Source organism: Anolis sagrei, chromosome 2 (assembly GCF_037176765.1).
Source record: "Anolis sagrei isolate rAnoSag1 chromosome 2, rAnoSag1.mat, whole genome shotgun sequence".
NCBI lineage: Eukaryota > Metazoa > Chordata > Lepidosauria > Squamata > Dactyloidae > Anolis > Anolis sagrei.
Window position 1 is genome coordinate 69,007,968 of NC_090022.1, and position 72,089 is coordinate 69,080,056.

The window sequence follows — 72,089 nt, forward strand, 5'->3', positions numbered from 1 at the left end:
CATCAACCTCTTTAACATGTTGTTTTGTTGTTTTGCTTTGACATTTCCTCCCCTTTTCTCTTTTTTTTTCCCCCTTTTTTTCACCTCAGTGCTCCCCTCCACCCGTCTCAAGCCACATTTCTTACATTTCATCTGTCCAAAATTTCATTTCTTCTTGTGACGGTAATTTTCCTTCCTTATTTTTTAATCCATTTACCACAAATTTTCCCCATATAGCATCAATGCCAGCTAGAAACAACAAAGCTGTTGGGAAGGCCAATACAGAAATACTAAACTCCAAGTCCATAGCAACTACACATCTTCAGGGGAAATTCAGATTCAAGCAGGGAGTTTTACTTGTTGCATCCTCACCCACAGGATGTCTAGCCATAAAGTTCTATACCATCTCCCAGTTCTATCTGAAAACTAACAAGAGAAGCTATGTACACATCTCTGAAAGAATAAAGATGAGAGGTGTTTACATAAAATATGGAAGTGGCATCACGGTATAGTTGGAAAAGAATCTGATGGCTATTTGCTCCAATTCTGCACCACTACTGGGACTTTCCAACCTACTAATCTACAACTGTGGATTTAACAAGGACATGTCCCAATTAGTATAGTTGCCTTCCCTGGAGGTTTTTAAGTAGAGGTGGGATGGCCATCTGCTAAGGGTATGCTGATTGTGTGTTCCTGCATGGGAGGTGTTGTACTGCAGGGCCTTTGTGGTCTCTTCCAACTCTATAATTCTATAATTCCATGATTTTTTTCAGCTTTTACAGTGTCCCATTTCTCTTTCTTAAACCTACCCACACAAGCACACTATTTATCCTCAGCACACATCAATTGCTACAACCCATAATGAGGAAGTCATGGCCAATTCTAGTAATAGGATATTAAATGCTTGACTAGTCTACTATGGGAGGTGTCAGAATCACTGTTTTTAAGGTCTGTAGTAAAGCTGATAGAGGGCCCAGCATAGTGCAACAGTTTAGCCATTGGGCCATCACTCTGAACCAGGATTCAAATCCATGCTCAACCATATCTGAGTGACCTCAAGCAAGTCATAATTTCTCAGCCTTAGAAGAAGGAAATGGCAAGCCTTTTCAGAACAAAAAGGCTGGACTTTAGCACAGCAGGTTAATCACCAGCTGCAATAAATCTTGCCAATTGAAAGATTGACAGTTCAAAGTCCGGGTCAGGGGTGGCACCTGACCTTCAACCCAGCTCACTGCCCACCTTTCAGATCAAAAACATCTGTGAGCAAATAAATGCTTAGCGAGGAGGTATTTTAATGGCACCATAAAGAAATACCAGAAACTGGGTGATTCAATCAAAAAGGAGGAAGACTGTGAACAGGGCTATTTGGCATGGATGATGGAGTGACACCCCCCCCCCCATGGCCGGAATTGAGTACAACCTCCAAGATGCCAAGGATGGGAAAAGCCTACATATCTCTATCTGTGTACTGTGCCTGTCTTGTCAGTCTATAGCGGCCTTGAATGTTTGCCGTATATGTGTTCTGTGATCTGCCCTGAATCCCCTTACATTCACCATTTCAAAACTAGAAGTAAGGAGAATGAGCATATTGGAATGGAGTTGCATATCTTTTGCTTCTATGTGCATTGGGACTGTGGATTAGAAGCTCAAACCAAAGTATCCATCCTCTAAAAACATATTGTTGAACAAAGCAGAGCGTGTACACCCCCCAAAAAAGTGATTGCATTTGTCCTTCTTGAATGCACCGAGGTGATATAATGATTAGGGGGTTGAATGAAACATGACACAATACTCCACTAGAATTGTGATGCAAGTTTTCAAAGGCAGATCAAATGGCACCTCAGTACCAGAACTGCCGAAGCAGAAAGGAGACATGCTTCTGGCAGGCAGCAGACTAAATTAGTCCACTCTGCTGATGCTAAGCACAAGGAAATGTATTTTTGCAAGCTCCAATTTAGCTGTCAGGTACTTTCCATGGTTCCTTTCCCATCTGTGTTAATTACCAAGGTATTTGCATTTAAAAGAAAGTTGCTTTCCTTTGCAAAAACGATGCCCTTCCCACTTCATTCATGCAGCAATGCCAGAAGTCGGGACATACACATCTTGCATGTATTTCCATTCGGTGTGAAGGTTTGCATTTATAAATCACGGTGCTCTCTAGACAAAGCTGGTGACTGAGTGCAATGTTAGATGCTGGCTTCCAAAAACATCCAAAGAATAGTCTGGCATGTAACCTTTGTCTGGGTTTGATGAGAACAAAAGATGGAATACAAAGTCATATTTTTAAAGGAAAGTTAAATGCTAAATAACTCCGAGCTTGAAAATGTTACCTTTTGCAGTATACAGTTGCCACTTTCAAGTTCCCCAGCCAATACGGCTACCAATCATGATAGTCAAGGGATTCTAGAATTAAGAGACCAAACAACACAATAATTTCAAAAGAAGATAAATTCCAGTTTAAGATTTAAACTCAGATATGATTTCTTAGTCCATTAGTAGACAAGTTTTCACAACAGTTGTTTTCCTAACTGATTTTAAAAAGAAAACTAAATATTTATTTTCTTTTATTTATATGCAATTTTCTCACAACTTGGGATTCAAGACCTAGACTTGGCTGCCTTGATACAATTGCCATTTCTGGAAGAAATTACCTGAGCTCAAATCTTCTAATGTATATTTATAATTATTTTAATTGTATATGGATGTATTTATCATGTGTTTCATGTTATGTTTGGCATTAAATTGTTGCCTGTTTGGAAGCCGTTCTGAGTCCCACCCCGAAGATCGAGAAAAACAGGGTATAAATGTTTTAAATAAATAAATATTCCACACATCTGAATAAATGAAGTTAGAATTATAGAGTTGGAAGAGACCTCGTGGGCCATCCAGTCCAACCTCCTGCCAAGAAGCAGAAAATTGCATTCAAATCACCCCCAACAGATGCCCATCCAGCCTCTACTTAAAAGCCTCCAAAGAAAGAGCCTCCGCCAAAGTTGACATTAATGAAAGCTCATGCTAACTCTTAAAACTTTTAAGAAAGTTAGAAAGGACATTGCCAGCTCCCCACCCCAGTCCTGCTTTTTTTGGTGTACTTATCTCTGTTTCCTTTTATCTTTGTTTCCGAACTGGATCTTTGTGGTAAGAATACAGATCCAGGAGGCAGAGCTACTGTGTAATTGCCACAAAGGATGTAACTTTCAAGCCATCTGGTCAGAGTGTGAACCAAATAAGTTTCTCCCTACATCATTTGAAAGTAAGGAAGAGACCTATGGGCTCTCAGAAGGACACAAAGGACTCTCTTCATCCTGTATCCAAAGGGATTTTGTAGCACCTTTGAGACTGAATAAATAGGGAGGGGCGGCATAAGTTTTCACAGACTTGGCCTACTTCCTCTTCTCCCAAGTCTGTTCATATGGCAGCAACATTGCTACAGCATCTTCTGTCTCTGTGTGTGGGAGGGACATGGTTGTGGGAGAATGCCATACAGTAGATGATGACTTTATAGTAAAAGTCATGCTTCCTGCCCTGTTGAAGGCAGACACAGATTTGATGTGATGTAAACTGCGGGCTGATTCAAACATGCACAGCCATCATGTTACGTCTCCTCACTTGATGATTCACAGCGGAGTGTGCAAACACTTCTGTTGAAAAATATTGTTGCATGGGTAATGGCAGAGGTGCTTAATCTGTCACACTCAGTGGGACAGTCATGGAGTCACGATAAACAGTCACCTAAATCCCATTGGCTCTTATTCATAGTCTTCCCTTGTATTTTGTAGTATTAAGGTTTATTACCATATATCTCTGCTCTTTCACATTACATAGGTCTTTACAAGGACTGACATGGTTTCTTACAGGGATATGTGATATATAAAAAGTTGTTGTGTGTCTACAAATCATTCCTGATTTATGGTGATCTCAAGGTGAACATACAACAAGATTCATTCTGAAGCCGCGAGAATGTAACTTACCATCGGTCACCAAGTTGTTTTTCATGGAAAAGCAGGGATTTCCTGGCCTCCTGAAGTCATAATCCAACACTCAAACCACTACACTACTACTAACATATAAGAAAGGCACATTTTTTCTTACCTGCTCACCAGCTTCTCCACATTTATAATTTTGAGTTGTAGTAGAGGGAGGCTGGGATTGGAGAGAGCCAAGATCAAATTCCCACTGATGCTGAATAATGTCATTTCTCCATATTCAGGGGATTTGCATCCATGAATTCCACAACAAGGGCTCAAAAATATTTGGAAAAAACATCCAAAAAACAAAATTTGATTTTGATACCAAGGTTCGCACAGTACTGAATGAAGTGGCAGCTGAGGAATGTGTATTCTAGCAATGTATTTTGTATATGGTGGCTAAAGACAGCAAAATTCAAAATTTGCAGGTGAACTCTAGATATGATGATGTGCAGAAAATCAAGAAATGTTACCATCACCTAGAGTAAGCCTGCATAACCTGTGGCCCTCCAGGTGTTTTGGACTTCAGCTCTGAGAATTCCTGACCATTGGACAAGGTGGCTTCTGGAGTTGGGATCCCAAACACCTGGAGGGCCACAGGTTGTGCAGGCCTGACCTAGAGCTTCCAATCCAGGCTGAAGAACCTATTGCTCTCCACATGATGTTAAAACTGTCATAGCCTATGGTAATAGCCATTCATCTTCCTTTATCATTAGCTATGGGGGCTAGGGATGATGGGAATTGCATTTCAACAATATCTGGAGAACGACATGTTTCCCACCCCTGATTTAGACCTATTCGTCCAGAGAGTTTCTGCTCTCAAGACCTTCGATTGTTTTAAAAATGCCCTGAACCTTTTTTTCTGGCTGAAGCAGAGTCTAATCATAGAGCTATACAGAGAGAGCAAGAATGTTGAAATGCCTTTAATGTTTTGCTGTACCATTCAGAAACCAGCTCGTGTACTCAGATTTATCCCCTAATGGTGGCACCTAAAGCAAGTTGCTTTACCTCTTGAATGTGATGTTTAGGTACTAACAGAATTCTTTGGTAGCAACCCACAACCTCATAGTGATATGTTCGATTCTGCCTTATGTTACTCACTATAAAAACAGAAATAGAAATCACTTTTCAAAGACATGAATGGAAGGGATCATTTATTCCACTGGAGACTTCACAGCAGAGCTGAAGGACATGGCAGAATAAGTCAATCAGACCATTCCAGAAGTCCTGCAACCAGGAGGTAATTAAGTGGTTTAACAATTAGAGCAAAGGTTAATTGAATTATAGAAGTTAAAAAAGAAAGTTAATGATGGCAGACAAGCAGCAGACCAATCAAAGCAGCATTTTCTGGGTTTAGTGGAGGGTAAGCGTTTTTTGTTCATTTTTTTTAATCCACTGCTTCAGTTGTTCCCAGTTTTTCTCCTGATGAAAACCATCCTGATAGCATCTTCCCTTTGGGATCACAGCCTGAGGGGAGGGCAGTTTCTCATACTTCATATTGGAGCACTTGGCTTGATTCCCCCCCCCCCCTTTCTCTCCTTTTGTGTTACTCACAGAGAAACATGCATAACACCTAAATGCTCAGCCTGAGTGTTCGCACCAATACATATCAGCCAATAATGGAAGGAACACATTACGTTAATAACAGTACTTCAATACAGTGTTTTGTGAGCAATAGGGGGAATAATGTTGTTTCCCCCCCCCCCCCAAAAAGTAACATAAAGGTTACTGATATTTTTTTTAGTATAACAAATAATGATTACTCATTGCTCTGTAAATGTTGCAAACACAAGGGATACTCTGGTGGGAATTTTGATCATTTTTGCATTTTAAGATTATTTTTACATATGTAGCAAGAAGTTGCTGTTGCTATTGTTGTTGTTGTTGTTGTTGTTGTTGTGTATCTTCATGTCATCTCTGAATTAGGGCAACCCTAAGGTCACTCTATCAATTGGTTTTCTGGAGTGTGTGACTCACACAAGGTCCCCCAGTGGGTTTCCATGGCTAAGTGAGAAACTGAACCCTGGCCTCCAGAGTTGTAGTCTACTGCACACTATACTATGCTAGGTAAAGGTAAAGGTTTTCCCCTGACATTAAGTCCAATCGTGTCCAGCTCTGGGGGTTGATGCTTATCTCCATTTCTAAGCTGAAGAGCCAGCATTATCCATAGATGCCTCCAAGGTCATGTGGCTGGCATTAGTGCATGAAGCGCCGTTACCTTCCCTCTGGAGTGGTACTTATTGAGCTACTCACATTTGCATATTTTCAGACTGCTAGATTGGCAGAAGCTGGGGCTAACAGTGGAAGCTCACGCTGCTCCCCAGCTTCAAACCTGCAACCTTTCGATCAGCAAATTCAGCAGTGCAGCACTTTAATCCACTGTGCCACCAGATTCTTGGTTATATAGCAAGTGTGTTGCATTAAATGTTCATATCATGTCTCCCTGAGTACATAAGAAGGAATAATTCCGATTTTATCTTGCACTGGAAACACCCCCTTTAGTTAATGTTTCTGTCCTAATTTCCAAACAGAAAAAATATGTTCTTTGTATACATATGTGTGAGTGTGTGAATTACAAGCTCTGAGCAAATGTGGTTGGTACTCATCATACAAGAGCCAGTGTGATATAGTGGGTTGAGTGCTAAACTAAGATATTCTTAGAGGAGGATTTGACTTAGCCATGGAAATCTACTGGGTGACCTTTGGCAAGTCACACTTCTTCAACCTCAAAGGAAGGCAATAGGAAACTCCATCTGAACAAATATTGCTGAAAAAAACCTTATGAGTGTTTCACTTTAGGACTGCCATGAATCAGAAATGACTTGAAGGCACATAACTACAATATATAACATTTAGCAAGATCATCAAGGGCCATCCCTAGTCACAGAGTTTGGTCCTGAAAACCTCAGAGCTTGTTCAGTCCTGAACTGGTAACACTACAAGTCCCTTGTCACATACTTGTTCAATCATAGCAAACTGTGGGCAGTGACAGGAGTCAGGAGAGAAAGCTCTTGGTTGCCATCTCCTTCTGCGTGTCTCTGACATTAAGCTCCACTGAATGAACAGGGCAGCAGCAATGCAGGAAGCCCATTCAGGCAGGAAGCCCACAGATTGCATCTTGCTTTGCACCTTTCAGACAAGTGACAAGCACCTATAATTGCAAATTCTTCCCAGAAGCAAAAGAAACATGGGGTAAAAGGTAAGTTATGCCTTAAGACAGTGGTTCTCAACCTGTGGGCCCACAGATGTTTTGGCTTTCAACAGCTTTCTAACAGCTGGTGAGCTGGCTGGGATTTCTGGGAGCTGTAGGCCAAAACACTTGGGGACCCACAGGTTGAGAACCAATAGGCCAGTGGTTCTCAACCTGTAGGTCCCCAGATGTTTTGGCCTTCAACTCCCAGAAATCCTAACAGCTGGTAAACTGCCTGGGATTTCTAGTAGTTGTTGCCAATACACCTGGGGACCCACAGGTTGAGAACCACTGCAATAGGCCCTTCTTCTCCTTGGTTATCTGTAATTTTGCTTCCATTTTAATAGAAAACTTGTCTTTAAGATAAGCAATTCTATTGGATTCACTTCGTTAACTTGAGACACTTATAAATCCATCTATTTATCTTGGTATTTCCCTCTTCCACAATTTGTTTCCATCTGTCTGGAAATGGGGTAGGCTCTTATAAGCTGCAAGAGAAAGGGGTGAGGGAGGGAAGGAAAACTGCAACACTGAAGAAGATTTCCAGCAACAGTTGATGTTTTGATTTGTAAGTATAGACACACATTTGCAAACACTTTAACCAGAAATACAATATCAATATCTTGCTGCAGTAGGGGAAAGACTGTAACCAGGAATGCTGTGTGTGTCTATATTCTGCCATCCGTGAGCAACTTCAAAGCCTTGGGAATCTTTATCTTTAAAATGTACTCTGACAGAGCAGCTCTTTCAATGAAGAATGCTTTCAGATAGAGGCCTGACCCCCTGAAGTAGGGCGCATGCACATCACCTTATTTGGAAATGTGTTTCAGGTCTATAATGACAGTAGTTGGCATTGAGTCATGCAGTCCTTACAACTGTTTAATATAATGAGTAGTTTCCATTACTAACTAAAGCCACTTTTTGTGGAATGCCATTGTGTTAATATATCTTTCATCATAAAGCATTGTGGTAGTGGGATGGGGGAGTCAGAGGGTTGCGTGCATACTGTTCAAGCAAATTGGTGTATAATTGCTTTCTCTTTTTGTTAAACAGATGTTTTTAGGGACTCTCCAGAAGTTGAAATTGAGAAGAACTGAAACTCCCAAGATTGGAAAGATTTATTGGAAATCTGTGCATCTGTCTCTTTCATTATGGGGTGGCTCAGAAACTGAGGTGGCCATAAGAGCCAACAAAAGACCCATTATGCTGTGTGTGTGTGTGTGTGTGGTGTATGTGTATGTGCGTGCGGCTAGATACACTTCCACCCTAAATAATATGCTGGGCTAAACGTCTTAGATCTCTAGGTGGAATATTCCACTTGTGTAGCTATTCTTCTGAAAAAAGGGTATCCTGAGGGATTGACATACATGGGGAAAAGTTAGTTCTGGACATGTGCTGTCCAGCACCCAATTCTGCTTTTGGTTAGAAGCCACAGCAGAACTCCATAGCTGTGAATGCCAAACATGCCTCCTGAAACTACAACCCCTATAGCCAGGTTTCTTTGTGCCCAAAGTAATTTTTACAATACCCTGGGTATATACCTTAGGTATATAAAATAGGTATAAAAACCAAACCGTTACTAATAACAAATCAGCATTTGCAAGGCTTGCTAAACAGGCTGATTTTCCTTTTGCTGAAGTACAGCTGAAGTATCTTCTGCAGACTCCACTGTAAATCTGCACAACAGCTTTGTGTTGTAACTGTCTAAAACAGCAACTAGAGACATTATCCCACACAGCCCCCTCTAGTTTCTAGTTTCCCATAATGCAGGGGGCTTCCTGTCTGCACCTGTCATATATCATTAGGAAAGTGTCAAAGAAGTCCTTGAAAATTGGGAGGGGGTGGGGGAGGAGAAAATGATCAGGATATTTTTTTTACAAAACCCCAGGTATATACCATAGGTATATAAATAGGTATAAAAACCCATCAGAGATCATCTTGTGAGCTCAGTAGTTGGATATAACTGGAGAAAACAGCAAAAAACACATGGGATGGGATCTATCAAATTTGCCCATGTTGAATGTATGATGGGCAGTCTCCTACCTACTTTTCTCTCCCTCCCAAAATCCTGCTTCATGAGCCTGCCATCATCTTATGAGCACATGAAATTAATTTAAAATTGATTTCATCATTAGTAATACCGAAATTTCAAAATATCTTTGTTTTTCCTGTTATTTCTCCTTCATGGTATTCTTAGCTTTTGAAGTTTCTGTAATGCTAGGTTTTTTAGTTTTGGACTTTTGCGATGGAGAGTATTGAGATTGGGATGAAAGCTCAGTACAGTATCCCCAAAGTGGTGTCTAGTTAAGATCAGTGACTCAGGTCTACTCCAGAGTAGCGGGATTGGAGGAAAAAGCCAAGTATCCCCAAAGTTTTTTTCCCGAGGTTTTCTTTCTTTTTCTAATGGAGTGGGTGGGAACTGCACTTGCTCTTGTGATAAATCTAATGCAACGGGACATAATGCCATGATAATATGATGTTCCCCTCTTCCCACATGGAATAACGTCCTAGGTGATATTCAGAAAACTGTTACTGTTGCCAATTTTTAAGACCCCAACATTGAACTAAGGTGATCCCATCTGGGTCAGGACACACAGTTTAAGAATCACTGCCTTATAGTATGAAAGTGTATATGTTGAATTTGAAACATAACACTATAACAGTAAGACCTCCATTTTTATGCGAGTTAGAGGTATAAGGCCCTTACAAAAATGGGAGTGGGGAATAAAGCGATTTTTTTTTTACTTGAGAGAGAGCCTCTCTAATAATCTCTAAGTCCCCTAGGGCAACTCTATGGTCAACAGAGTCACTCAATATTCTTAGAGAGAAAATATTCACAAAATCCACAAATCATCAAATCTAAACCCAAAAATGTGACGGGCCAGCTGTAACTGAATTGCATAAGAAGGTCCCTGAAGTGAAGAATTCACTTTCCATTGATTTCATTGAGAGGGAAAAATCATTTAAAAGTGCCACCACCCTTGCAGCATCAATTGTCCTGTCAATATTGCCTCAATAGAACATAGAATATATAATGTCATCACCAGTTGCCTAAATCCAACACACTGGGAAACCCAGTAGAAAAGGTCTGGTACTCCCTGGTCTTTGGTTTTGTCCAAGGCAGGACTGGCCCAGAAGATTTTGCTGCCTGGGGCAAAGGCAGTCCTCCATACCACACACCAGTGGTGGTCAGAGCAGTGGGGAGGTACCTCCTGAAGTCCATGGCCACTAGGACCACAATGAGAAGCAGCTTACATTAGTGACTAAAACCTTGTTTCATCACTGACAATGAAACAGAAAAGCAGGGTGTATGTTACACACACTTCCATAGAGTCAAAACGAAGGGTTGAACCACTGTCCTTACTGCCCGGCCCATCCTTGCTTGGATCTGTTGCCAAAGAAGATTGTCGGCCTAATGGCAGGACTAGCCCTTGACAGGCCTGACATGGGACAAATTAAGGTGGGGAATTAGGAAGCACAAAGGAGGCACTTTTCTGATGTTCCAAAAATGGTAAATGTAACTTTTCCAAAACGTAACTTTCCCAAGGCCATATTCAGGGTAGGGCAGGGGGACCTAGCAATTTAAAAGTAAGAGTCCCGTGCATTGAACCAATTTTCACAATGTGGGAACACATTTTTCTTCATTTTGTGACTGCCAAGTACGTCCAAGAGCCAAAACCACTGTTTGACAATGAGCTACAGTTTTCAGGGACTCCTTCTACGGTGTCATTTTTTCTTGTGCTACAAGTCTGACCTTGAAGTGACAAGCTGGACTGGTGGGTGTGGGTGGGCTGAACCTCTACTTCTAACATTTTTCTTCAACATGCTTTGAAGAACTTTGATTTTTTTGCCACTTTTTCATGACTGACAAGTTTCAGTGGAACCCCATCAACCTTTTCTCTGAAGCATTTCTATTTTCTCTCTCAGAAAACTCCAAAGGGTTGGATTCTCTTCTCTCTTCAAGAAGAGACACGTTGAAAGCAGAAGTGTCATGCCCTTTTGAATCCAGAAGTATTCTTCTAGCTAAAAAGAGGATTTCCCCATTTCAGGGATGAAAGGACATCTGGGAGCAGAAACCACGGTTGCTTCTCATTAGCCCTGTTCACTGGAATTGAAGTATTTTTCAAGGCCGTTCTCTAGAAAACGTCATGGTGTTAACAATTTATTGTTTCTCTATATGTTCTATTTTGTTCTTCCAAAACAGACCAGCTTTGTAGAGATTATTTTAATTAATATGTCATTATTTGTGCATTATTTGTAAAACATCCCTATTCCTCTCATTTGTTGTTGTTTATTTGTTCAGTCACTGCCGACTCTTCATGACCTCATTGACCAGCCCACGCCAGAGCTCCCTGTTGGCCGTCACCACCCCCAGCTCCTTCAGAGTCAAGCCAGTCACTTCAAGGATACCATCCATCTTGTCCTTGGTTGGCCCCTCTTCCTTTTTCCTTCCATTTCCCCAGCATCATTGTATTCTCTAAGCTTTCCTGTCTTCTCATGATGTGGCCAAAGTACTTCATCTTTGCCTCTAATATCCTTCCCTCCAATGAGCAGTCGGGCTTTATTTTCTGAAATATGGACTGGTTGGATCTTCTTGCGGCCCAAGCCATTCTCAGAATTTTCCTCCAACACCACAGTTCAAAAGCTTCTCAGATTGACAGAAATTATTTGCACACTCTCCATCATACAGCATGACCCCCACCCCTATCTGTGGAGAACATGTTTCCAGACTTCACATTGATATGCAAAACCATAGATCAGTAATTCTCAACCTATGGGTCCCCAGGTGTTTTGGCCTACAACTCCCAGAAATGCCAACCAGTTCACCAGCTGTTAGGATTTCTGTGAGTTGAAGGCCAAAACCTCAGGGGACCCACAGGTTAAGAACCACTGTCATAAATAATAGTGACCTCAACAGAAATGAAGGACTTCCAGCCCAAGAATATCATAAAATCACATTAGAGAACCAGGAAAATACCTAGAGAGGACATAGATAATCGGAGATGAATAAATGAAACAACAGATGCTGTTCCACAGATATGGGGATTAAATTGTGTTTGATAGTATTGTTATGTGCTTCCAAGTTGACTCCAGCATATAGCAACTCTGTCCTGGGGTTTTCTATGTATTTAGGGGAGGTTTAGCATTCCCTTTTTCTTAATACTGAGAGAATATGACTTACCCAGTATCACCTAATGGGTTACCATGTCTTAGCAGGGATTTGAACTGTAGTCTCCCATAATTCTAGTCCAATGCTCAAACCATTATAGCTTCTTCTCTATCTATATATGCTCACATATTCTTCTAAACTAGAATAATGAACAACATTTTGCAAAGATTAATGCTTGATATGCGAACAGTAAAACATTGTACTCCAGCTTGGCAAACATCTCCTTGTGAACACATCTCCCTGTGGGATGGACAAATCACCAAATATGAATTATGGAGATTTAATACATGTTGTATCTTGAATGCAGGAACATGATTGAACTCGCATTCTTATATGCAAGGGATCTTGTAGAACTTTTGAGACTAATATGACCATTCTATAATCCTTCACCATTGATTATGGTAGTCTGATGATCTTGCATTCTCCATGCCTGAATTAAATGTTCAAGCAGCATCCCATTATTGCATTTTGCTTCATTAGAACTGGGGAGAAGCATTTAAGTGACTTAAATATGCTATCGTCATCATTGCCATTGTTTGACAGAGTGGTAATACCTTTGTAGGTTGCAGAGTGCAGCAATTACCTGCAATTGCTTGATCTTCCGTAAGTGTTGGAATTAGGTTTCCTGGCCTTGCAATTACTGACAAAGCAGAAATTGAGTTTGGAATTAGGTGACATAATGCTGCAATTGTTGATGGTGCTGGAGTTTCCATAAGTTTCTTAGTTAAGTTACACTGTGCAGCAATTAGTAGCAGATTAGGACTTTTCCCAAGAGAATGAGGTTGTGCAGTATTTCTCTTTTAGTCAGGGCAGAGCTTGACCTGAATGGCTGTACTGGGGGAATGAGGGCACTGCCCACACGCTTTATTAGCTGTGACCATGGAAAGTGAAATGGAGTAAGGGAGTAAACCTTGAGGGTCTTTCATTCTGCACAAATAGATCACTATGACTCTATTTTAACTGGCATGGTTCCATATTATGGGGTTTTGAGACTTGCAGTTTGATGAAGAGTACTTACAATTCCCAGCCAGAGAGTTCTAGTGGGCAGGTTTATAGACACCTGGGGGGCGGGGGGGGGGGGTATAGTGCCCTCACATAGTTGCCATGAACGAAAGATTGAGAACCACTGCACTTAACTGTTATAGCACTTTTATTGCTATGGCAATATTTTATGGAATTATGGGATTTACAGTCTAGGGAGGGGTACTTAGAATACTCAGTCAGAAAGCTTGACCAAACTACACACCCCAGGATACCATAGGATGCAGCCATGGCAGTGGTATCATAGCGCTATAATGGTGTAGTGCAGTGGTCCTCAACATGTAGATCCCCAGGTGTTTTGGCCTACAACTCCCAGAAATTCCAACCAGTTTACCACCTGTTAGGATTTCTGGGAGTTGAAGGCCAAAACATCTGGGGACCCACAGGTTGAGAACCACTGGTCTAGTATGAACAAGTTCCAGTATTCCAGTGATCATAATGCCATGACAATTGAGTCCTGCTTATCTCATAATCATAGATTTCATAAGCTTGGGAGACTTTTGTTTTTATGGTTGATTGATTCTACTCAATTACACTGTGAAAGAAAACCTCACGTCAATAATCTCTCCCATGGGAAGCATTAAGTAGTGTGTTTTAAAAGCTAGGGATTAAATGGATTCTTAAGCAAAAGCATGCAACACGAAGGCTGTAACTGGGTGTTTAAATCAAGTGAATAAATCAATATCCCAACCATTTGGTTTCTCGGATCAGATTTGTCCCTAGCTTCTAATAATGGCACTTTCACTCACAAAAAGTAGCAACAGGTTTAATGGGCCATGAGGCCAGAGTTTCCAACTGAAGGCGAGAAAGGAGACAGAAGGAGGTTGTAAAGTTTCCCATAGTCCTTAGCAATCTAACATGAAGAGTTGCTAATTGCTTCAAGTCATTTTACAGGGATTTCAGGACCCCTATGGATACCGAACTAGGTGAATGCTGAAATCCCATTATATACAGTGGTGTGGTAAAATGGCATCCCTTATATAAAATGGTGAACAACTCAAACGAGTGCTGGAAAGAGTCTTGAGAATCTGTGAAATGGTGGGATGCTATACCAGGGTATGTCTACACCAATGTAGTGCTTGGCCGTTGGCAAAATCTGTCCCAATCTCCCACATCCACCTGTGTCTGCCAACTTGTGTACCTTCCTACAACTACTACAATTATTACTTTTCTTCCAGCTCCAGTGCTAGGAGTCAGTGTTCAGATCAACAAAAAATAGACGAGCCGTTGACCCAATTCTATATTAAGAAGCTTCCTGTGATCATGAAAACAGGGCTCAGTGCATGAATGCCTCTCATTCTGTGATGATGGGGTGAGAAAGTCAACCTTCCATAAACAGCATGTTCTTTGAAGTTGACACTTGTTGCTTTTCTTGTTATCACATATGCAGCAGAGCCAGAAAGACAATTAAACAGATCTGCCAGTGTCCATACTTAAAAATGGTATGTGCACACATGTCCTACCTTTCGGTCTTCAAAGAGTGAGCTCCTTGGAAGGCTATTTGCACTATCCACTATAACGTTTCTTTGGTTGTGTTGCAGTAGAAGAGTTCTCTGTCCAAAGAATCTAATGAACCATCTTGGAGATTAAGGTTGTCTGGGGAGACCCTGCTATCGGTCCCACCTTCTTCGCTTGTGACTGGTGGGGATGAGAGGCAAGGCTTTCTCAGTGGTGGCTTCTCAGTTGTGGAATGTGTGAGGGTTGGTAAATGTGAATAAGCAGAATAAGTAGTAGCTTTACCACAGTATTTAAACCATGGTATATCTTGCTGTATAATAAAATGTCACTCAGACTTGTAAAACAAGTAACAATATTTTTACTTTAGTTCAAAGGTTCAAACATGAATTCAGGCAGGAAACAGAGGAATAAGATAGTCTGTTTAAATAGTCTTTGAAATAAGCCTCGTGCCTTAAAATGATCAGTCCTTAAGATAGTTGGCAACCAGAACTTTCCCTTCACTGTCCAAAGTGAGAACAAATGGCAGAATGACAGAACCGTTGGTCTCAGCAGCCAGCCAGAGGTGGCAGCCAACTAGAACCCTGGCCCCTGGCACACTTAGCTAATCGGCTGCTGACACATCTCTCTCCAATTCACCCATCATATCTTTTTCAAATCTTCACAGGATTCCCTCCCTAGTAATATCAGGGCAGCCCCTTCCCTCCTAGTATTTAGAAAGAGAGTCAAAACCTGGCTCTGGGAGCAGATGTTTGAAAAATAGAGCAGTGCAAGAATGTTAGCATGGAATATGTGCAATTTGACTACGGATTGGCCTATAGACTATGCCTCTGCATGACGTGATTCATTGAAATGTATTTTTATTGTGCTCATTACATTTTAATTTTTAACTTCTATTTTAACTGATGTGTGTTTTAAGGCACCATGGAGGTGTGATTGTAAGCCACCTTGAGTCCCCCTAGGGGTACAGAAAGGCAGGCTATAAACAAGGTAAATAAACGATGGTTGTGGTGGTGATAGTGGTGTGCCTTCTTGTGGTCCCCAAGCTATGGTTTCTATTACCTTTTCTTAAACACCAAATCTAAAGCTTCCATAGGATGAAAATATGACAGTTAAAATGGAATCATTGCACTATAATGGTTTAGTGTGAAAGGGTCCTGGTAATCTGACCACCTAATTAGAAGATCCACACAGTCAAAGACTTTAGAATAGTCAATGAAGCAGAAATAGATGTTTTTCTGAAACTCCCTGCCTTTCTCCATTATCCAGCGGATATTGGCAATCTGGTCTCTCGTTCCTCTGCCTTTTCTAAACCCAGCTTGAACATCTGGCAACTCTCGCTCCACGTATTGCTGGAGTCTTCCTTGCAGGATCTTGAGCATTACCTTACTGGCATGAGAAATAAGGGCCACTGTACGGAAGTTGGAGCAGTCTTTCACATTTCCCTTTTTTGGTATGGGGATATAAGTTGATTATTTCCAGTTTGATAACCATTCTTGTGTTTTCCATATTTGCTGGCATATGGCATGCATCACCTTGACAGCATCATCTTTTAAGATTTTAAACAGTTCAGCTGGGATCCCGTCGTCTCCTGCTGCCTTGTTGTTAGCAATGCTTCTTAAGGCCCATTCAACTTCACTCCTCAGGATGTCTGGTTCTAATTCATTCACCACACTGTCAAAACTATCCTCGATATTATGTGTGGATATCCTGTGTGGATCATAATAAATTGTGGCAAGTTCTTGGTGGGATGGGCATACCAAGCCACCTTGTCTCTCTCCTGAGGAATCTGCAGAAGGACCAAGAAGCAACAGTCAGAACTGACCACGGAACAACAGACTGGTTCAAGATTGGGAAAGGCGTATGGCAAGGCTGCATACTCTCACCCAACCTTTTTAACTTGTATGCAGAACACATCATCTGATGTGCGGGGCTTGATGAATGCAAGGCTGGAGTGAAAATTGCTGGAAGAAACATTAACAACCTCAGATATGCAGATGACACCACTCTGATGGCCGAAAGCGAGGAGGAGCTGAGGAGCCTTCTAATCAAGGTGAAAGAAGAAAGCGCAAAAGCCAGGTTGCAGCTAAAACCCAAGATTATGGCAACAAGAATGATTGACAACTGGAAAATAGAGGGAGAAAATGTGGAGGCCGTGACAGACTTTGTATTTCTAGGCGCAAAGATTACTGCAGACTGTAGCCAGGAAATCAGAAGACGCTTACTTCTTGGGAGGAGAGCAATGTCCATTCTCGATAAAATAGTAAAGAGTAGAGACATCAGACTGGCAACAAAGATCTGCCTAGTCAAAGCCATGGTATTCCCTGTAGTCACCTACGGATGTGAGAGCTGGACCTTAGGGAAGGCTGAGCGAAGGAAGATCGATGCTTTTGAGCTGTGGTGTTGGAGGAAAGTTCTGAGAGTGCCTTGGACTGCGAGAAGATCCAACCAGTCCATCCTCCAGGAAATAAAGCCCGGCTGCTCACTGGAGGGAAGGATACTAGAGACAAAGTTGAAGTACTTTGGCCACATCATGAGGAGACAGCAAAGCCTAGAGAAGACAATTATGCTGGGGAAAGTGGAAGGCAAAAGGAAGAGGGGCCGACCAAGGGCAAGATGGATGGATGGCATCCTTGAAGTGACTGGACTGACCTTGAAGGAGCTGGGGGTGGTGATGGCCGACAGGGAGCTCTGGCGTGGGCTGGTCCATGAGGTCACGAAGAGTCGGAGACGACTGAACGAATGAACAACAACAACAATTAGAAGATTCCCAATAACTCAAATCCACATACAGGGCCGTCTCAAATCTCCAGAGATCAGCAGTGCAGCACAAGGGATACAACTAGTAGACATGAACTCTAAAACTAGACTTCCTCGATCTGGTATCCTCCAAATGTTTTGGACTACAACTCCCATTATCCCCAGGATAATTCTGTCAAAACAGAATGACAGTGTGCTGTTTTGGAATATCTGATGGCAACCAATTTCAACAGGGGATCAAACAAATCTGTGGAGGAGAAGGCTGTCATTGGCAAATCGTAATGGATATATGTTCCTTCATACTTGCACATGCACACACACAGAGCCAAAGTGGGTTTTCTGGAGATGGTGGAGGTGATGATGATTTATGTTCTATCCCCCCCCCCCCCAAATTGGACTTATGGTAGCTAATAGAATTCATCATCTTGAGAACAAGGATGTGGAGAAAGGTATTTATGGGATATTCTCTCTTGTGCGACAGATAATTTGGAGGAGGAGAAAGCTGTCATTTGCTGCTCTGCCTCAGGCAGCAAATTGCCTCACAACCTCTGAGTATGCCTGCCATAGATGCAGGTGAAATGTCAGGAGAGAATGCTTCTAGAACACGGCCATATAGTCCGAAAAACCTACAACAACTCACTGTCTTGGGAATGCCTAAGAGGAAGAATGGATTTTAGTCACTAGAGAAACAGGAAGAGGATTGCATTCTTATCCTACTCAGGGGCTTTTTGTCACCATTGCGGAGACAGAATCCTGATTCTGTGAGTATGATTCAGTAGATCTCATCTTCTTAAGCCACAAAACAAAAATTAGAGAGAAAAACAATAAATAGATACACTCTTTTGTGAGACTGTTGCAAATTTTATCCTTGAGATCCTTGAGATAATTTCAATATGTTTTCTTTTTATCTGTGACTTCCTTTTGTTGTATACACCTATGTTGTATGCCAATTCCATAGTTGTATGCCAGTAAAGTGTGTGTGTAAATAGATATTGTACAGCTAGAGTGCTGTGGACTGTGCCAAAGCTGTTGCATAACAGCAACCCATTTTAATTAAATATGTCCATGAAGACATGTGGGCAGAAAAAAATGCTGTTAACTCTGCAATCATCCTGTCCATGGTCTATCCCCAGTGCATATATTTTCCTATTGTTTCATTTGAACCAAATGTGAATGTTTTCCACAGAGGGTGCAGGGAGAATAAGCAATTGGGAATGTTATTTTGGGGTTTGTGTAGTATCTGCATCTGACTGTGTTTGCACAAGGCCAGATCTATCTCAGAAGGTCTCTCCACATGCAACTGTAGCACAAAGAGAATTTCCCACTGTCCAAAATGTTATTACTTCTATCCTAATCCTCAGGATTATCTCAAACTATTAGCTGTCCCCAAATAGGTCCATATTAAAACAATCCTATATAAATAGTCAAACGGGGTAATCACGTTAGATGTTGCCCAAGCCATTCAAGATCAATCACTTTGCAGTGTAACAATCTAATCCTAAAGATCCTACACTCCCTTTCATAGAAAAACCTGAGAACTGAAAGATTTCCCTCAAGTCAATTGGAATGTATTCAGCCTGGTCTATTTTTCTGGCTGTTGCCATATCAGCAGGCCATCCCCTTCACTCTCAAACCAAAATACTGAATTGTCATGCCAATGTCCCATATGTCCAGATGTTAATGTAATTGGTGCAGAAGATGTGCCTTTTGACCTAATCAACCACCTGTGGATTTTGCACAGAATGTGTTTCCAGTTAACAACATATTATTCTAGGAATTCAAGATCATCTGGGGAGGCCCTGCTCTCGATTCTGCCTCCCTCACAAGCCGGTCTGGTGGGGACGAGAGACAGGGCCTTCTCAGTGGTGGCCCCTTGGCTGTGGAACTCCCTCCCTAGGAATATTAGATTGGCTTCCTCCCTTTTGACCTTCTCAAAAAGAGAAAAAACTTGGCCTTTTGAACAAGCGTTTGGAAATGCAGCGGAATAAATAATTATGAAATAGGAAGAATGAACACGGAATGGCTAGACAATGCTGTTGGATAATGATTTTAACAGGACAACACTGGTAATTATATGTTTTTAATGGTTTTACATGGTGTTTATAATATTAGGTTGGATGTTTTTAACTTTATTTTTATGAGTGTATGGCATCAAATTCTGCCAATTCTATAAGCCGCCTTGTGTCTCCGTAAGGCTGAGAAAGCTGGGTTACAAAAGCCAAAAATAAATAAATAAATAAATAAATTCTGTGCAATAAACAGCTATGCAGTAAATAATATTTCTATGTAAAAATATTATTTTCATTATAGAAAATAACATAATTTTTTTTGCAAAATGCAGCTCTATTCAAAATTTATGTTGAATATACCTCAAACTGCAAAGATTCTTGTTGGTTCAGAATCTTATCCTCACACTTTCACAATATTCTGAGAAGCCTGTTCTTTGACTATTTTGCAATTACTTTTGAATTTACCTTACAGCAAGAGAGATTGTGTGCATTTTCCTTTATCCTATTATTATTTGAAATGCAACAAGATTAGTACACAGAAAACAAGATCACTCTGCTGGTTGTTGTATTGGATCACACATTGGACACTTCCCAAGTATTGGCGAATAATGTGTGCAGATCCCAGTAGGGTGGCCATGTTTTTTTCTTTGTCAATTTGGCTCTCATTTTTCATTATTATTATTATTATTATTATTATTATTATTATTATTATTATCTGCTTTTTTCTTTCCACAAAGAGATTCATGCCACAATTACCACTTATCTTGAAGGAGGATAATGATGGTGTTCTCTAGGATTTAAACTAGCAAAAAACAACCAAAATGGATTAAAGGAGAAAAGAAGAACACATTACTATAGTTCTTTGCATCTGTTATTAAATTTTAGTTAGTTTTTAAAAAAGGGTTGCTGTTGTTTACCTTCAAGTTGGAGTTTTCTGAGGCTAAGAGTGTATTGCCCAGTGGGTTTTCATGACTGAGTAGGAATTCAGACTGTTCTCGAGTCTTCGTCCAACATTCAAACCACTAGCCATGCTGGACCACTGCTTTAAAATGGTACTGCAGATCAAGGCATCTGATAAAGGTAATCCGTTTGCACTCTGCCTACCTGTGCTAAACAAATTTGTGGATTCTGCTGTACCAATGAATAGATGTCAGGAACAATCCAATACAGATGGGTCTAAAAATAAGCCCCAATCTATTATTCGCATACCAGTAGACAGGTGTGGAGTAAAATCCTAGTTTCCCAGAGCCCTAGTCCATCACTCAGTTACTACACCATGCTAAATCTCAAGTACTATATATGCACAATGATTTCTTTGTGTTCCCAAATAATCATTTATTTTAATACCAGATTGTAGGATGGCTATTTCCATACAACATACACACTAACAGCATTCCATTACTCCTACCACTAAAGTAAATAGAGTTGGTCTGGAGGTGGTCTACAGAGCAATACCTATTTTGCCTGATGTAAGACTCCTTCTGTGTCACGACTCTCCTGTCATTCAGCATTGTGGGAACTGCTCAGCCAGACTCCATGTAAACCAAGTCATGACAGGCTGTCAGGCCTCCTCAACTTTTCCTCCTATGAACCCAAATTAGAGCAAGCTGTCAGCTTGGTGTTGTGTTTGGCTCCGTGTGGAAGACTCTGGTTCATTTCTCTTCAGGGAAGTATTACTTCATCTAGCTGTGTACAGATAATGAACATTTAGGAACAACACAAGCATTTTGTGAGCAATTTGATCTTTTTAATGTTTCGAGCATGTTGTTCTTTCGAGGAACTATGCTTAGGGTCACAACTGAGCCACAGGCTGAGGTACAAATGTGTGTGAAATGATTCTTTTTGAAATGGATTCCATTGCTGGTTGCCAAAGAAAGGGTCTTGATTCTTGACTTGAGCATCCTAAGCTAATGTAGCAGCCAACCTTTTGGGCAAATGTGTCTTCTCAGCAACTATGAAACAGTGCCACTATAAAGCATGGCAATTTCTGCACCCCATTTCAGTGCCCTCCAATGCCAAGAAGGCAGCAGTCAAACAAATGAGAGACAACCAAGCCACCACCAAGAAGGCCCTGTCTCTCATCCTCGCAAGGCATATCTGCAATGAAGGTGGGATCGAGATCAAGGTCTCCCCAGAGCATCTTAAATTTCTAGTTAGTTCATAGGAAGAGATTAGTTTGGACAGGTAGGCTGGGCCGGAACTGTTTAGGGCAGTGGTTCTCAACCTGTGGGTCCCCAGGTGTTTTGGCCTATAACTTCCAGAAATCCCAGCCAGTTTGCCAGCTGTTAGGATTTCTGGGAGGTGAAGGCCAAAACATCTGGCGACCCACAGGTTGAGAACCACTGGTATAGGGCTTTATAGGCTAAAGCCAGCACATTGAATTGTGCTTGGTAGCAAACTGGCAGCCAGTGGAGCTGGCGCAATAGAGGAGTTGTGTGTTCCCTGAGCACTTTTCCTCTTAGCAACCTGGCTGCCACCCGCTGGACCATTTGAAGCTTCTGAACAGTCTTCAAAGGCAAACCCACGTAGAGTGCATTGCAGTAGTCTATATGGGATGTAACCAGAACGTGGACTACCGAGCCAAGTCAGACTTCCCAAGGTATGGGCACAGCCAGGCCCGTAGCCAGGATTTCGTTTAGGGGGGGCTGAATTTTTTTCAGGGGGGGTTCGGGGGGGCTAAGTTTCGGGGGGGGGGCTGAGTCTGAGTGAAAGAGGGTCTACCCTAGCCAACCTTTTGTATCATTACCCCAATACCCCCATGCATATGGGATATATTGAGTATGGTGATCAGATCATGATATGAATAAACATAACAGTTTAAATAATGCACCAGTAAGGCCTTTTCGCGAACCACCATGAGAATTTCGGGGGGGGGGGGGGTGAAGCCCCTCAAGCCCCCCCCCCCCCCCCCCGGCTACATGCCTGGGCACAGCTGGCGCACAAGCTTTAATTGTGCAAATGCTACCCTGGTCACCGCCAGTCCATATCAAACAAAACACAAGGATGCTCTGTGCCCCAGGGAAGCTCCAAGTTTCTTTTGATTCTGTTCATACCCATCAGCTAAAATGGTTGCTTCCCTGTTCCACACTTGTGTCATCCATTGTGCAGAACAGCCAGTAATGGCCAGAAGCTGCAATCTGTGTACTAGCTGCCTGTTAGTAGAAGTGCCAGGCGAACACATATTCACTTTTACTGTACAGGATCTGAACCTGACTGTAACCCCCTCCCATTTTGCAGAAACTGTTGATAAGATCCATGCTATATCTTTGCTGATCAGTTGCATTTAAAAATATCTATTATTCACACAAATTTTCTGAAAGACAAGACTAGCTACACTCTTTCACTATGCCCATTTGTGAGGGAATATTGGGCCAAAGTAATACAGATGTAGAAAAATCATTAAGGTTGTCATATGTGTTGTGCAGTGTTGGAATAATCAACTTTTTTGTTCAGATTTTTTAAAAGACGAGGAAACAGGCATTTTACATTAAATCTTAGCACAGTATACGGTGTTCCTTTTCTCTTCCAGTAAAGGGTGCGACAATGGAAACTTTACTGAGAGTAGCAGACTGCATGTTTTCATAGGCCCACACTAGGGGAAGTCTGAATGGAACAGATCCCAGACAGCTGTTAAGAAAATACTCACAGAGGGAGTGTAAAAGGGAAGTGAAGCAATGCTGAACTTCATCCAAACAACCCGCACTGCAAAATTATTACATTAACCCTTTTAGTAGTCCATCTGCTTATATGACCCATTTATGGAGGCAGCGTGGGTGATTAAGATGGCTCTTGGCCATGCCACAAGAAAGTACGGAAAAAGCACTTACAGACCCAGCAGGGCATAATGTGGGAAGCAGGATTTAAAGTGATACCTATTCATTCTCTCTTCCACCCCTCCCCCCCGCCTCATTTAAACTGCAGAGTGCATAATTATTAGCATTGGAAACAAGACTGTTGCAGAAGTCATAGCAAGTGGGCACCAGCATGCAAGCTAATACAGATTTTTCCCTGGTTAAAATTCCTGGGAGTGAGATCTTATGTAAATGCTAAGGAAGGAAACATCAACTCATAAGATTAGATGTTGTTGTTATTTGTTCAGTTGCTTCCAACTCTTTGTGACCAAGGATAAGCCCACGCCAGAGCTCCCTGTCGGCCATCACCACCCCAAGCTCCTTCAGAGTCAAGCCAGTCACTTCAAGGATACCATTCACTCAGCTTGCCCTTGGTTGGCCCCTCTTTCTTTTTCCTTCCATTTTCCCCAGCATCATTGTCTTCTCTAAACTTTCCTGTCTTCTCATGATGTGGCCAAAGTACTTCATCTTTGTATCTATTATCCTTCCCTCTAGTGAGCAGCCGGGCTTTATTTCCTGAATTATGGACTGGTTGGATGTGACACCAAATCAGTTGAGAGGAAATAAAGTAACAGACGATTGATAACCGGCCCAAACAGATGGTGGTCATTCAGAAATAGTAACATCACTTGGAATCCTTGGGCAGCTGCTACTAAAGGAACTCCAGATGCTGTTGGATCTCAACGTCCAACATAGCCAAGAGCAAGAGAGCTGAAGTCCAGCATCTGGAGCCTCCTTGGTTGAGAAGAACCACTCCTAAGAGAGCCAGAGAGTCCAATTCTAGGACTCCTTTCAAAGACAATTTTAACCCAATACACTGAGCAGTTGGGTCTAGCTACCATTTTAACCATCCCAATGTTACTTTAAATTAAAATGATTATTTGGGGCCCTGGAGTAACAATTCCACATAAACAGACTATACCCCATCAACTAAGAAATAACTCACCAGAGAGCACTTTGTCCAAGATGCTCCTGAAACCATAAACCATTGCTGGTAAACTGCTTGCCTAGATGATTATTCACACAATACCCTACCTGTTCATAAACACACAAAAAGTGAGTGAGTCTTTTCCCAGTTGCTCCATCACAGCTCTAGCTATATTTGTTTTGGCTTCTATGGGATTAAACTGAGCCTATCATACTTTGTCCAAATTGAGAGATGACATATCTCATTAGAAAGACTACAGTGCTTGGGAAAAGAGGAGGCAGTTGGAAAAGAGGAAGAATGTCTTGGGTTTGATTAAACTTAATCAAGGAAGCCATAACACTCAGCTTAGAAGACTTGAGTAGAGATGGTGACAGGGTTTCTTGGAAATTTCTCATACGGTCACAATTCATTGGAAGTGACTTAATGGCATTTGAAAACAACATAATAATCCCACCACTAGGAAAGCACCCACTTCAGAGTTAATAAAAAAGTTGCACTTTGTCCATTACCAGAGCCCTATCAGTTCACATTGACAGCCCCAGTGGTGAAGTGCCAATTATAATTAGCAAATATAGCAATAATTATTGCTATAGTTCCAGAAAGGGGCCAAGTATGAGAACTGAGAATAACAAACTGTGGGAGAGTTGTCTTGGCTTCCAACTTGCAGAACCCCTCAGTCAGTATGGCCGTAGGTCCTACAACAGACAAAGCATAAACAAAAAAATTATGTTTCAGAAATCAGAGGTTATCCTTATACTAAACTAAGATGCCCACCATCTGCTTTTAATTCTCACAATGTATATGCATTTAATTTATGGCAATCTCATGAATTTCATAGGTTTTTCTTCTCCAGGAATATTCAATGGTGACTTTGCCAGTTCCCTCTGAAATACAGCTACAGCACCCATCCAACTACTAACCAGAGCTGACCACGCTGATTCCAAAATGACATAGGCTCTGGTGTCTTTAGGAGATTAAGGCTATTCTTTAAGGTTTTACATGCCTCCAATTCTTTTTCATAGGAATGAGAAAGAAAGTGAGACACATGGAGATTAAAAATAGATTTCTTCAAATTGACTCTATGTACATATAGAACAAAGAAGGGAATCCGAGAATGTCAGTTTCTGCTATAATTGCCAGGCAGTGTACTGTTGCCAAGGTAAGAATCACATGATCCTGGTTTCAAATCTGTTTTGCCTATAGCCCATAAGCATTCTTGGATCCATCAGGTGGGAAGTTATTATTTTTATGAAAAACATTAGATCTCCTGAACGGATTGGAGAAGCTGCTCTTCTTTCAATCAGTTGTGAATTCAACTTAAAAATATATTGAAAAAACAGCACACATTTGTGCTACTTTAGAAGTCATGAATAGCAAAGAACACACAAGACTAGAATCTGGAAAGAAAAAAAAAACCCGTAGGCCTGGTGTTACAGATTCACAGCAGTACTTGTAAGAACAGGAACAGAGCTATTTGCATAGGGCGTCTGACCTTCTGCCCATCACCATCACCAATATAGTCCTGCATACTTTTTTCCAAAATACTTATGAATTGACCACAATATTACTTGAAATTAAACTCCCAGACAGGAAGGAAAGTGGGCACTGCATAAAGACTGCTTTTCCCCACACTATATGAGTATGTTTTAACATGTTCCATGCCCATAACAGCCAAAAAAAATCTCTCCGCTTCAGCTTTCTGGCATATGTTTCTCCCCAAGGGACCAATCTGAGTAAAAAGAGCTGTTACTAAAAACTTCAGTGAGGTCATATGTTTGGCAAACCTAATGGCAACAAATTAAACTGCTTTTTTTAGGAACTTGGCTTGGCCATTGCTTCAGCGTTCCAAACAGAATCCTTAACCCTTTCTCACATCCTCTGACACTACAGATGCAGAAAGCGAATTCCTCATATGAGCAATTCTCTTTGTTGGATCTCTTTCTCTGGATTCTGTAGCATACCCTTCCTTAGTTACCTATTGTGCCGCTTCCCAAACTAGGAATTTTGCGAGATGATGAATACAGATGCTTCATTCTCTGGAAAAAGCATTCAATGTAATGAGTAAAACTGTATTTATTGCCTCCTTCTCATAATACAACAGGAATATGATACTGAAATTTAGACACATCAATAAGGACATAAACACAATGGTTGGAATCCTGTTGGGGATTTACAAATATAATAAATGCTATAGTTACATTGCTACACAGTGAATATCATTCCAATATTTACAGAGCAACGGCTGCTGTGATTGATGAGGATCTGTTCCCCTATTGATAGGGAAGCAGCTGATATCCCTGCTCTCTCATGTGAGGGATCCCCATTGCGACAGATAGAAGCAGGGTTCCTGTTACAACCCCACTAGCAGCAGTGATCACGCATGTGAGAGTTGGCGAGAATGGCAGACAGCTGCTTTGGGAAATACAGGAGAACAGACCACCATCATTTGCAGCAGCTGCTTCTTGGTAAGGGAGTTGGGGGACTTGCGCAGTTCCTATGGAGTTCATAAACTAGGAACTACATAAGGACTGTGAATATGAAGCAGTTACAAGTGCTTAACTCCAGATTATGTATTTATTACTGCCTAACAAGATTCTGGCCAAAGTGTTTTTGTCCACAAGTTGGACTTGTGTCCTGAACTCCCCCAACCCTTAATTTATTTCAGAATTATATTAGTGATACCTGTTAATGGCTGCAGAGTATAGAGATATTGATCAGACCATCTCTTCAACAGGAAATTGGAGAGAACATATCGGAAACAGGGCCCTCTGAATAAAGAGAGATTAAGTTAAGACCCAAATCCACAATTATTTTTTCAAGGTGGAACATTTTGAAAAGGGAATCAAAGGTATCAGGCCATCAGCTTGATTGTTATATACCAAAAGGAATTTAACAGAACTTTGCTGCTACAGCTGCCACTTCATCAAACCTTTTGTGTCATTACATTGTCAATTTAAGGGGCCAGACTGCATTCCTCAGTAAGACTGAATTTGCCTCGGGGGACTCCGGTTGGCAACTTGCAGGCAAAAATCTTTTTTTCTTTAGAGATACTTTTACTTCTAAACCCACAGCTGCTCCTGTACTTACTTCCCACACAATTCTCCTTCAATTCATCATAAGTCTTTCGAACAAACATTTGGCTTCAATGGGAGTTCCAGTGAATCTCTCTATAATGAACTGAGCAAAACTCCTTTACATAAGAAGTGGTCATCTTTGGAATGCAGGAGTCAGCTCTATTTCTCTTGACCAAACTGTAAGGCTGCATCCTCCTTCCCCTCCCACAAAAATCTGGTGGCAAAATCAAACCATTTGTTGGCTAACCACTAAATTCCATTAAAACAATGAGTAAATGCTCATTTAAAGGAATTTCCCAGTGCAGCTGAATGTTAGGGACAAGCCTACACACACAACCACGTTAAAACAAGCGTACCCTTGTTTCAAAGGTGAATTTTGCTGTCAAATTTAAGCAGAATTGTTTAGATGGGGGTTTGCCATCAAGCATATCATGTAACATCAGCTCAAAGATAGGGTGTTTTGCATACTTGCTTGCAACTGAACTGAATTTGGTGGGACTGGCTTCTGACTGCGGAGTAGATTGGGGTGCAAGTCATGTAAATGTGCTTTACTTTCAATTGAAAATTCACTGCTTTAAACCAAGCTAATATTCTTCAGGTGGCATCATAAAACAGCAGCGTCCAATGCTGGAAGCCAATATAGTGTAGTGCCACCTTCATTAACCTAGTAACTATCCGATGTGCTCAGATGCAACTCCCATCGTTTCCAGATAGTATTACAGTCTAACACATCTGAAAAGGACTCCAGTCTAGCTGCGCTTACAAATTCTGTAACATTGAGGGTAGATGGCCACATACAGTGGTTATATAGTAAGCTCCTCAGGAAAGGCTGAGATGTCAAAAACAAAAAAAAAAAAACAAAAAAAAAAAAGAAAAGAAAGAAAAAAAGAAAGAAAAAGAAAAAAATTGATTTAATGCAGCACAGTGTATCACAACACCAATAATGCAATGAGACTTTGTTTCTCTCTCCTCCCACTGTCCCAATGCCAGAATCTGCTTTAGGGGGTAACCTAATATTTGAGATACATAGGAAGCTGTTGAGAGATTAATACACCCAATTCCTTTGACAGAAGCACTTCTGCCAGTGAAATGAAAATACTGGATCCAACACATGAAATACATGAAAACATATCATGTAAAGTGATGACAAAAGAAAAAGGGAAAGTCACTTAGACTGTTTGCCCATTCTGGTATTCGCTGCAGTTTGGTTCCAGGCCCCCTCCCCCATAGAAATCAAAATCCAAGGAAGCTCCATGGTATAGCAAAGTGATGTCCAGTATATAAAATAGTCAACAACTCAAACAAGTGCCAGAAAGAGTCTTACAATCTTTTTTTTCCCTGTGTCAGAAGCTACTTGAGAAACTGCAAGTCTCTTCTGGTGTGAGAGAATTGGCCATCTGCAAGGACGTTGCCCAGGGGATGCCCAAATGTTTTACCATCCTGTGGGAGGCTTCACTGCAAGAGAAGCTTGAGCTGACAGATCAGAGCTCACCCCATCGTGCAGATTCCAACCGCTGACCTTTAGGTCAGCAATTCAGCCGGCACAAGGGTTCAGCCGGCACCTGGTGAGATTAGACAAGCCCCCACTTTAGTAGCCTTCAAGAAAAAAAAAATGAAAACCTGACTCTTCTGATGTGCCTTTGTAGAGTGACCATTTATCCCATTTCTGTTTGTTCATCTATAGTGTTGCCCCTATGATGCACTTTCCCCTGTCCTAAACTGAAAGCCTAACCCCACTGATCATCCTTTTTGGGCTCCTCTCCATTATACTTTTTCTATTCCTACCTCATCCACGGTTTTATCATTTTACCTCATCCATTTGGCCTGCCCATTGTGCTTGATTTTATATGTATTTTATTCTGATGCAATTTTTGTTGTCTGCATTTTCTATTTTATTTTGCTGTATTGTATCTTTGGGCTTGGCCTCATGTTAGCCGTCCCAAGTCCCCTTCGGGGAGATGGTGGCAGGGTATAAATAAAGCTTATTATTATTATATTATTATTAACCGATTGCACCACTGCGACAAGAAATGGCAAGAAGGCTACAGCAGAGTATGCCTATACATTGCTCAGCATGACCAAACCAAAATTTACTTTTGGTATTGTTTAATAAATGTTTTTGAACCTTAGTTGGTTGAATCCATGGATGTAGAACACATGAATATGTAAGGCTGACCATAGAGAGAGAGAGCAGGCACCTTTGCCACAGTGTCCTTCTGCACCTTTGCCATGAGGAGATGCTGAGTTGTACCCCCACCTGGACCTCATGTATTTACCAGTTTCCTCTTTGATCATTTTCCATAACAAATAGAGCTCCCAGGCAAGATCTCTCCCCTGCCCAAAAAACCCCTGCCTACACAGACAAAGCATGGAAGAATTCTTCTCTCCCATGTTTCATGTCAAGCCAAGATGCAAAATAACCTGCGGCTCTTAACAGACACTCTGAGATGGACAAAATATACAGTCTGACAGAAAGCGATAATAATCTTTTCTAGAACTGGAAAATTAAGGGAAATACATATTTTTATACCCAGATGGAAATAATAAGCTGTAAGGTTTTTGTAAAATATAGGTTGGTTCAGACTTCCGTGGAAAAGTGGAGTGGGGAGTAAAGAAACCCAGTTCTATTCAAAGAGGTTTGAATTTCTTTATTCCAGGAAAGGGTTTGGGGGTTAGGATAAAAATTACTACAGCAGGGCAGGAAAGTCCTTGATGATGAAAGGGCAGGCAAATTTCAGCAGCTAAGCAAGGACAAATAGCACTCCACTTCCCTGATGCCTTTAAATACATGCTGTGAGAGTAGCATCACACAATTGGGAGTCTCAGGAGGCAACTCCACAATGACAGAGCTGTAGAATTTGAAGGAATGCCAACAATCTCAAGTCCAACCATGTAGAAGCACCTAGTATATCTGCTGAGTGAGAAAATCCACAGCTAAAAAGCTTTCCTGATGAACATCCAGCGTGTGCTGGAAAAATTTCAATGTGGTGCGTTTCTATGCCAGTTTTGCCTTAGCTTTCAGCAAGAGGGGCCCTGATATAGGAAGGAGACAAGTCAGTCACATTTTCCACGTGAACCAGAACCTTTGAGGCTTTTGGTTGCCTGAAAAGAAGTGCACTTCATTCACACCACAAAAGAAGTATCCCTCACTATAAGGTCCCAAAGCCAAGGAATAAAGGAGTGTAGCTAAACCAAGACAAATCTATCAACATGCATCCAAATCTAGCACAGACCATGCTTACACATGCATGCCAAAATAAGGCTGTTTAAAAGTAACTAAGGGGCCTTGGTTGCGCAGTGGGTGAAACTGCTAAGCTGCAGAACTTGCTGACTGGAAGGTTGACGGTTCAAATCCACAAATGGGGTGAGCTCCCATTGTTAGCCCCAGCTTCTGCCAACCTAGCAGTTTGAAACATGCAAATGTGAGTAGATCAGTAGGTACCGCTTCAGCAGAAAGATCACGGCACTCCATGCAGTCATTCTGGCCATGGACAAGACTGATTTAGAAAGGAGATTAGCACCACCCCCCAGAGTCGGACACAACTAGACTTAATGTCAAGGGGAAACCTTCATCTTTACCTTAAGATGAAGACAGATCTGACATGCCGTTGTGCTTCACCTTAAAAGCCAACTTTGCTCTTTTTAGCTCCCACATACTGAAAGGTCTTATATACCAGAGCTCTTTGTGCAAGTAGCAGCCAGATTTTAAGATGTTCTTCTGGCAGTTGATACTTCAAGAAGGATCTCCCAAAAAGTGTGAGTCACATTCCTTCCTGGAATGTTTGCAGCACATTTGGAAGGGAGATGTCCGCCCCATCTGAAAGGAAACTCCCACAGTGTCCTTCTGCATATGTACACAACATTTCAATGAATCTACTCCCCCAGGTTTTAGAAACTTGTTCTCCTCAAAGTGAAGGCATCTAATTCTCAGTGGAACGTATCTGAGAAGCAAAGTTTCAAATGCACATCCTGATGATCCAAAGTAGGATGATATAGCCAAGCAACACAAATGGCTATCTTTAGTATGAAAGCAGTTTATTATTAACCAAAACATCTATTTACAGATACCACAAGCTGTACAATTTATTTTAATAAAATTGGAAATGTTTTCCCTTTTAAAAAATGTATTCACACAAAATACTAGAAATGCATCCCAACAATGGTGGATTCACCAGTCCCTGGGAGTCAGCTGGATTTACTTTGTGCAATCTTTTGTTGATTCTCAAGGCACTCCTTCAGCTTGTCTTCTGTTAATGTTAACCTCTGTTCTAGAATGGAAACAGTCTGAAAAATGAGGAAAAACAACAGGAGAAAGGGTTTTTTTTTATAAAAATAGACATTTGAGAATGCAATGCTTTTGAGTCTGAAACCTCTGGGACACCTGAATTAAGTGTGCACATGACTACGTTGTGTGGAACATAGTATTTAAGCATATAGGGCCATTTTTGGCTTATAGCAGAATCACATAATAAGAACAATACACTCATATAAGGATATTGCAAAATTTGAAATATTTTAATACACAGCGTATTGAGACTAGACTAGAAGCTAGATTAGAAATTTGTTTTGCTGCTTTAAGTATGTTGAAGATTTAATGTCACAATTAACACCCAAAGCTAGAAAATAAACCAGTTAAATTTTACCAAAGAACTCCCTTTGAAGAAGTTACCATATGAAAAAAATGGCTTGTGACTTATAATTGCAAAGTAGCTAAAGGTTTACCAAGTATAATAGGAAGGGACAGAAAATTACAGCTTTCCCCCCAACCCTACCTCATCCCTATTCATTGACACAATCTTCTTGGATAGAACAAAATATAGGGAGAGGCCTGCTTTTCCGAAACCAAATCTGTCAAACTTCTGAAAACTAAATACGGTTTCCAGCCTTCATGAAAAAAACCCTTCAGAAGATGCATTTGGAAGATGCATTTGGTAAAGAGAGAAGCCATGTTACCACAAATATTGGTTTGATGAGGGGACGTCGTTTTGAAAACATACTTCCCCTCGCTTCTCATACAAGTGAGGAAAGAGCCACCCCATCATGTGTCAGGATTTCAGCTGAGGGGCTGAGCCCCCATTGCAGCATTCTTTCATTCTTACAGATCACACAGAAAAGAATGGCAGTAAAAGCCATATATTTAGAGATGCTACTGGGATTGCTTTGCTTTGCTTGCCAGAAATCCTAAGGTCTGAATGTTAGTAGATCTTGCGTGCTCTCACATAAAAACAGCCAACCAATGAAAATCAAACAAAATGGTATCTCCCATAGCCGTGTCCCAGTTTATCTACTTTGGGAACTAGTCTTAACAGACAGGATCATAAGAGCATAATAAATTAAGATCATTTAGATTCCCCATTCCTGAACAAATTGTCTATCACTTCTCAACCAAAATTGCTATTTCAGTGTGTGTGGTAAAGCACCAGCTTGGGAGGGGAATAGTCTGCAAGCCAAACAAAATGAGGCAAGATGGCTCTTCCAGATGTGGAATTTCAGAAATAAAGCAATAAAATGGCATCTGGCAATAATGGCTTCCTTAATCATCCTTAATCCTCCTATGAATGATAAACCCACATATTTAAAAGCCTATGAAGTTAAGAGATATCAGAATGCACATAAACAGTAGCTCCTCCTTCAACATAGCTTGTTATCTTTTACAGCCCTCTGCTGGTCACTTTATGGAATTGTCCATAGAAAGACTTACACCACAGGGCTTTGCGATCCCACACCTGCTTTTCTGTAATTTGTCACCATGGAGAAAAACACAAGAGACCTCCTTTCCCCAGTATATTGATGCCACAGTCCACTATGAGGTAAAACACACATTAAGAAGGGTGAATGTTTTCTTAAATTTTTCAAGCCAGGAGTGGGAAACTGTAGCCTTCCAAATATTTTCATCATTGAACTCCCATAAAGCCCCACCAATGCCTATGCTCAATAGGGCAAAGGGAGTTATGACAGGAGACATGGAGGACCACATTTGCCAACCCATGTTATCAACAAATTATACAAGTGAAGCCCTATGTGACCTCATATAAATTGACAAAAGAATTATAAATAAAGTGGAGAAGATAATGTAAAAGAAACAACAGATATTACATGTAAGGTAAATAAAACTCTTTTCTGAAGCATACACTTTCAGCAAACCACTGATGCACCCTGTATAGTGGACCAGTGTTGTTATATAGTATACCATTCATGTCACATATTAAGAGACTGGAAGAAGATGTGGCTGGTCAGCAGGGTAGGGATGAACACATGTTGGAACTAGACCTATGATGTGGAAGCCCTTTAACATGCTGGATGCAGGTAGATGTTGGAGCCTCTGTCAGAGACTGGCCTAAGAGACCAAAGACAACGGTCCACTACACAAACCTATAAGGAAGAACACTGGCACTCAAGAGACAGCAAAAGGAAAAATTGATTGGCTACATGCTACCAAAAAATGGATGGACCACATCTTATGTCAATTTGGAGTCTTTATCGGCTTTGGGATCTTTTAAAGAACAAATATAATACAAATGTTTTAAACGGGAATAATTCTCCTACTTTGGCTTTCATTGGTTGCCTTCATTCTTTTCACCCTAGGCCATGTTGAGTAACTCTCTTGATTATACTAAAAGCACAGGAAAGCCAGAGACTATTTCGTGACACATAGGTTCAGACAATTACTTCTAAGAAATTATCCTTGGATCAGTCTCCTGGTTAGCAAAACTAAAAGGTCACAATTACAGGATGCAGAACTGCCTACTTGGGCACCCAGAACCAAGATCATGCAGGATAATACGCAGCTACTAGTCTTGCACCATGCTCATTATTTAGGTCAGAATCATGAGACCTTCCAAATGTTTCTGAAGGACACTTCCCAGCATTTTTCACTACTGGTTATACTGGCAAAAGCTGATAGAAGTTGCAATCACCAACACCTGGAAAATCTCAGGATCCTTACCTCTAGTTTAGATATTTATTAGCTATCAAATGAAGACCTGACTGACAGATAACACTTAAAAGGTATCTATGAATCACAACCTTCCACACATATGGTTAAAGCAAATCTAAGGGGTCCTACTGCTTGAGATTCAATTTTAAAATGAAACACCCCAAAATAATTTCTACATTTAGAGTCTTTTTTCAAATGTCAACACAATTTTGGTTTTTGAAGTTATTTGGTGTTTCATGAAGACTCCCCAAAGTGTTCCCTACCTGAGTGAGAACATCAAGCTGCCCCACAATATGCTGAAGGGTACTGGCAAGACTGGTCTCGTCCATTTGTTCGTGCTGCTTTCTGGCTGATTCTGTAGTTTCTTGAATTCTTTGTCTATCTGGAACTTCTCCAAAATCCATTTCTGACTGCTGAAGAACAAAGAGGCACTGTTTACCACAACTAGATTTTTATTCAGTTAATACAAAATACAGTTAAGGACATCACATACAAATAGAAAACACGGCAAGAGTGTTAAATTGATTGGAGAAGTGCTGCCCAAACCACTGTGAAAAGCTGCACCCAGGCAACTACTGAATTTGCATATGGTAGCGTAGAGGGCATTTCAGCAGTGATCACTCAAATGTAGAATTGATGTCTCCAAACTACTTCACCAAACTTTTCCCAATAAAACACTGCTTGACTGAACAAAGTTTATGAAACTAGAGATTAAACAAAGATAGAATGCAACCAGTATGTCTATATAATTTCCAATCTCTGACTCTTTTTATAATAAACAATTTAGAAGTATCAGAGAGTTACCTAGGATCTATTCCTCAACCAGAAGACTGAGGAGTTTGGAAAATGCTCCTATGCTAGGTATCAAGGTGCTCCAATAATACTTAGCTGGACCTCTGACATGGATATGAACTCACTTATATTTTGATGGGAGTTGCATGCAAGTATACTACTGATAAATACAACTACATTTTAATTACTAATGAATCTGTTATAACTCATAAGTTTTCAGAGTCTGTATAAACCACATATCAGTAGTCAGTTGGCTACTCAGTCATCTTTAGTAGCTCACTTCACACACATGCTTCCTACTTCCTTAATTTTTCAGTGTTTATCCTCTTGCAGAGTGGTCACACAGGCAGAACATAGAAAAACACAGTTGAAATCCTAACCCTGGACTATGTGAGCCAGAGGAAAACAAAAGTATTTGTATCATCTCCACTGGAATGGATGGATCAGTGCAACTACATGCCCAAGAATCTTCTAGAATCTTTGCTCCAGGGTCTGTATTAACCACATATCAGCCCTTCAAGTACTCTACTGTTTACTGAAGGCACGTACAGTGGGCATGTTGTGACTAACTCTTTTCACAGCTTGCAAAGTATGCTTTGTTCGCCTCAGTTGATAAATAAGTCTTATGACAAAAGGGTTCTGTCAAAATACACAAATCATATCTGTAATTCACCACAACTGAACAGTGGAAAAAAACTTAATCAGGAAATGTTTGCCTTTGCTTACCTTTTCTTGTTTGTAGGGTCCAGCCTGCTGTAGCTCGCTACTTCCAGTGTCAATTGCTTTCTACATGCAAACAACCCAAAGGTTTGTGTTATTCTATAATTTCCCACTCCCAGACGAAGAATTCAAGGCACCATAAATGCTCTCAGCATTTTCCACAAGACCAGCATAAGTTAGACCTGTATGTTGTACTTTCTTTTGAAGCAAAACATGACACAAAACAAAGCAGTGGCCAAATCCCGCCCTGCACACCTTGAAGAAGACATTTTTAAGAACTGGGGGGAGGGGGGGGCATGTGACCTCAGCATTCACTTCTCTTGTAGAATTATGACCCTGGTCACTATGCCTCAACTTCAAGTGGCTTTCCCAAAATGTAATGATTTCCTTCTGAATAAACATTTCAACTATCTGATTATTGCTATTTGGAAGGGATGGAGAAGAATAGTAGGGAGCAGATGCCCTGTCAATAGATGGAACAAAATGAAAAAAAGCCAAGCCAACAAGAGGACTGGCTTTTTCAAAATGCTCATCTAACCCTTCACCACTTTTATTTTATTTTTAAACTAATTTCCATTATTTCCAACCAAGGCAGTTGGAATTTTCAGAATGTTTCAGTCAAGGGCCAGCAACTCAGAGCATTTGGGTGTTGTCAGATACAACACCCACCATTCCCCACCACTGGCCATTCTAGCTAGAGTTCATGCGATTTACAGTACAACAACATTTGAAGGGTCGCCACCCACAGTCTAAATCAAATATGCATGTACATTGAGAAAGCTAAGTTTGCTTACTGGTTACTCAACCACAGGGGAGGAAATTAAGTTCAAGATGATTGCTTGCAGCCAAAAGACAATGTATTACATGGAAGTTGTTTGGAAAGGATAATGCACGATTACATTAGTGTAGAGATTAAATCTATTTTAGTTTATTGTTCTACTGCACATTTTATTCAACACAAGAAAACAAAGGAATTTGGTACTAACTACCCTCTTAACATGTAATAGAAATATCAAAGAACTAAATAAAACTAAATGGTGGGAGAGACAAGCCATTTTTAGCACTGCTTCTAGCAAGATATTTGAATTATTTATAGCATCTGCTAGAAGATAGGAGCTGCCAATACTGGAGGATGCGAAGGAGGAGAATCTGCCCTCATTTGAAAATTATACTATTTCCCTAAAGTATAGATGAATCTTTTTAACAAAGGCACTGGACAGCAGGGGGTGGGGGAGGCAAAGCTGACCAAGCAAATTATTTGGGCCTCTTCAGATGAAACTTTATTGGCAAGCATGTAGTACACCTTGAAGTCTAAAAGACCATGTTGATTAATTTTTAAATATATTTTGATACAAAATATAAAACTCAAGAAATAGCTTCAACAATTATGATTATTTAGAATTTACACAAAACCTCTGAGTGTTTGATAACTCAACAAAACATTATTTTGCTGTAATCCTCAAAGCCATTCTGTAAAATCTATATTGTAATCCCCATAATCTGGGTGGAGGAAGGGAATGAGAAGCGTCCTAGGGACGCCTCATAAAGTGATGTTGAGGACAGATTGTCAATCATCATCATGCCTCATATTAATATCTTATCTTTTCTCAACCTGAGATTCAAATGAAATTTGGGAGAGAGAGAAGTTCCAGTTAATGAAAGTTAACTTCATGAAAGTCAAGACGACAGAAGTTTAAAATTCTACGTCATACCAAATACAATTAAACCATCAGTAAAATTAAAAGCAGCCAAAGCAGTCCATTAAAAAGGAGAGCAACACATCTAAACACCACAGCCCAATAAAAGCTCCCTTCCACCAGATAAGTCGGCCTACAAAGGCCTGCCAAAACAAAAAGGTCTTCAGCTGCCTATGAAAGGATAGCAAGGGCAGTTTCCATCTAATCTCTCAAGGGAGGGAGCTATAGTCCACAGCTTAAATCCAAAATACTGCTCCTTAAAAAGTTAGGATGTGACATAAATCTATTTCCTCCTCCCCCCCCCCCCCCATTAGCTATGTTAGCTTCTCTTTGGCTTCAAAAAGAAGGTGAGAGTGACATCCAGTGGAAGTACTTTTTTTCTGGGACAAAACAAAAGCTGAGTGGAAGCTTAGTGAACAGACAGATAAATGTCCAAATCATCAGCCACTTTATTCATATTTCCCAAACAATGAGACTCAATAATACACAAAATGAAAAGTAGAATGCTGATTACAGGCAAATGTTAGGGTGACCAGAGAAAGCAGATCCATTCTCCTTTAAACACTATATTTAAATCAAGAAACCAAACCAAATGCCAATTAGGTTTAGTTCAAAATAAGTAAGTGCCAGATATATTCATGACAGTAACAAAAAAAGATATGGTACCATAATAACAATCAGTTAAGGCTACATAATGAAAGCAAATATTTCCCTTGCTAACAGGAAACAAGGTACATTCAGGTTTTGGTTATGAGAAGATTGCTCAAAATAGTTCTGCAAATGATTTTTCAAATATTTGTGCTACTGTTTCTTTACAGTTCTGTAAATTACTTAAAACAGTGGAGGTACTGGGGGGGGGGCATTTTAAAAATTAAGCTTTCAACACACACCACTTCACCATTTTCTGAGGTTTTTTTTAATGCTGCTTGTGCTAAGCTAAACAGTGCCTCCAGGTGGGACTGGATTGCAAGCAAGGCCCGGAAATATTCCTTTTGTGTTAGAATATAGATTTCTACATTTCTCCAGCAAACAAAATCAGTAGCCATGGAGGCTAGTGGACTTGAGAAGGTGGAATATTTTTTTAAACTCTTCTCCAGGCTCTACTTCTACCTCAGTACCACTTGGTGGCATCACAAGCACAGGCAGGTTAAGAAAATATATGAACAAGCCCTCCCGTTATGACACAATGTATAAGAGGTCAATGGAAAATATCAGATATGAAGAGCAGCATGCATGCTTTACTTTAAAAAAGGCTACCAATAGGAAGAATTCTAAAAAAAAACAACTTGTCTATGCTAAATTTAGAGAACAAGACAACAGGAATAACTACAGTCGATTTCTTTTAAATTCCTTGTGCATAATGACTGACTTTTCTTAATTTCAACTATTTGTATTTCAGAATGGCACAAAGTAATTATTACTAAGGATTCCTTCCTTTTTTTCCTTGCAGTCTGCTTGCCTTTCCTGTCACCCACCACTCTGTTGTCATTTTATCTGACGGATAGCTTTTACAGTGTTTGAGCACTTTTAGAGGTCCCAATACTAAGGCCATTCATCCGTATTACCAGTACTTACAAAACACTTCACAAGCCCAGAAGCACCTGAAACACCCTCCCTCCATCCCAACTGTCACTGCCCTGACCTTGGAAGACAGAAGGAGGCTGTTTCTGCCAGCCTTAATTCCCTCCTACACTACCATCCCCTTTTCCTTTTCTGTCAGATTGTAAGCCTGAGGGAAGGGAACAGTTTTGTTGTGACAGTGCTATATAAATAAATGATGATAATAATAATGGCGATGACGACTGCAACATCACTGCTTATATTGGCCTGCCTCCACTAACAGAGTGCAACTGAGCAATTACGAATTAGTCCAGAGCATAATCTTTCATTTCAGAGACAGCTGCAAGACAAGATGTATTTAAAATGAAACAGCAGTGAGACCAGAGTCATCTATGACATCAACTTACCATGCCGTTAAAAACACCATTCATGTTCATGCTGGGTTTCCGTGTTCTCAACGGATCACCGCATTCAGCACCATTCACATTCATAACCGGCCTCCGTGTTTTTAAGACATCACTATAATCAGCAGCATCAAAGTTTGTCTTCCACACCATTACCTAAAAAAAAAAATATTCAATTTAAGCAGCTGTATCCATGCTCCAATGACTGTTTGGTATTTCCTCACAAGACTGAAAGCACCTCTTGGCAAGAATGCAGGAATACAATATCTAAAGAAATAATACTGAAAGAGATTACTAAAACTGCTTCACTAGAGAAGTATGAAATTTTTAAATGCCTTAAAAACTGTTTGGAGAATAGTATGAAGCACACAATAATTTTAGGTTCCCTAAATTGTCTCTGATTGCAGTTAATTATAAGAAGGACATAAATGCCCAAGATACCAACTGATCTTGAAAGTTAATCAGGATTACCCCTGCTTCGTCCTTGGATAGGAGACTGCCAATGAATACCAGATGCTGTAGGCTATACTTCAGAAGAAGGAACTGGCAAAACTACCTCTGAGGATTCTCTGTTTAAGAAAAGCCTAAGAAATTCATGGGGTTGCCATAAGCTGAAAACTGACTTGAAGGCAAGTGCTTGTACATACGCTGCAGTGCAGGGGTGGAAAATGTAGATTGTCAAGGAACCATATTAGACCCACAGGAGAATCTGAGGGCATCATATCTACATCATATTTTTATTTTGTTTACACCTCAATGGTATGTGGGGGCATTTTATCAATTTTTTGAAGGCCCATGGCCATTTTAGGCTTTTTATTTTACAACCGAAAGTGACCTGGAAGTCACCATCCCTGCAGCACTAAGATGGTTTACACAACAAGCCCATCAGGAAATATTTTTGTTTTGATACCAAGTTAACCCATTTGTTCTTCAAACTTTTTAAAGTGATGTTTTTGGGTATTTTGTTGCTGGGTCCCGATTGTAATACAAATGTCTCTTGCGCCCTGTCTTAAACATTTTCATACAGTCATTTCAAGCATTTTTAAAATCCTATGAAATATGTAAACAAATTTTATAATCTTTTGGTAGAGGCAACCTGGAAACACAGAGAACAATATATACAGATCAAAAGATGACAATTTCTCCATCTCAAGATTATAACCCATCGAGGCCTAGACATATCACCAGCAATTTTGTTTATTTACTTTCGTCAGGAGAAACCACTGGAAAGATGTTTTCTTACTATTACACAAAACAAATGTATTACAGTAAGCACCCAGCAGGCATTACCATTGTTGAGCTAAGACATAGTTACATTGAATTAGTTTAGTGGCACTTTCTTCTCTGGGTACAGTTCCAGACAACCTAACTGAATTCAGTACCTTATTGCATCTAAACACTGCAGGACAACCCATAGTAAACTCTGATGATGGATTACAGCAGAGTGACATTCATGTGATAATGGCATATCATATCCATTCTTCAGGGTATAGGCTACACACAAGCTATTAGAGAAAATTTAAAGCAGATACCTGTTCATCAAACCCTCCAGAAGCAAATAAGTCTCCTGTTCTTGAAAAAGAAACACAAGTAGCTGGTCCCTATAATGACAAAAAAAATCATAGTACAGGATTGAGTAGACTAAAATATATATGTTAAAAATTAGCTGGTGTATGAATGGGTGGTGATTTCAAAATTATGTTATCGCAATATTTTATAACCTGGTCCAAGATGGTGTCACAATATACAATATTCATTTGGACCATATAAATATAACTGTTGTGCCACATAAAGAACATATGATTTTAATATTTCAAATGCTTATTTTTTGTATGCAATAATATTCAGTTCCTGTTTCCTTGCATGTAAATCCACCACTATTATCCACGATGTCTCACAGGAGCAATTTTTTTCAATCAAGCATCTGTTTTTTTTATAGTACGAAACTCAAGTAATGACAAACTGAACATTGACTATACCTCCTTAAAAAGACTTGCACTTTACAGGCTTGCTCACAAAATAGGCTCACAAAAGTTACCGCCTGCTAGGAACTAGCAGGGGAACACTAGAGAATTGCATATGGTGTTTCCCCTTCTTTTTTTTTTTCTTTGCCCACAGGTATATCTTCAAAACATGCAGCAATGACTCTGTCCTACTGCTGTTGTTAGTATACTTACTAACAACAGTAGGCTTGATTAAAGTGCTAATGTACAACTTTAAAGCCCTCAGTAGCTTGGAATCTGGTTGTATGAAGGACAACCAACATGATTTTATCCAGGTCCTAAGATAAGCCACAGAGAAGCTTCTCATGTGTCCACCAGTAAAATCTGTTAGACTTGTAGATACAAGACATGCCTTTTTATTGTGACCCCATATTATTTAACACATGCCCACAGACAGCACACTCAGTTCCCCATCTGGCTACTTATAAATACCTGTTTTTAAATGAATAGATGTTAAGACTGGCATTTTTCCTGCTTCTGTCCTTTAAAAATATATTAGTCAAGTGTGAAGTCAAGCATGAGGCAGTGTATTGTACACTGGACTAGGTCTTCTTTGGACTAGGGTTTAAATTCCTACTCAGCCATGGAAACTCACTGGATGATCTAGGAAAAGTCACATCCTTCCACCCTTTGTGGAAAGCAGTGGCAAACATCTTCTGAAAAAAGTTTACATGATAGGGTCATTATAAGTTGCAATTAACTTGGGGCACTTAATGACCAAAGAGTAGTGACAGCCATCAAAAATAATCTTTGATCACTCTTTGGGTTGTACACAGATCCCAATGAAATAGCTTCTTCTTCCACTGAACCTTCAACAAAAGAATGTTTTCCTTTCTGTGGCCTTCAAACATCTTGAAAAAAAAATTGAATTTCATCAAGCCGATTGAAATATCTAATAATGTACAGAAGAATCTCCAAGGACCATATACAATTTGGAAGTGGTCACCCAAATCCACAACATACATATCCTTTTGTGGAGGTTTTCATGACCACCCAAAAGTGGCTCCATCCTGGAATGTTCTGTCTCTGTGTAAGTTGAAATGTCAACAATGGGCTGATGTATTCATTCCAAGCTTTGTTTGTATTTCTACAAGAAAGCATTCCATAAACTGAGACACTCAAGATGCAATTACATTGCACCAGATTCTGCAGCTGCAAATGTCAGAAGAGAGTTAAACTCCATCACACTAACAATTATTCAGATATGGAGAGTAAGCGCCACTGTAATTAAAGACAGCAATGTAAACTTGGCAGCCTTCCTCATGTAAACTAGAGTTAATCAACTAGTAATGAATTCCTCGTACACCAAGTTACGTCAAGGCCTATCTAAGGAATCCAAGGCTTCTCTCATGACTATTTGCCCCAGAGCCTCAGTCAGATGTTAGATGAAAATTGAACCAAGGAGTGTTTTCAGTACAGATATTTATATTATACACATTAAACAATTGGATCATGAGTAATGATGGGTACATCTACACTGCAGAATTCATGCAGTTTGATACTAATGGACATGGCTCAATGCTATGCAATTTGTACTCAATGCTATGCAATTTATGAGGTCTTTGGCCTTCACTGCAAAAGGGTGCTGGTGCCCCAACAAACTACAACTCCCAGGAGTCCACGGCATTGATTCATGGCAGCCTAAAAGCTAACAAGGAGTAAGATGAGTGAACCTGATAGTTTTTAAAATAGAAGGAAGAACTAAATGAAGAACTGATGGGAGATGTGAAAGAAATCAATGACACAGTGGAATCTGAAACCAGTTGAAACTACCAATGAAGATGAACTGTTGGGAAATAGAGCTGAAACTATAAATTTTGGAAAAACTGGGCAGTGATGAAAAAAAATCTGATGTGTTAGCACAATTGATATTAATAACATACAGTATTATATACCATTGCTTAAACTGATGGAGAAGATGGCTTATGAAAGTTGAGTGCCTAAGTACTGTTGAAGTGAATAAAAACTCTTATGTTGCTTCAACATCATAGTGCTAAGATATCAAGTGAAATAGAACATGTTAGGAAAGAAAAGGTCAATGGTTGGGAAAAACATCAAGAGTTAAAAATAAGATTTGCACAGGTGGGAAAAAATCCACCAGTGAGATATGAAGGGGGAAAAAAGGTTTCAGAATTTTGGTTACAAATGTATAGACAGAATAATGATTAAGGGAACTGAAATTTGTAGAATGTTAAAAATTTCTTTTAAATAAAGTACTGCTGGTATATAATGCTCAAGAAATCCAAATTCGCAAACCATTCATTAAATTCTCACCTGATGGCTATGAAGTGTATATAGCAGCCTCCCTTCTAATAAATCCAATATTTTTAGAGTTGAATCATTAGAAGCAGTAATGAGGTAGTTTCCAGAGGAGTGAAAGGACAGGCAATTCACAGAAGCACTGTGTTCTGGGGTTGTGGGAAGGAAAAGGAGAGGGAAACATACAACTGCAGATTACTAACATGAAAATGATAGAAACTGAAGTAAAAAGTTGGCTGAGGAACAAAATAATTAAATACAGCATGTTGAAAGTCAGCTTTTCTATTAATGACTTGCAAGTAATATCAGAATTAGTTTTCAAGCAATCTTAAAAAATCATTGATATATTTCTAAGGGAACTAGTACAACACAAATGTACACTCTAATTATGTCACCATCCATGTATTTGGGTATCCATGTGCATGTTTTGTAATCAAACACCAGGGATACTAAGGGCCTACTCTAATGATTTTAATAAAATGAGACACGGAAACTCAAGACACATGCTGCATCCCACTTTAGTGTCCAAACAAGATGCAAACAGGGCTAACTTTGGCAGTATGCACTGATTTAGCCCAGTCACCCACCAAGCCAGCCGGCCCCCATCACATGATGCCGTGAAAGATGGCGGAGCTGCCGCATGTCGCCGGCAGGGCAACATGGGAGGGCTCCCATGTTGCCATTGCAATGCTTGGAAGAAGCCACGCACATGCACACTTCCCCCATCTGATCACCCTCAGCTGAAGCCAAGTAATGTGGGGCGCCGGATTACCCATGCCCCTCTACGAAGTGGAGCAACCTTGGAGGTCATAAGGCAGAGGCAGCTTTAACAATGAAGCTAGTTGGATTCCTTCTGTTTAGACTAGATTTGATGCTCTTGTACTTTTCTCTTCCTGCAAATTTTTCATTACTAATTTCTACTTCCTGACCTCTGATCATTGTGCTTATAATAAATGCCACTTTATTTAGTGGCTTACATTTAAAGCCAATCACTTTAAATCAAAGTTCTGTGATCAGATGCGTGCAGCCCCTTCTGATTTTTGCAAACTGTGAAAATATATATTTGAAATAGGTGGATAGAAACACAGAATCAAGGAAGCCAACTGTTTCACCACAAAAATAAACAACTGTTTCTCCACAGAAATCCAGATATATACTTAAGAAAGTGGTCCTTCTTGATCATACTACTTACCTTGGTAATGTTGGAGAAGCCTGTTCATTCTAACATCCCATACCTTCACTGTGTTGTCTGTGCCAGCTGCAGCAATGCATGTGCCACTAGGGTGAAAGTCCACATGAGGTACAAACCTGTACAGAGTGCAGGGCAAATTTTAAATGCTTCTGTTTTGACAAAAAGTGAAACATACCGATACAAATAAGTGAAAAATACTATTTTCATATGTTCAATTGAACCATTGTGTTACTCTGTAAGTAGCATGTTAAAGAAATCAGCACTCTGTATCCACAGATTCTGCATGCATAGTTTCAAGCACCTATAGCTTGAAAATACTCCACAAAAAGCCATAAAACAAACTTTAATTTTGCCATTTTATACTGTATGGGTGACAATATGCAACGATAAGCAAAATGTTGCCCTATAGCCCACCCACCCCAATCCAATCTACTTTTGTAGACCCTAAGCAACCAACTCGACATTTCTTTATTTTATTTCATTTTTCCATTAAACATTTGCCAAATCCAATCATTTCAGGACCAGGTTCAGTCCTGGTGGAAGGACTTGGCAAAAATGCCCTGATCTATGCAAGATGTAGGGGACATTGCATGCAAAAATATACACAAAAAAAGGCAACAGACCCCATCTTATCTTGGAAATTAAGCAAGGCCAGCCCTATTTAGGAAGACTGCCAATGTATATTACATGGTTTAGGGTATATTTCAGAGGAAGGAACTTGCAAAACTGTTTCAGATTTCCTTGCCTAAGGGGAAAAAAACTATGAAATTCATGGGATCATCATAAGTCAACAAGCTACTTGAAGGCACATACATACACCATATGACAATGAAAATGTTTACAAAACTACAACACAATATTTGATGGCAATCTGGGCCCCACAGATCCAAAATAAATTAGTGTTCTAAAACAAAAGCAGCCTCCATCTGCAGAGCCTCTTTAAAGACTGTTATTCTCTACATGAGGAGACTGTTAGGGCAAATATGTTCTTCTTCGTGTGTCTTGTCTAAATGCCTGAATAGGTTTCCAAATGACAGAGAATGCTATATTTGACTCTAGGGACAGTATTCAAAGGCTTTGCAAAAACAGGGGCAGTCCCAAGAATCTGAACCATTACTTACCCTCCGTGTTCACAGAAAGAGTGCACACATTCTCTGCTTGCTTTATCCCAGAGCTTGACAGTTTTGTCATCACTAGATGATACAATTAATCTCCCATCAGGAGAAAACCTAAAAGAGAGGCATCCATTTAACTACAAGCGACATCCTGTTCACCTACAGCAACAGGAGTATAATAGTTTCAAAAGCAAATGGCTAATAAAACACTTCTACTGAATTAATAGGCTTATAAAAATGAATTCAGCACACAGATATGACAGATATGACACTCCAGAAGTAAGATACTACACTTGGGCGGAAAAAATGAAATGCAAAAATACAGGATGGGTGATGCCTGGTTCGACAACAGTCCATGTGAAAAAGATCTTGGAGTCTTCATGGGCAACAAGTTGAATATGAGCCAACAGTGTGATGCAGCAGATAAAAAAGTCAATGGGATTCAGGGCTGCACCAAAAGGAGTCTAGTGTCTAGATCGAGGGAAGTCATGCTGCCTCTCTAGTCTGCTTTGGTTAGACCTCACCTGGAATACTGCGTCCAGTTCTGGGCACCACAGTTCAAAAGAGATATTGACAAGCTGAAATGTGTCCAGAAGAGGGAAACTAAAATGATCAAAGGTCTGGAGACCATGCTCTATGAGGAGCATCTTAAAGAACTGAGTATGTTTAGCCTGCAGAAGAGAAGGTTGAGAGGAGACTTGATAGCCATGTATAAATACGTGAAAGGATGCCATAAGGAAGAGAGAGCAGACTTGTTTTCTGCTGCCCAATAAACTAAGGCTTGGAGCAATGGATTCAAATTACAGGAAGATTCCACCTGAACATTAGGAAGAACTTCCTAACTGTAAGAGCTGTTCAACAGTGGAACTCTTGGCCTTGGAGTGTGGTGGAGGCGTCTTCCTTGGAAGTTTTTAAACAAAAGCTGGATGGCCATCTGTCAGGGGTACTTTGATTGTGCTTTTCCAGCATGGCAGGGGGTTGGACAAGATGGCCGACATGGTCTCTTCCAACTCTATGATTCTATGATTTTATTAACTGTGAATATAAAAGCTATTACCCAAGTATTTTCCATGCATCAACAATTATTAAAAAGTATTTAAAATAACCAATAGATGTTGTTAAAAATATTGTTCCCTAGGATATCCTAATTTTTTTTTAAATCAAAGGAGCAAAACAAATCTTGTATGAAAGTTTCTAGACCTGTTCTTTTTCTTCTTTTGCAGATATGCCTTCATGAATTTTACTTCCTCAAATTATATTTGCTCAAAAATCTAAGTATTGTTGGCATTAGAGATAATTATAATCCTATATATGTTTACCGAGGAGTAAGCCCTGTTGCCAAGGGATTTAGACCTAAAGCAAATGTATGTACGTGTGTGGGACAAGAGATTTCAGCCTAAATGTCTTCAGAAGTATGAAATAACAATACCCCCTGCTGAATAAGCTGACTACTTGTTCTGAAAATGAAAACTCTCTTTTTTGTGAACAAGAAAAATGGCATTTCCATTCAGCTGACTGTTTCACTTTAGACAAGAGAAAAGTACTAGAGGGTCATGTTCATGGAAATAAATTTATTCCATGCTCTTTTCAGTCCAATCTCCATTTCAATTTGGTCACGGTCTTATTTCCAACATATCTTTTTTGGAAATATAACTGAAGTGCTGAAACACGGCTAATTTTAAACTATATGGATAGTTATGTAAAGTGATGAATAGAGTATTACATAATCATTTCAGGTCTTCATTGGCCTGAAAACTTCAGTTGTACACAAAGCCCTATTGAGATATTTTCCCCCTCAGTGCGAGGTTCATCATGTGGAGAGACAGCAGGGCCAGTCCTCAGTTCCATCCAGTGAGTCAAACAACCCCATACTATTCATGTGCAGGAAGAGATCTATGAGGCAGCCTACATGCACTTAGCAGGCCCCAGTCCAAATCTTTCTCCTATATAGGATGAGCATAGCCACAAGCCAAGTATACACAGCCTCATTAAATGCCCAGATAGTATCACGCATATTTAAATAGGTAAAGGTAAAGGTTTTCCTCTGACATGAAGTCCAGTCATGTCCGACTCTGGGGTGTGGTGCTCATCTCCATTTCTAAGCCGAAGAACAGCACTGTCCGCAGACACCTCCAAGGTCATGTGACTGGCATGACTGCATGGAGTGCGGTTACCTTCCTGCGGGAGCGGTACCTATTAATCTACTCACATGTTTTCGAACTGCTAGGTTGGCAGAAGCTGGGGTGGCAGCAGAAGCTCACCCAGCTCCCCGGATTCGAACCTGCGACCTTTTGATCAACAAGCTCAGCAGCTCAGCGCTTTAACCCAATGCGCTACCAGGGGCTCCCAATACACCAATTTAATTCAATGGAACTTAAAGGCAGCCACAAGTAATTTAATTGCCATTCATTTCAATACACCTGCTCGATATATGATGAACTTTTAATATAATCAAAACAGAGAGAAAAGGAACATGATGGAGCTTTCATCATGTCATAGCCTACTTTTATGTCATATGCGTTACAATCAGAAAATGAAACAGCTTTACTTACTTAGCACAGCGAACCCAGTTGATATGCTGACTGAGTGAGAACAAGAATTTTTGTCTGTGGACAGACCATACTTTAACTGTTTTGTCATCAGAAGCCGTAACCAATGATTGACCATCATTTGAAAAGTGAACACTTCTGACTGTTCCTGTATGAGCTTTGAACGCAGTTGATTCGCCCTTGCTTAATTTGGGGGGGGGGGGGGGGGGATAAAAAACACAAGAGAACTTTATCACAATCTGAATAGTTAGAAGCTTACACACATTTCCCTGCTAATTCTTAATATATACATTTACAAAAATGGTTGGACTTAGTCATACAGAACATATCAAACACAGTACAAGAAGAATTTGTTCTACTTCACTTTATTTACCGGCTTTCAAACAGCTTGCATTTGTATCCTTCACAGATAATATTTACAATAAAAAGGAATGTTTGAAGTAGTAGGGTCAAATCAGTATCCTGTTAAAACTGTTTGTTCCAACTGATGATGCAAGACAAAGAATGTGCAAGGACTTCACGTTTCACTGCAAAGCGGGTATGGAAATGCAAGCAAAAGAGTCAGTTAAGAGCTGAAGAAGGGGTTGAGGAATGCTAGAGGGCTGTATTAGCCATAAAGGACACTGCTCTACTGCATCTCCTCCCTAAAACAGAAAACGTTTTTGCCCCAAAGACCTTCTGGTGCAGTGGTTCCCAACCCTTGGTCCTACAGGTGTTTTGAACTTCAACTCCCAGAAATCCCAGTCATCTTACTAGCTGTTAGGAATGTTGAGCACTGAGGTCCAGAACACCTGGAGGACCAAAGGTTGGGAACCACTGTTCTAAAGCAGACCAAACTTCAGCACTCCAGGTGTTTTGTACTTCAACTTCCAGAAATCCCAGCCAACTTATTTAAGGCAAGGAGATTCAAAGGAAGGCAGCACTTTTATGCTAATCCATATCATTCTGGTCTACAACTGGTTTACAACAGGAACCTTTTTCAGAATCTGTTTACACTCAGAGGCTTGAAACATTATAAAAATTAACAAGGCTCCTAGTAAGGCAATACATAAGGACAAAGGTTCCTGACCCATACATATGAAGCAAAAACTTTGGCACTTTTATCTCTTTAAGCATATTTGTTTTGCACTTATGTGAACATTAAAAACAAGCCAGTCTTTACTGCAATCACAGAAAAGTAATTTCTGCTTTCAGGATCAACAAGTTCTTTCTTCACAACTGAATTTCTTTCACCAAAAAACACTTGCCCCCCAACTCCTGGACAACTCAGAAGGTGAAGGATATGGCAAACATAACCTAGCAGGTACTTACACACTTGGAACCCACAAGCGAACTGTTTTGTCTCTGGAACCTGAAGCAATCAGATGACCAGATGGTGAAAAATGAACAGACATTACTGCATCTTTGTGTCCCACAAAGCGATAGGCTCTCGTCTGAGGTTTCATGCTCCAAATCATTAAACATGAATCCATAGATCCGCTTACTAGATTGAATAAAAGAAGGCATTCATTATCTCTTCAAAATTAAACTAGAAGCAGATCATACTGTTAACAGAAACATCAGTCACAAGCTTCAAAATTTTGCTTTTCTCTTTGAAGAAAACTGTTTCCTAATCACAAAACTGAAAGCACATAAAATATTGATTTTAGTTCCAACAACAAAATAATTGTCTCAAAATAAAGTATGCCTCCGAGAATCTGTTCTTTAAAATTACAAATGGGCTTTTTGCTTACTAGTTCAGCTTTGTCCTTACTCCTCTTTTCTTCATAGTTCTGGAATTGTCTTCCCAAGTATCTACAGTTTGTTCCATCAACCACTGTTTTGAAATCTTAGTCAAAAACTTTTCTAAAGCCTTTGGTACTCTAGTGCTCCACAATACCTGAAACACCCAGAGCTAGAATGGGATGAAACAGTTGTTCGGAGCAGTATCAGCACTCCTTGTCAGGATCCAGACGCCTTTAAAGAGCCAGACACAGGAATAAGGTCCAAACAAAGTTTATTAAGGCAACAAAAAGGACTCAGGGGCAGTTACTTCAGTGTCCCTGACCAAAACAAAAGGTTTCAAGCAATTTGCAAGACAAAAACTTAACTTGGCAAAAAATCCGGATTAAACCGGCATATAATCTGGGATAAACAAAAGGTTGAGCAAAACGCTCCAAAGTCACAGGGTTCCAAGTATGCAAGTAAACAAGGTGGAAGAACACAAAGCCGAAAACAGTCCCTGCTCTCATCTCCTTCCTCCTTCATTTCACCTTCTGAGAAGCCCTCAAATGAGTAGTCGTCTGTAGGGGACATGAATATCTCCCTAATTCTCTTTCTTTGTTGCTCCTCATCCAAACTCTGAGCACCTCTACTACTCCTATCCTCAGTTGTAACGCTACTAGGAGACTCAGCTACAACACTTTGTTTGCAAATAATGAATCCAACACCAATAGAAAAGATTTCTTGGGACTATATTAACCCCAGCTTACAAATGTTGACTTTGTAAGTTTGTTCTGCAATATAATATATAAGGCAGTCCCCGAGTTATAAACCACCACCAAACCTTGTTTCCACAACAAGCCATTTTTTTCAAAATCCAATTCGACCAAAAGTGAGGTAAAATCTTCTGAACAGGGACACAGACAACAAAACAAACACCACAGGTGTGTTAACCATTTCCTATGCTATCCAAAGTGCTCACTCTCTCCCTCCCTCCCTCCCTCCCTCTATATATAGCTCAAGTTACACTTTAAAAATATACCTGTTACAACTTACATGAAAAATTCAATTAAAGAACAAACCTACAGAACCTATTTTGTTCGTAACATGGGGATTGCCTGTAGCTCTAAGGGATCAAAATGTTCCATCTGTTTAAGAATGCAGTTTACATTTCTGAATTAAATTTGAACACAGTGTCTTTAGAATGGTTTACCAATGACTTTCTAGTACATATTCCATTAAAGATAAATCTGAAGAAAACAATGCAACTCACCTAGTTGTTTTTTATTTAGACTGAAATCCACACTAGTTACTGCATCTCGGTGGCCTTTGAAGTGCCTCTCCAATGTCGGATCTTCCTACAGAAGAAAAAAAGCCATATTATGTTACTTTTTTGCTGCACTAGATAATATGTGAATCTGTAATAGAATAATCATTGTTGTGATTTGTTTTATTGTAGCATAAGAATAATGATTGCCAACTACAAAACAGCTACTTTTATCTTGTCTTTAGGTTTCAGCTCAATCATTGGACTCAATGAATTCCATTACAACAGCTATGTGAACTATTGGAAAAGTGACACCTTGTTCCAGTCTTTAGCTGGTAGCCGACTGCTTTTACATGTTGATCCCATAAGGAGGCAATGTCTGATTTGCAGTCAGCTAAAAACTTAAATGACGGTCATTATGGAGTATAGGAGCCTTAACAGAATAAATTGCTAGGAAATTTCACAAATACAGAATAAGAGTATAACATAAAGCCTTCGCCAACAAAGAGCACTGCTGAGCATAACTATCCTTCAGCTCCCATGATTCCAAAGCATTGAGTAATTGCAGTTAAAAGTGGTGCCAAACTACATTACTTCTATAGCATAGATGCATCCTGTGTCTCTTTTTCTGCCATGCTTTCACTGATGTTGGAACTACAATTGGCTTTGAAGATGATCAGGTATTTCAGAAAACAACACAGATGAAAAAATACAATATTTCCTGGCCACACTTTTTAGACACATGCTTACAACTGTTACATGCAAGCCATTCTTAGGGAAGATACAATCTATATGGCTGCTGTATGTTTGGAATTTTGCGAAATTCCATACAGCATGCAAAATTTGTCTGAAGAATATCAGCATTAATTTGAATAGCATGTTTCCCATTCTAAAGTCCATGAATAACTGAAGGGATGCTTATATATTTCCAGAAGTAGTTCTGTGCCTTCCATAATGTTTTATCTCTGCCCTGATATACAGAACCAGACTGATTATGAAACACTGGGGGGGGGGGGGGAGTATTTAAAAACCTAAATAATACATACATTTAACACCTGTAAGAGAAATATCACTGCTATATAGACTACATAGGAGACATGAGTTCCTAATCAATCATTTATTTCCTGGAAAGCTGTTTCTCAAGTTTCTGATATCTAGTCCAGAAAGTAACAGTTACCATACAGAAATTAGTTATAATGAAATACATCCTAACCATTTTGATTTTAGGTTAGTTATGTCTTCTAGGGACACTGCTAGCTGCTGAACTTGCTGACTGAAAGACTGGGGGTTCAAATCCAGGGAGCGGGGTGAGCTCCCGCTTTTAGGCTCCATTTCTGCCAACCTAGCAGTTCGAAAACATGTAAATGTAAGCAGAGACTAACTGCACAAATTGCACATGAACTCATGGCCCTTCTACACTGTCATATAATCCAGTTCAAAGCAGATAATCTGGATTTTATATGGCAGTGTAGAAGGGTCATGGGTTTTTGCATGATTCCCAGCCACATCCAACTGAGGGCCCTTCTACACAGCCATATTACCCAGAATATCAAGGCAGATCATTCACAATATCTGCTTTGAACTGGAATATATGGCAGTGTGGATTCAGATCACCCAGTTCAAAGCAGGTATTTTTGGATTTTCTGCCTTGATGTTCTGGGCTATATGGCTGTGTGAAAGGGCCCTGGGTTATCTGAGTGTACACTGCCAGTTCAGTGTGGATTTTATACAGCTGTGTGGCAGAGGCCTGAGTATTTATTTCTATTCTGGCCTTCAAAGAGGCCTGCACATTACGTTGGTCAGCTAAGAAAACTATGAGAAAAAGTTAGCTGAACTTAATACTAAAGAGAAAGGAGAGGACTGCGTTTTGGATGCTTTGATTAGGCCTCTTCCGCACAGCTGAATAAAATCGCACAATATCTACTTTGACCATTTCTGCTACCTTGACAGCCACCTCTGCACAAACGTCAGCATTGACACTGAAATACAACACCGCCTGAGCTCTGTGAGTGCAGCATTTTTCCTAATGAAGCAGAGAGTGTTAGAGGATCGGAACATCCGTAGGGAGACCAAGGTGTTTATTTATAAAGTTATTGTCCTCCCAACCCTGTTATATGCCTGCAAAATGTGGACTGTCTACAGAAGTCACACTCAACTCCTGGAACAAGTCCATCAGCATTGCCTCTGAAAAATCATGCAAATCTCTTGGGAAGGCAGGTGGACAAATGCCAGTGTGCTGGAAGAAACAAAGACCACCAGCATTGAAGAGATGGTCCTTTTTCCATCAACTCAGCTGGACTAGCTACATTGTCCGAATGCCTGAAGCAGCTTCTATACTCCCAATTCAAGAACAGAAAACAGAAAGCCCTAAACGGTTCTGGCCCTACTTACCTCTCCGAACGCATCTCCTCCTATGAACCGGCTAGGACACTAAGATCATCTGGAGAGGCCCTGCACTCTGTCCCGCCTGCATCACAGGTGCGCTTGGCAGGGACAAGAGACAGGGCCTTCTCAGTGGTGGCCCCTCGGCTGTGGAATGCCCTGACTGCAGATATCAGATTGGCCCCCTTCCTGCTGGGGTTTCGGAGGAGCTGTTCGAACAAGCATTTGATTAAACAGTATAATTGAACATAGGAATACGGAATAATGGATAACGAGACTGGATTCCGATTTTACTGTTGAGGCGCTAATGATTGTTATACGGATGTTTAATGATTTATGTTACAATTGTTTTTAATTGCCCTATACTTGTCTCGTGATGTTTTGTATTGATGTAGTTCACCACTTTGAGTTGCCTGAGGGCTGAGAAAAGCGGTGTATATATATAAATAAATAAATGTTGGTGGATAGGAAAAGAGATTTAAAGATGGGCTTAAAGCTAACCTTAAAAACTGTGGCATAGACACCGAGAACTGAGAAGCCCTGGCCCCTGAGCATTCTAACTGGAGGTCAGTTGTGACCAGCAATGCCGTGGAATTTGAAGAGGCACCTATGGAGGGTGCCAATAGGAAGGCGTGTCAAGCCAACCCTGGTGTGAGAGAATTGGCCCTTGCAGATGGCCAATTCTCTCACACCAGAAGCGACTTGCAGTCTCTCAAGTCGCTCCTGACACGACAAAAAAAATTATAAATATTATATTATTAGCATAGCACATAGTTGAACTGGGTTATCTGTGTCCACACTTAATGTGGGATTTTCTGCCTTTATATTCTGGGTTTTATGGCTGTGTGGAAGGGCACCGAGTCTCTTTTGAGATAGAGAATGCGGGATATAAATACATGTGAAAGGTATGTTTCCCAAACTAATAAACTCTTCCTTTCCAAATGACTCTCTGGTTCTCCCTTGCACCTCTCTTCCTCCTCTGTGAGGGCCCTTCCACACAGCCATATAATCCAGAATATCAAGGCAGAAAATCCCACAATATCTGCTTTGAACTGGGTTATCTGAGTCCACACTGCTATATATTCCAGCTCAAAGCAGATCATGTGTGGAAGGGGCCTGAGAAGTTACAACTCCCAGGCAGCAAAGGGGAGGGACTTAGTCAGGCCTCCCCCCGGCTCTTCTCCCACTCCACTCCCCTGCCTTGCCATTTCCAAGCCCTGTTGCCAGTGGGGCCAGCTTCTCCTTCCCCCGTTTCCCCCCTTCTGCCCTTACCAAGCAAGAAAACGCCATGTTGCCGAAAGAGTCCCAGCGGAACGAAGCCTCGCCGCGATTGTTGCCGCCGGACGGATTCAGTTTGCGCGCCCTGCCCTCCGCCTTAGTAACGGCGTCCTGCGCTTAAAGGGGAGGCGGCGGGGAAGGCCAGAAATGTTGCCCTCCGACAAGAAAAGAAAAGCGCGGGAAGAAGAGAGGGAATCCGGCAGGAAGCGAGGGAGGGAGGGAAGTGGGGGCGACTTCCTGTTCTTGGAAAGTATGCCCAGGACGCCTTTTCTCATCATGATTGAGAAATTTCCAAATACAAGAAAGCAGATATGAGCAAACTTGGGCCCTCCAGGGGTTTTGGACTTCAACTCCCACCATTCCTCACAGCCTCAGGCCCCTTCCTTTCCCCCCTCAGCCACTGAGGCCCCTTCAACACTGCCATATACAATCTAGATTATCTTCTTTGAGCTGGATTATATAGAAGTGTACACTCATAAAATCCAGTTCAAAACAAACGTTATGGATTTTCTGCTTTGATAATCTGGATTATATGGCAGTGCAGAAGGAGCCTCTAGGCCCCTTTCACACAGCTATACAAAATCCTATATTACTTGCTCTGAACTGGGTTGTATGGCAGTGTGGACTCAGATAACCCAGTTCAAAGTAGATATTGTGGATTATCTGCCTTGATATTCTGGGTTATATGTCTGTGGAAGGAGCCTCTGGGCCCTTCCACACAGCCCTATATCCTAGAATATCAAGGCAGAAAATCCCACCTTATGTGAGTGTGGACTCAGATAACCCAGTTCAAACCAGATATTGGGGATTATCTACCTTGATATTCTGAGTTATATGGCTGTGTGGAAGGAGCCTCGGTGGGACTGACTCTGAATGTTTTTTTTTCTTTCTTTTTTGTATATTTGTGTTGGCATTTGCTGGTTTGTGTTGTTGAAGGCTCTCGTGGTTGGAATCATTGAAAATAGCTGGTTTCTGTGTATTCCCTTAAGACCTTCACGATTACACTTCTTGGTATTTTCATTTTAAACATAATCCATGAAGGGGGTAAGGAAAAAAATATTGATGGTAAAGCAGGTTTTTGGTGTTTGCGTCTGATTTTTTTTTGCTTCTTTTTCTTTTCTTTTTTAATGGTTGCATAGTATCTGCGCAGTGGGTTAAACTGCTGAGCTGCTAAACTTGCTGACCAAAAGGTTAACGGGGAGCGGGGTGAGCTCCCACTGATAGCCCCTGCTTCTGCCAACCTAACAGTTCGAAAACATGCAAATGTGAGATCTGTGGGAAGGTAACGGTGCTCCATGCAGTCATGCTGGCTGCATGACCTTGGAGGCGTCTATGGACAAAGCCGGCTCTTCGGCTTAGAAATGGAGATGAGCACCACCCCGCAGAGTCTGACACGACTAGGCTTAATGTCAAGGGGAAACCTTTACCTTTACTTTAATATCTGAAGTACAAGGAAGTTTTTCTGGGTTTTTTGCCTGCTTACCTATCCGAATGTATCTCTCCTTATAAACCATAGGGCTTTAAGATCGTCTGGGGAGGCCCTGCTCTCGATCCTGCCTTCCTCACAGATGCGTTTGGTGGGGACGAGACAGGGCCTTCTTGGTGGTGGCCCCTCGGCTATGGAACACCCTTCCCAGGGATATAAGATCAGCTCCCTCCCATCTAACATTCTGCAAAATGGTTAAGCAAGCTTTTTCACCTGGAGCATAACTAGATGAAAATGAATATACGGAACGCCCGTTGATGCAATTGGACAATGATTTTAGTAAGGAGGCGCTGAGAATTTTGTGTTTACAGGATGTATTGTTTTTTATATCACATTTTAAATGTTTTGTAATTGTTTTAAGTGTATTTTTATAATTCCTATAGCATCAAATCACTGCGTACTGTGAACCGCCTTGAGTCGCCATTGGCTGAGAAAGGCAGTATACAAATGCAGCAAATAAATAAATAATAAATATTAGGGCCGTGAAAAGGCAATGAAACAGGATAAATAATTTTACAATTTCAACAGGGAAGGCATTTTCTGCATTGTGGTGCTTCCCTTTTGTGGATTTGGGATATTGTTGTACTAGTTTGCTTTTCTTTCTTTCTTTGGGGCGGGAAGAGTTAATCCCTGCAGGCAGCCCCTGCCAAACTCCATGGAAACCCCGCAGCAGAAGCCTAGCCCTCGTGGCAAACTGGGGCTTGGAAGGTTCCAAAGGGAAGCAGGCGGTGGGGGGAGGTGGCTGATGGGTTTTCCCATTGGGTGGAGCAGTTTGATCAAACTAGATGATATCTTTGGATTTCAGACTAAAACACTGGGGAGCATGGTGGCTTGGTGCTACTGGGCTATTCGGGGGAGTCTTTGGAGGAGAGAGGAGAGCTCTTTCCCTCACTCCTGCTCCCCAAACACCCCCTTTTTTCCATTCTGTTGGTACAGTCCCCCGCTCTTTTCTTCCCTGCTCCAGCCTGCTGGCTTCACAACGTGACTGGCTCATGGGGCGAGAGGGTCGGGGTGGGTTCTGGGATGCTTAATAGTTCCCATTGCTTAGGCATTCTCCAGTTCTGGTTAATAAACAAAGATTTATGGGAAGAGCTGCTCTAATTAAGGGAAGGTTATTATATTTTATAACAAGGAAGGAAACTTAGCAAAAATGGTTTTTGTGTGTGGCAGGAGCAATTGCGTGGTTCCCTTTTTCTCTATTTTCTTAATTTTCCGTTTTCAATGGCAGGGCTTCTTAAGGAAAGAAAGCTAATTGGAAAGCAGTTGCAGTACAATGAGTGAATATTAAGAACTGCTGCTCTGGAAGTCTCTCAATTTCCTCCAGTTGGGAAGAAGCTTAGTTTGGGGCACTTGCCTTGGAACAACCAGTTACCTTCAAACTTTTAAGTCTGGATTTTGTTGTGGGGAAATCAAGAGAGTGCCTGGGCGCAGACAGGCCCAAGACCTGTCAGTGTGCGATTGGTTTGCCTACTCTAGAACATGCAACATATAATTGCCCTTTAGGGGTTCCTTTAAAATCTATGATATTATATCTGTCACATATATATATGTGTGTGAATCATCTCTATATCTATGGCTGGATAGCTCTTTGTCAGGAAGGTTTTTGATTGTTTTCTTGCCCTGCTAAAGGGAGTCGGACTGGATGGCCTTAAGGCAACATTTCTCAACGTGGGGGTCAGGATCCTAGAGGGATGTCAGAAGGGTCGCCAAAACCCCCAGAAAACAGTATTTTCTGTTGGTCATGGGGGTTCTGTGTGGGAAGTTCATTTGGGGGAGGGGCAGGTTCAGAATGCTCTTTGATTGTAGGTGAACTATAAATCCCAATAACTACAACTCCCAAATGTCAGGGTCTATTTTCCCCAAACTCCATTTATGTTTGTATTTGGGCATATGGAATATTTGTGCCAAGTTTGGTCTAGATCAGTGGTTCTCAACCTTTCTAATGCTGTGACACCTTAATACAGTTCCTCATGTTGTGGTGACCCCCAACCATAAAATTATATGTGTTGCTACTTTGTAACTCTTAATTTGCTACTGTTAAGAATCGCAATATAAATATCGGTTATGTAGGTGTATTTTCATTGTTACAAAGTGAACATAAACCATAGTGATTAATCACAAAAACAATATGTAATTATATATTGTGAAATATTTATTTCTAATTGCAAATAAATGAAATTTAGATTTGAAGCATGTCATAGCATGGGTAACAGTCTCAATATAACAGCAAACAGATTTAACATACATACAACTCACATTATAACCTAGTAATATAACAACAGGAAACCACATTGCTACATTTTCCAGCAGGACGCATTATAAGGCCAACATCAGTGCGAAGCTTGTGCTTGCTTCTTTCTCACCAAATCAGAAATTCTTGGGGCAGTCTTTGCAAGGGCACAACGGAGATCGTCTTCCACAACAAGTCTACCTCTATTTTTAGACTTGATATCCAACAAGCTGGAAAACCCTTGTTCACAAAGATATGTTGTTGGAAATGGAACAAGAAGACGCAACACAGTCTCAGACAGAACGGGATATGACTGCAAACACTTGATCCAGAATTTTGTGATGGGCATGGTAGAGAAATCGGTTTTGCAGCGTCACTGTTAATAAGTTCAATGAATTCCTCTTGTGCTGCCTCAGGAATATCTTCAACGTTGATGGAGAATGGGCTCCTGACAAGTGCAAAGGGGATGTCAGGAAGATTTGGAAAATAATATGAAATTTCATCTGCAAGGATGTGAAAATGTTCTTTCACAGAAGGTATAATTGTAATCCTTTCCTCTGGTTCAACATCATTTTCCTCAAAGAAAGCACATAATGTAGGCAGCATATAAATTTTATTTTCATACAATTTTTTCCCCCAAAACTGAAGTTTCTGTTGGAATGTTTTGATCTTTTCTGACAAATCAAGGCTTGTAGCATTTGGTCCTTGCAGTGATAAATTTAATTCATTCAAGATGGCAAAAATATCAGCCAAGTAAGCTATTTTTTGCAGTTCACTGTGATCGCTGAAAAGTGCTTCAAACTGTGGTTTTGCTTTTTGGTTAAAGAACACTTTGAGTTCATCCCGAAGCTCATAAACTCGTAAAACTTTTCCTCTGGACAGCCATCTCGCTTCCGTGTGAAATAGGAGGACATTGCTGGGTGCATCCATCTCACTGCACAGTTGTGAAAATAGTCTGCAATTTAAACCACTTCCCTTCACAAAATTGACACAACTTATTACACATTTCATGACTTCCTGAAACTCTTGTGGCAGCGTCTTTGTTGCTAGTATTTGCCTATGAATCATGCAATGAGTTCCAATGACTTTTGGTGACTCATCCTGTACCAAGCGTTGAAAACCAGATCGGCATCCTAACATTGCTGGAGCACCATCTGTGCAAACACCACAAACCATTTCCCAGGAGATCTGATGTTCCTTCAGGAATGAATCAACTGTATCAAATATGTCACGTGCAGTGGTTGTTGTTTCAAGGGGTTTGCAGAAAAGAAATTCGTCTTTAAAGCCACCATCATGAATATACCTCACATACACCAGTAACTGAACAGTTTGAAGCGTCTGTAGATTCATCAAGCTGGATGCTAACTATGGGAAGTGGAGCAGATTTTATTTCTTGAATGACCTGATGAAGAATATCTGCAGACATATCATTTATCCTTCTACGGACCGTGTCATTAGATAAGGCAACAGGATGCAATTTCTTAACAAATTCAGGTCCAATCATAATTCGAATAAGATCTTTGGCCCCTGGCAAAACTAGTTCCTCAGCAATGATGTGAGGTTTCATCGCTCTGGCAACTCTGTGCAATCACATACGAGGCTTCAGTAGCTGCTTCGTTTTGTTTGTAGAACATGCCACCAGTGTCAAATCTGGATTTCGTAAGCGCATCAGCCTTGCTTCTAAAAGCATATCCTTGCTGGCAAAGCTTGGATGTTTATTTTCTAAATGGCGTTTCAGCTTATTAGGCTTCAATGATTCCGCTGAGAGAACTTCAGAACAGATGACACATTGCGGTTTCTCAACTCCCGACACAATGATACAGGTAAATCCAAACTTCAAAAAGTCCTCAGTATATCTTCTTTTCTTGATGTTCTTCGGATCCATTGTCATGCTAATATAACCAAATATGGCTCTTGAGCAACCAGAAGCTTCACTGATCCTGCACCCAAAAAAAAAAAAAAAAGCACTGAAGAGGTTTGGGGAAAATACATTCAGACATGTGGGAATTGCAGTACTTTCCACAATCAATGAGCATTCCAAACCCAGCCAAAGATGGAATTTAACACAGCTTGCAATGCATAACTCCCATGACCAACAGAACACACTGAAGAGGATTGGATGAAATACGTTCAGACATGTGGGAATTGCAATACTTTCCACAATCAATGAGCATTCCGAATCCAACAAAAGATGGAATTTAACACAGCTTGCAGTGCATAACTCCCATGACCAACAGAACACACTGAAGAGGATTGGAGGAAATACATTTAGACATGTGGGAATTGCAATACTTTCCACAATCAATGAGCATTCCAAAGTCCACCAAAGATGGAATTTAATCAAAGTTGGCAAACAGAGCCCCCAGGGCCAGCAAAAAAAATACTGGAGGTCTTCAGGGGAAATACACATTTGATTTGGGGAAGTTGTTGTTGACCTACATCCAAAGAAACTATGAACCCTAACACCAATGAATGTGGATCAAACTTGTCACATATACCTGTTATGCCGACACTGGAGGGCTTTCCAGGAGCTGTAGTTCACCCACAAATTGAAATCCAACCGGGAGTTGTGACCCTTGTAGGGTCTGATCCCAGCTGAAGGCGAGGGACGAGTGCCAAGACCGCTTGCAGAGCTATCTTCGAGCAGAAGGGGACGGAAGGCAGGTGGTTTGCTCTGCCCGCAGCCTAGCTGCACATGGAGTCACTTGGCCGCCTCTCGCCTCCATCTTCAAACTGCAAAAGGAGACGGGAGGCGGGCGGGAGGCTCCGCCGGCGACTAGGCCACAGGCAGAGCCACTCACCAGCCTCCCGTCTCCTTGTGCTTGAAGATGGAGGCGAGGTGCAGGGGGGTGGCTCTGCCTGTGGCCTAGTTGGAACACCTCAGCAAGCGAGAGTCCAAAAGTGGCAGGCTCAAACCCAGAACCTCAACCAATGGCTGATACCAAATGAGAAACTCCGCCCTGGGCACACAGGACTGGGCCACTTGGAAGGCGCTGAACAGACTGCACTCTGGCACCACAAGATGCAGAGCGAACCTTCAGAAATGGGGCTACAGAGTGGAATCCTCGACATGCGAGTGTGGAGAAGAGCCAACCACTGACCACCTGCTGCAATGCAACCTAAGCCCTGCCACATGCACCATGGAGGGCCTTCTTGCGGCAACACCAGAAGCACTCCAAGTGGCCAGATGATGGTCAAAGGACATTTAATCAACTACCAAACTCGCACATTTTGTATTTTCTCTGTTTGTTTGCTTTGGTCTGTTAGAAATCTAATATAACTGACTGGCTGCCCTGACACGAGAAATAAATAAGTTGCAAGTTCAAACAGAAGGAGGCGGGTGAGTGGCTCTGCCCGCGGCCTAGTTGCCATCGGAGCCTCCCACCCGCCTCCCGACTCCTTCAGTTGGAAGATGGAGGCGAGGTGCAGGCGGATGGCTCTGCCTGCGGCCTAGCTGCCACCGGACCTTCCCGCCCACCCCTCGCCTCCATCTTCAAGCCGCAGAAGGAGATGGGAGGCGGGCGGGAGGCTCCGGTGACGACTAGGCTGCAGGCAGAGCCTCCCGCCCGCCTCCTTCAGCTGGAAGATGGAGGTGAGGTGCGGGTGGATGGCTCTGCCTGCGGCCTAGCCACCACCGGACCCTCCCGCCCGCCCCTCGCCTCCATCTTCAAGCCGCAGAAGGAGGCGGGAGGCGGGCAGGAGGCTCCGGTGACGACTAGGCCGCAGGCAGAGCCTCCCGCCCGCCTCCCGTCTCCAGCTGGAAGATGTAGGTGCGGGTGGATGGCTCTGCCTACGGCCTAGTCGCCACCGGAGCCGCCCGCCCGCCCCTCGCCTCCATCTTCAAGCCGCAGAAGGAGACGGGAGGCGGGCGGGAGGCTCCGGTGGCAACTAGGCCGCAGAAGAGGTCAAGATGGGCGGGTCGAAGTTTACTCACCCTTTAGCCCGGAACCGTGGTTCCTCAAGAAATGGTGAGTCTTCTTCATCCAATGTTTGTCCTCCTGACTACCCACAGATCTCTGGGAAGATCAGGAGGAGGAACCTATCCCTATCAGGAGTACCATTGGCTTGTGGGTCGGCCGCCATTTTGGAGGGGGCGTGGCTAGCTAATGCGGCTTGGCGACCCCCAGAAAATGGCCAAATGACCCCCCGGGGGTCACGACCCCCAGGTTGAGAACCGCTGGTCTAGATCCTTCATTGTTTTGAGTCCACAGTGCTCTCTGGATGTAGGTGAACTACAACTCCAAAACTTAAGGTCAATGCCCACCGAATCCTTCTAGTGTTTTCTGTTGGTTATGCAGGTTCTGTGTGCCAAGTTTAGTTCAATTCCATCGTTGGTGGTTCAGAATGCTCTTTGATTGTAAGTAAACTATAAATCCAGCAACTACAACTCCCAAATGATTTTTTTTTTAGTGATGGTCACTTCTTGGGTTAGTAGGTGTCATGTAGCCAAATTTGGCAGCAATTCGTCCAGCAGATTATGAATTATGTCACTCAAAACGAAAAAGAGCATTGATGTGCATCTGTTGGAATCAAATGGTTGCCTGCTGCGAAGCTGCCCTGAGTCCCCCAGGGGACGAGAAGGATAGGGTACAAATGAAATAAATATAACGAAATGATTATGTTGTTTTGTTTTTATGTGTACTCAAGGTATGGAATTGTGCCTTTGTCGTGAGTTGCCCCAAGTCCTCTTCAGGGTGAGAACGGCAGGAGATAAATGCTGTTCTGTCACCGCCGGACCTGAAATGAAGTGCCTTTAAGAGAGGATGTATGGCTTGGATCCAGAATCCTCTAGGGGGATCTCCCTTATTAAGCAGTCTTTATGAGGCTTGAGAAATATAACAGTTCTTTATTAATGAACAAACAGGCTTAACAGTCTATTAGATCTTGCAATCTTGTTTACAGGAAACAGGCACTATCTTCAAAAACTTTGTTAAAAGGAAAATTCCCCCTTTCTAGCTCCTCCCAGGCTGCTGTGAACCTAAACCTTATTGATGTGGATTCACTACCGGGCTGAACTACGTCTCAGCGCTAAGCGAACCTATCAAAAGGCTTGTAATCACTTAGCTGCTTTGATGGTTAGAGCTGTTATTCCCTCCGGAATTCCTCAGGGCTGTAAGACTGTTTCCTTTGGGAATCTTCAGAGGCTCTCAAGACTGTTCTCCCCCGGAAAGTCTTAAGGGACAAAGCCTTTGTACAGGAGGACGTCTGTATTCATCCTCTGCATAGACTTCCTTTTTGAGACTAACTGAAGAATGGCCCCTTCCCTCCAAAACCAGAGAGGGGCGGGACCAAGGAGCCTAACTGTTATTGACAGGTGGCTTGTCCTATGAATGCAAATTATAACAGGAAGCCACCCTGCTGCAGAATCCCTGCAACTTAGGACAATGAACAAATACTCAGTGCAAAGCACAAAATTGGAGCCCCTGGGACAGCCGTTTCCAGAACAAATGCAGTAAATAAATAAATAAGTAGAACTGTGAAAGATGGAATCTGCTTCCTTGGGAGTTCAGTGGAGTCCCTGTTCATTTCTCAACAATATTCAAGGTGTAAGACTATTGCACCACCATTGAGAATGTTCTCTTAATTCCGTATGATGGGTGACTCAAAAGTTGTCACCTGTCTTGAAGGCAACGTGTTTACACTGCAAATGCACAATCTGCTTTTTGTCTACATTCACCCAATTCTACTATGCCTCCTCACTTTTCCTTAACCCCTTCGCAATTTTATTTTTTAAAAGGTGGGCATTTCTGTGACTTTCAAGCCAAGTGGATGGTAATTCTAAATTATGGCAATTCCTAGGATAACCACAAATGTATATTATAGAAATTATTACATTTCACAGGAGACAAAGGGAATGATGTGAGAGGATGAAATAACACAGGGGGTGAGCAAGTTAAGAATACAAAACTTTTTTTGGTTTCAAAGTGTGCAAAACGAAATACTCTAGAAATACTTTGTAAACAGAGAATGAGCCTAATCCCCAATTTTAGGGAGATTTGAAATTGATGGGAATTTCTCTCCATGGACAAACTGCAAGTATCCTGTTGTTTTAGGAGAAAAATAGGGCATAAACTCAATGAATAATCTCTTGATTAGCAGACTTGTTTGCTAATCAAGATAAAACTAAAGATGGGGGTTTCTCGGAGTTGTTGCATAATTCCGGAGACAAAGGATAGATGAAAGTTTCCCTTGCTCACTTTCTCTGGTAGAGGGGCCTTTGGGACACAATGTCAATGCCCAAGGCAATCAGGCTGGAGGTAGAGAGAGCAAGTCCCTCTAGTGCACCTCACTGAAGGCACTAGAAACTCCACAGATTGTCACTGACCAGAGGTAGGCCAGTATAGTCGGATGAGATGGCCGTAGTTCGGATGTTTTCATCCTTGGGAAGTGGGGTTCTTAATTGATCCAGCTGACGGCTGGGGACCAAATACATTTTTTCAGCATGTTCATCACTGGTTTGTTAAAAGACTGGTTAACAGGAACTGCAAAACTTAGCAGAGGCCCCAAAAATCCTCCAGACTGTTTCACAAGGCACTTCTTTTTCTGAAGAGACACTTTGCTGTTTCCCAGAATTCTAATAAGTCGGCGCCTTTTTCTCAACGTTCGTAGCTGATGCGGGGCCAAAGGGATGTTTCCTTTTAAAGTATTGAGGGCTATTTCTGAGAGAGTAGCAATTAAATCGTTGGAGCCCGTGCACAATATGGCTTTTCTCTAACGTGGAGGTACCTTAATAAGCAGTTTTAATAGTTCCAGGTTTCTCTTTGCACGATTGGACATGTTGCACCGGTGGAGGAGCAGGTGGCAGCTGGTCCTATGTTGTTTAAAACAGAGACCTTTTGTGATTCTGGGATTTTTTCTTCATCAAATATACCACAGGCCAATCTGGTGGAAAGATTCCGGTTCTTAATCTGTACGCTTCTGGTGTAGTACCATGCAAATCTACCACTAAATAACCACGAGGTTTGCTTGTTGCATCAGAAAAAGATTCCATGAAAAAACGTGTGTTTCCCGGGTACATCTGTCGGGCCAGCGTTGCGATCTGTAGTTTATCCCTAGGGTTTTTAAATAGCACCAAATATTTTGCATTAAGGCTGATGGTTCTGTTGCTTTTACCTTTGCAAAAAATATTTTGTGTGATGAAGAAAACCCTTATATTCCGATGGTGGACATACTGAGTGAAACACATTTCCAAACCAAGGCTATCGCAAGCAGACTACATCAAATCATCGATAACTATAAAATTGACTTTATTGGTTGGTAACAAATCATCATCATCAAATTTTTCAGGTAAACCCTGCACAAACTGGATAAAGGAGTATTTACATTGGAGTTCATTGTACAGGGGCTGCCAGCAATTGTAAAACCACACAATATTTTGACGTAGTACAGAGAACACATTTTCAGCATGATCCAACATATTTTTTATAAAATACGTTTTGCCACAACCGCTAGGACCAGCGAGAATTGCCGAGAAGGGATGCTGCCATCGTGTCTCCAAATCAGTATCCATAAGGGAGCGTTGTAAACCCTTCTTTCATCACTCTTTTATCAAAAACAACTTTCTGAGTTGTTTTTTTTTTTTTTAGAGTTTTCGTGTGAAGCGTCCACTGCCGCTTATTTCAAACAATACCTGGCGGATGTATCACAATTTCACGAGGCTGACAGTCTTTCTTGTCTGAGACGTAAGCAAATGCCAAGTCTTTAAGACTAGTAAAATTAATTTTCTCACAGTTCACACTATTCAGGGTGATCCCCTTCACCTTCATACAAGCTGTGCCATCAGATAATTTATAGCCGTAGGATTTCGGACCAATGCTGACAAATTCTGTAATAGTCTGATCTGGGGGAATTTCACTTGTGAGATCCCCTAAATAATCCCCTAGAGGGGGTTCCCACTCCCCTTCCTTACTCACAAAAATGACACACTCCGTGTCGTGATACAAAACACGTCTGCCTAATCTATCTAACAAATTGTAGAGTTCAAGCCTTGCATAAGCCGTGGTAAAACATGCTATGAATTCATTTTTTCGCCCAGAGGTTGTCACACGGTCCTCTGAATATTTCCACGAGAGACAGACAGCCTCATCATCCAAAAACTCACACATGGATACCTTATAAACATCAGAAAATAGAATTTGAAAGAAATCCTCAGGATCTCTCAGCACTTCTGTGACTGCTAAATTTGTTCTCTGCCCGAACTTTCCCCACAAAGAGTTTAAAAACAATTTGGCAATTTGACGCTTTGCAGGATTCACTGCAATTTCCTTTCTACGTAAACGCACGCCCTCTCGTGCACGATAATCCCTTATATACTTAGATTTATCTTGTTTACTTACACACCATTGAGGGTAACCTGAAGCCTCCTGCTTTTGACGAAGATGCAATTTTATATACTCTGAAAACAGATCTGCAGAACGATGCTCAAAATGCCAGACCTCGAAAATCTCGACAACTCTATAACCTTTCTCTATAGCTACGTTCAGCTAAATTGTACACCATGTACCTGTTAATGCTCTCCTCATCTGTGTGGTCACAAGGCTCCAGATGTTGGGTTTCTGCACAGCTTGAGCACAGAACGAACATGAGTTTTCCAGAGATTCTGGAAGGCAAAACTGGGAAATAGAGATTTCTAGGGGGGAAACCTTGGCTTTTACCAGTCTGAAATAATTTGAAAGGGGCTTAAAATCCTTGTAAATGATTTTAGGATGCCCCAAGGGATACTCTTTTGTTTTGTTGACATAGGGATACAGACTGGTAAAGTCATAATATTTCACAGTTTCCTCATCTTTAGGCTTATAATGGAGACATACAGCATTTGTGCAACCCCCAAAAAGCGCATTGCGAGGTTTTAGGGGATCTGGAAATTTGGCTTTTGCAAGATAAGCCTGGACTTCCAAATCTGTTTTTACCATATTTCTCCAATCATGCTCCCAAATGGCACACACTTCAAACCCTAAGCATTGGAGCTCGGCACTCCTTTTCTGTGTCGCGTTAAAAAGAAACTCATAACTTTTCCCCACCAGGGAATTGACCTCCTCTGGAGAATAACAAAAAAGGCAACCATGGTAATAACAGCCGTAAAATTCATAGGCAATTTTCCTATCACCCACAACTGCAAAACCGTCTAGAAAATAATTGCCGGCTTTAACCTCCCCGCCATTCAGAGCATGGCGTATTTCAATCTTTTCCTTATGACTGACAAAAGAGAGCCACTGTATAGACGCCGTTGAGAATCGTTTGTACTGATTATGATAATCATTACAACTTGGAATTGCTATAGTATTCTTCCTAAGAAATTTGAACCTGTACATTGCTAGAGCTACACCTGCAATGGTCGGATATTGGAGAGGATCTATAGCAGCTCTGTATCCTGACTTTTTTGAGTAATAGGCTACATCGATGTTGACTCTTAAATGCTGTTCGACTGTTGAAATGTCCTTAAGGGTTACCTTTTTTTTTCAGACCAACCAAGCTCCATATGCAGTTTTTGAGCAGCTGTCAACATTTCTGAATCTGTGGGTTTCTGAAAACTCATAACCCCGAATAAAGCACCCCCAAAGCATAGATTGCTTCCTGAATAATTCAAATCTATCAAATATTGTCTTTTTCGGGCTAGTATTTCACTCGCGGGGATTGAACCCAGTTTTCGATGTGCTCCACCTCGTAGTGGTTTTGTTATAGTAACCACGAACTCAAAATCACCACGAGCGCATATTTCCATGTTGCTCTGTAAGAGACGGCTCAGGTGTGTTAGGAACTCCTCAGCATTAAAGAGATCCCTGCTTCTTTTAAAAGAGAAGAGTGGATTTCGTAATCCTGAGGCTTCTAGTCTCACCTGTACAAAATCTTCAGGCTCGATTCTATGGCTCAGTCTGTCTAATATGCCCTGGATTGTTGTGTATAATGCAGTTACAACCTCTGCATATGACCTAATCATTTCTAAATTTCTGAAACGGTATACCTCAACGAGTCGCCATGTGCTGTAATCAGGAATTGTATGATGCCTTGAGCGCACACATTCAGCAAACACAGGATGTGAACCATTAACCTCATCAGCATTGTGGTCTTCCTGCTGGATTTGATCACCATCAACATTAGATACTGGTTCTATCTGATGGTGCTCAGGAGAATGCGCCCCCCTCTGTGTGTCTTTACTGGTAGGAGAAGCCGTGTCTGACTTTATTAAGGGGGACCCTCTTTTATGTTTTTGCTTACTTTTGGACCTGGCAAGAGTTTGTCTTGCCTTTTTTTTTATCAATTTACGTCTTCTTTTCCAGTACAGATCTCCTGGACTGGGCCTCTTTTGCTTTCTTCTCCCCCTACTGTGCATTCCCCCGCCCATCTGATAGTAAGTTGAGTTTGTAAGCATCAAATATTTTTTTCGTGCTTTAATTTCCGAATAAACATTTGGAAAATCACGTGCCATGATTTGATCATTTCTCTCATTACAAGCTATAATCCGTTTATGATTGTGGATCACTTCATCAGTCAATCTCCTAAGTTCAGCATAACATTCATCCAAGGAGGTAAATTTTTTTTGGGGGGGGGGAGGGAGGGCTGGCCATGGTCATCCCTGATGTCGGCGTCTTTCTGCCTCTTACGTGGTTTAGATGGTTTCTGAGTTTCTGGTCTGCTGCGTTTCAAGCCTTTTCCTAAAAGTAATGAATAAAATATCAATACATGAATAACTAATTTTCATATGTGCAGCAAGACATTCTGTAGGAGAGACAAACACCTCATTACCTTGATTTTTTTGAAGTTGACGGATTGGATGTGCCATGGTTATTGGTTACAATTGCAACCACATGATTAGCTTTTTTCCCCTAAATACTTCGTTATGAATGGTTATCTTATTTATTTTTAGTGGGATGTTATATTGTTTTCTGTAAGTTTATTATTTCATGTGGTTGAGACTGTTTATTGCTTTGATTACATTTTAATTAGTATTTTATGTTGTATTTTAAATTGTATTTATGATGATTTTGATACACATTTGTCAGTTTATAATCCAGGGGCCAGCAATACCTGTATTTACAGAATCATCGGTAGCAATCTTTGGGGCAGCAGCATCCACAAAATCGACAGAAAGCACTTCTTCTTCTGAAAAACAGGCAAGTATTTCAGAAAAACACACAGACAGGCTCTACTACAACACTACCCCCCCTGCCCGCAAAGCCCCCCACTGTTGCTAAGTCAAAGAGTTTTACAAAATGATCTTTTGCATCTGCTCTCAAAATTTCTAAAGACTTTAACAGTGACTTAACGTGGTTTACGGCAGATGCCATATCAAGACTTTTTTCCTGAAGAAAAATTGATAGGGGCAAAGTAAGGCTGAAGAAGTTGTTCACAAACAAACAGGCTAACAATGAAATGACTTTTTTCAAGTGTAGTCAAAAAAGTTTGAATCTGAAGAAGAGATTTTCAATGGTTCTCTGAGATTTCTTCTAAGGCAACTACAATCGGCTTAAATAGTTCAACGAATGTCAATACACTCATGCCTCTCAATGAAACAAGTCTCGCATAAACGTGTCAGTCTTTTTTCTTTGTTTCTGGCACATGAATGCTAACATTAATTTGCAAAATATTGTTAGCACTACGTTTCTGAAGAAATTTGTTATTTCTTTTCTTTTATTGTTCCAAGACAATTTCTGACAGAAGAATTTGAAAATGTATCACTCAACGCAAGGTTCGGTCGATGACTTGCACAATGAAAATATCTTGCTTTGGGGTATATTTCTCGAATTCTCGTTTGAACTCCAGTTAGATGGCCAGCCATGGTGGCAACTCCATCGTAGCCCTGCCCTATACACTTGTTCATGTCCAATTTCAACATGTTGCATTTTCTAGGATAACTTTAGTGACAATTTCTACTGATTGGTCGTATATGGGTAACAATCCTACAAAATCTTCTCGGATGACTGGTAAGTTTTCCTTTAAATCTACATAGCAAAGACATAACAAAAACTGCTCTGTTGCCAATACATCCTCCTCCAGAATGGAGATGCAATCAGACTTGTTGACTCTCTTCTGTCACTAAACTGGAACTGATTGAAATTATCCCATTCTGTATTTCGGGACTTATGTATGTAGCATTCTTGCCACAGTTAATAACACATCTCCTTAGATTTTTGTCTCCAGAGCATGCTCTAAATCGTAGTAAGGCTCAAAATTTTCCATCTTTTTTAAAAGGCTTTTTCAAGGAGAAAGAATCACTGTATACTGTATACATCTCCTCTAAGAGGAGTTCACTGTTATCACTGAAAAATGATTTGAACTGCTTTAAAAAATGTTTTGAGTTCATCACGAAGCTTAAAAACACGTAAAACCTTTCCTCTTCACAGTCATTTCACTTCAGTGTGAAATAGGGGAACATTGTTTGGCACATCCATCTCGTTGCACAGTTGTGAAAAGTCTGTTTAAAGCACTTTACAAAATCGACAGAACTTACTATTCTTGTCATTACTTGTAACTCTTGTGGCATTTTCATTGCAAATATTTGCCGATGAATCATACAGTGAGTTCTGATGACTTATGTGACTCATTCAGTACCAAACGTTAAAATCCAGATCTATATCCTAGAATTGCTGGAGCACCATCTGTGCAAACACCAGAAACCTTTTCCCAAGAAATCTGATGTTTTTTCATAAATGAACCAACTGTCAAATACATTACGTGCAGTAATTATCATTTCAAGAGGTTTGCAAAAAAGAAAATCATCTTTAAAGTCGCTGTTATTAATATACTTCATGTAAACCAGTAACTGCAAACAGTTTGAAACAATTGTGGATTCATCAAGCTGGATACTATAAATATTGAAAGTGGAGCAGATTTAATTTCCTGGATTACCTGATCAAGAATATCAACAGACATGTCATTTATTCTTCTGCGGCCAATGTCATTAAATAAGGAAACTGCACTCAATTTCTTAACAAATTCAGCTCAGATTATAATTCGAACAATGTCTTTGGCTGCTCGCAAACGTAGATGCTCGGTGATGATGTGAGGTTTCATTGCTCTGGCAACTCACCATGCAATCACATAAGAAGCATCAGTGGCTTTCTTTTGTTTGTGGAACATGCCACCGGTGTCAAA

At 40.9% G+C, this 72,089-nt stretch overlaps 1 protein-coding gene and 1 long non-coding RNA gene across 3 annotated transcripts; both read right to left on the minus strand.

The window, feature by feature from the left end:
• Positions 1-22,487: 22,487 nt before the first annotated feature.
• LOC132769178 (uncharacterized) lies at positions 22,488-31,209 on the minus strand. Its single transcript, XR_009630808.2, has 3 exons — positions 31,005-31,209; positions 27,034-27,119; positions 22,488-25,046 (listed from the first exon to the last, which is right to left on the minus strand). It is a non-coding gene; the product is annotated as an uncharacterized lncRNA (long non-coding RNA).
• A 230-nt stretch (positions 31,210-31,439) lies between these two features.
• On the minus strand, positions 31,440-55,452 carry POC1A (POC1 centriolar protein A). Of its 2 annotated transcripts, XM_060765859.2 has the most exons (12): positions 55,276-55,452; positions 51,628-51,712; positions 49,965-50,136; positions 48,657-48,836; positions 46,111-46,218; positions 44,990-45,105; positions 43,813-43,946; positions 41,068-41,136; positions 39,539-39,691; positions 35,881-35,940; positions 34,626-34,775; positions 31,440-31,709 (listed from the first exon to the last, which is right to left on the minus strand). In XM_060765859.2, exons 1-12 carry the CDS (start codon positions 55,291-55,293, stop codon positions 31,611-31,613), a joined length of 1,344 nt encoding a protein of 447 aa, XP_060621842.2. In that variant the 5' UTR covers positions 55,294-55,452; the 3' UTR covers positions 31,440-31,610. The 2 variants fall into 2 exon arrangements, with proteins under 2 accessions (XP_060621842.2, XP_060621843.2); XM_060765860.2 differs by lacking the exon at positions 55,276-55,452 and having other exon boundaries at positions 34,626-34,772; positions 51,628-51,731.
• Positions 55,453-72,089: the final 16,637 nt, after the last annotated feature.

Bases quoted from the DNA above. Each gene is read 5' to 3' on its own strand.
- POC1A (XM_060765859.2), bottom strand. The intron at 43,947-44,989 runs GTAAGTAGTATG...CCACAACCCCAG, and splicing joins GCTTCTCCAACATTACCAAG to AACACAGTGCTTCTGTGAAT. The intron at 41,137-43,812 runs GTGAGAATTTAA...TTGTCATTATAG, and splicing joins ATACACTTCATAGCCATCAG to GGACCAGCTACTTGTGTTTC.